This window comes from Aegilops tauschii, chromosome 3, assembly GCF_002575655.3.
Source record: "Aegilops tauschii subsp. strangulata cultivar AL8/78 chromosome 3, Aet v6.0, whole genome shotgun sequence".
Classification (NCBI taxonomy): domain Eukaryota; kingdom Viridiplantae; phylum Streptophyta; class Magnoliopsida; order Poales; family Poaceae; genus Aegilops; species Aegilops tauschii.
The window spans coordinates 389,906,493-389,977,023 of NC_053037.3; the positions used below are offsets into that span (position 1 = coordinate 389,906,493).

Here is a 70,531-nt window from a genome sequence, read left to right on the forward strand (position 1 = left end):
GGGCTAAGGCCCAGTCGGTGGAAGAGGCAGGCCGGCGGGGCGCTGGTTGGGCCCGATCTGGAGGCGCGCTGGTCAACGCGCTCGTCGTCTCCTCCAGGAGATCGAGCGAGGCAGGGAAAAACAGGGCGCGTCCCTTTGCCCGACAGAAAACAGAGCAGCGGCGGCCTAGAACTTGCGGTGGAGGCCGGCGGGCGTGGAACTGGCGAGGGCACGCGGGTGAAGGGCGGCGGGTCCGGTGCGAAGGAGGGCGAGGAGGGCCGAGGCAGGGGAGGTAGCCGGCGGCGGGGACGGCGCAAGACGGCTGGAATCGGGCGAGGCGGCTTGGACTTGGCGGATCCAGGTGGTGGAGATCGTTCCCGGTGGCGGACTTGACGGATCGTCGCAGGAGAAGACCCTTGGCAGCGATAGCGGAGCTTCCGCTGCTCCTGCACCTGACGAGAGAGAGAGAGAGAGAGAGAGAGAGACCGGGGCATGAGAGAGGTTAGGGAAGGGGGACGGGATGGAGAGTACAAGGAAGCAGGGGACGCAAGGCAACGGTGACCTGGAACTCCGGCGGCTGGCCACGGGTGATGTTGGCGACGGGAGGTTCGGAACGACGTGGATCCGGGCAGCGAGGCGGCTGCAAGTTCCAACCATGGCATGGTGCTGCTGTACAGAGAACAAAACAGAGTTGAGAGGCACGGGAGGAAGAGAGCCGAGAGGAAAAAGGGAAGGGGAGGGGAAAGGAGCGGGGCAGCGGGGACGAGAGGAGAGGTGCTCGGGGGCTCGCCTGGGTGGCGGAGGGCGTCGGCAGGAGGAGCTCTGGTTGGGTGGATCGATGGATTGGGGAATGAGGAGATCCCGAGGTGGGAGACGACAAAGGTGGAGTGTGGCGGCGGGGATGGATGGGACATCTCCCTAGATTTTAGGGTTTGTCTGGTTATATAGTGGGTAGATTAGTTTAGGGGCTATTCGGGCCCTCCGATTATAATCGGACGGTCTGAGAATAAATAGGTTAGAGAGGCCAATTAAGAAAACGGAGATGTTTTGTAGATGTTTGGGGATGATCTGTATGCAACGGTGATGACTAAACGGTTCAGGTTCGGGACAGTTTCGAAAGCGCACACGAGGGGCTCGGTGGTTGTGCAGAGAGGGTCAAACGGTCAGACAAGAGAGAATCAAAAAACCGGTTAAGCTCAGAATGGTCAACGAACGCAAGGGGGGACGCGGCAACTACGAGCGGATGCAAGTTTGAAAAACAATGACGGCAACAGAGTGCCCATGCAATGCGAATGATGCGATGAAGAAATGCAACAACAAAATAAATAACAGAGCTGACACGCAAAACATGGAACGCATCTGGAGCGTCGGTCTCGGGGCGTTACACGGGACCTGAGGACGTAGAGCGTTTGCATCTAACCATCTTGCAGGAACACACAGCCGCCCAAGGCTCAAGACCAGGCGCAACCCGCCTTGAGGTAGGGCCTCGTGAGTCCTGCGCTGGCTCATGGGTGCCCAGATACACCTCGTCTAGCCCTACCGTGCCAGCCACATGTCAGGGCGGGGCTGTACACGCCCCGGGGGCTCCTCTCGGAGGGCCCCCCCCCCCCCCCCGCCCGCGTACCAGTGGAAGCACCATGCTCCATGTTGGCTGACGACACTGCCGAGGAGCGGCTATGTCCGTACACATACGGAAGCGCTATGCTCCGCGCTGGTGATAAACAACTGAGGGCGGCCCACGGCCGTGTCAACCTCAGGGAGCCCAGAGCTCAGTGTCTGGTCTCATCGCAACACCTGCCCTCGGGAGCGTCACGTGAGGGGGCTGGACACGGGGGCTACGTCCGGGCCACGCCCGAGCACACGCCACCCAACCAGGTCCCTCGGACCTGGTCGTCGCGCGTCCCTCCCCGAGTGAAGCCAAGGTACGAAGACCGTTTGAACGTCAAGGGGGACTCCTGAGCATCGTGACTCAGGAGCCTAACTGGTCACGTAGCCCCTCACTCCTTAGTTCCGCAAGGCTAACGGCGGTTGAGGTATGCGCGGGGCCGGGCCCTGCCGACGTAGAACACTGGATCCACTCCTACGCTCCCTCCCTATTTGATGTTCGTGCGTCAAGGGGGACTCCTGAGCATCGCGACTCAGGAGCCTAACTTGTCACGTAGCCCCTCACTCCTTGGTCCCGTCCTGGTGATCCAGTCGGGGCTAACAGCGGTTGAGGTATGCGCGGGGCCGGGCTCTGCTGATGTAGAACATAAAGCAAATAGGAAGGAAATCGCAAAATCTCGAAGCAAATCCAGAAGAAAATATTAACCATAATTGTCTTCACAATACCAAACGTAAGTTCAATGCCTCCACGAGGCACGGTGCATATTGCAGGAATTAAAACAGGAAAGAAGCCGCGAGAAGATCACCCTTGGGTAACGCCATCATTCGCCAGGAGCCCCGCCTCCGTGGTGGTGTTGCCTCCGACAGCTCCACCTCCCGAGGCCACGGGATCAGCAGCACCTTCCCCGGGCACGGTGGCAAAGGCGCGGAACTTCGCCAGCAGGGCTTCCGCTCGACCCTTCACGGCTTCAGCAGCAGCGGCGGAGCGCTCGGCATCCACGGGTTCCAGCAGCTCGTCGAGGTTGGCACCAGGGTCGCGAAGGTAAACGTGGCTGAGGACGCGCGTCAGCGCCGTGGAAGAAAGGACGTGAGCTTCAACCTCGGCCATGGGGCCGACGCCGGTCATGACTTCCTCGAGCGCTTCGACCAAGAAGGGAAGTAGCTGGGCAGGGCCATCCTTGGCCCCAGCCAGCGGCTTCTCCAGGCCACCATCATATATCGTCTTCAGCGCCTTGCGGGCTCTCTCCTCAAGACCCGCGAAGGCCATGCGGTCCTCGGCCAGGACCTTCGCCTTGGCGTCAAGATCGGCCTTCTCCTTCTTCAGCTTCTGCCCCAGCGTCCCCAGCCGGCTGCGTTCAGCGGTCAGCTTGGCGTCGCAGTCCCCGATGGCGTCCTCCCGAGCCTTCATCTCCTCCTCCTTCGCCTGGCGGTCGCGAGTTTCCTTGGCGAGCTCATCACGCAAGCCCTGCAGCTCGGCCTCCAACGCCTTGCAGCGGTTCTGGGTGACCGTGGCATCCTTCAGCGCAGCATCGCGGGCGGCTGCGGCCTGGATCGTGGCCTGCTTCTCCCCCTCTGAAGCTGCCGCGGCCCGCTCCAGCGCCATCTGGACAGAGGCATCAGAGTGAACCCAGCCAGACACCAGCTCCAGACGCCCGGCTACCAGGTGGGAGTTGGCGCCCTGGAGGTCTCCTCGCAGCTGGCCCAGCTCCGTAAGGGCGCGGTCCAAGACGATGGAGGAGGCAGAGGAGTCCGGAGCCAGCGGTGCAGGAGAAGAAGGCGGCAGTGTGACCACAGCTTGGGAGACTGGGAGCTCCTGAGTCTTGGCTACCTCAGCGACAGCATCAAGCGCCGGCACCTCCAGAGTCAGCGGGGCCACGGGGGCTGGCACCCCGCCAGGGGGCTTCTCCTGGCCTCGCGAGGATGATCGGGCAGGGGAAGTACGAACTTCACCGCCTCCCCTTCCCGCAGGCGAAGGCACGGCCACAATAGATGAGCATGCCCAGGCGGAGCCACCATGTCCCCCTTCAGCTTCTTCGCCGCAAGCGGCGGACTAACCAAGTGATGGAAGACGTCAAGCCTCGGCAGCGAAAACGAGAGCAAGACGGAGTTCGAGCACTTACTGGTCAATCGCGACAGGGACCGCTGACCTCTTCCCAAGCTTGAAGCCCGTAAGCCTTCTGGTCCGGGGTGCAGCCTCGAGAGGGCCAGGAGCGGAAGAAGGCGCACCAGAAGGGCTGGAGCCGGCTTCGGGTGGTGCCTGGGCAGAAGTAGCCCCTCGGGAGATCAGCCCCGACCTGTCCTTCTTCGGGATCACGGGCGGATCCTCCCCCTCTCGAATGGCATCGGCCTCGTCGTCATCCGGCAGGGTGCGGAGGATGTTGGCCCTGTGTCGGGGAGAAGTCTCCCCCATCCCCTCCGCGGTTGCCTCCGAGTCGCGCTCCTCTTCTTCTTCGCCTTCCTCTCCTCCTCCGCGGGAATCATCAGAAGACAATTCCACCGGCGTCGTTGCCTCCTGGCCCTCAGGAGGCACCTCCGGCACCAGACCGTGCCCGTCGAAGGTGGGCATGGCGTCCACCACCTGTTGCCAGTCGACGCGAAGGAACAGGGGGGCAGGAGCGCCCTCCAGACCTTCCACGTCTTCCCCAACCAAGAAGCGGAGGGCTACGACCAGGTCCTCGTCGGCCAGGGCCACCGAGTTCAGGCGGAGATCGTCGTCCGCACCCCCAAGCGTCCACAGCGGGCGCGAGTGCGCCTGAAGTGGGGCCACCCGCTGCGTCAGGAACTCCCTCAGGAGCGTGGCCCCGGTCAGCTTCGCAGCCTTCATGTTGCCCGGCCTCAGGTCGGCGTTCATCTTCTCTAGCACCGACTTCGCCCGTCGGTCATCAAGCTTCGCTCGAGACCACGCCTCGTCGGGCTGGGGCTGCTCCGTTGGCAGTGCCAGCCGAGGGTGGATGCATCTGGCATCCATCATAGCCCACTTGCTTCGGAAGCTGTCGACCCTCTTCCCGGTCTTCGAGATCGCGTTGGCCTTAGAGTACGCGACGAAGCCAGCACACGCAGAGGTGTGCCCGCCAGTGATTCGGAGGGAGAAGAAGTGGCGCAGCAAAGCCACGGACGGCATCACACCAACGTGCGCCTCGCAGTAGTAGGTGAAAATCGACAAGAGAAGGACGGAGTTGGGATGGAGATGAAGGGCCTGCAACCTGTAATGGCGGAGGACGGCGTAGAAGAACTCGAAAAAGGGGGGAACCAGGCCGGCGATGACGGTGCTCATGAAGAAGGGGTAGAAGGTGCTCCCTTTAGCCTCCGGCTGGGCGGGGCCAGCCCGGAGTTTAGTCTCCCCCATCTCGCTGCCCTGCGCCGCCGTCATCAGGCGCGTAGTGACGAGATTCTTCTCCGTCATGTTGGGGGGATTCAAGGCCGGCGAGAACCAAGCTAGGCGGAGCCTCGGCCACGGCCTTGCAGGGCGCCATTGCTCGCTGAAAGGGGAAGGATGGAGCGGATCTGGAAATTTCGGAAGCAAGAGAGCAAGGAAGGGGATCTGGAGCAAGGTGAAGGAGAGCAATGAAGGTAAGCCTTACCCAGGCCAGCCTTTTGTCAGTCGGGCAGTTGCCGAGGCAGCGTGGGGAAGCGGAGACGCCCACGTCCAGTCAAGTCGCCACGCGTCGACCAAGGCCACAGGCTTTTTGGGGCCCGCGGCTCTCCGCACTTGCCCTTTGGCTTCGCTGCTAAGCCAAGTCCGAGCGCGCCTTGGGCCCGGGGGCTACTGCCGGCGTTCTGGGAACGGGGGTCCCCAGACTTGCCTGCCTGCGGCGTGGCTCACCACCGGCCCAGTACGGCCCGTCTTCATCAACCCAAGATCAAGACCCTCGCGAGGGGCCAAGCCTCGCGGGGCGGACGACGCAAGGCCTCCTCAGGGGTGGCCTCACCAGGCAGGCTCGCGAGGAGGCGGAGAGATCAAGGCAAGGGGTACCTCGCGAGGCGCTCATGACGTAAGCCATGATGATCAAGACCAAGCGGGCGCCAGGCGGGCGCTAGCCAGTGTAGTGTCCTCGTTTCCTCTTTGGTGCAAAGGGGGCAAGCACAAGCGCGGAGTACCGAGGCATCAAGCAAAGTTTTCCATATCGATGCAACGAGACCAAGGCTAGCAGAGCGGCAGGACGGAGGTCACCGTGGAGCCCAAGACGGCGTCATCGCCAGTGCTTTTGGCAGCCGAAGACCACCTTTAGTCAGGATAGCTTGTACTAGTTGTCCCCTTTCAAAATGGCCGTTGTTGGCTTCCTTCCCGCTCAGTATTTGGGAAGAGGACCAGGGCCTCTATAAATAGGGCTAGCCACCACAGTAGAGAGAGATCGAATCCTTCCCAAGGACAGCACCTGCCAAGCACAAGAACACCCCTCGCAAGGCTGTTCTTCCTCTGTACTGTTCATCATCAGCCCAAGAGGCAATCCACCACACCACACACTGGAGTAGGGTATTACACCACAACGGTGGCCCGAACCAGTATAAACCTCGTGTCCCTTGTGTTGTTCATCGTGTAGCTTAGAATCGCGGCGAGGCTTTGGGGCGTGGATCAGTAGGGAGAAGATCTTCGTGCGCACCCCGGAGTTCGAACCTTAAGGGTTTTGCCGGAACCCGATATCCGACACGTTCCTCATGAGCCGCTCCGGTGCCGGGCCTCGGGAGGCTCGGACGGACCAGGAGGCTCCTGTGGGTGCACCTCCATCTCCGCCAAGATCGCCTGGCGTCTGGCCTCGCAGGCCACTTAATCGTCCCTCATGCAGCGCTGGAATGCCTCGGCCGCGCCCGCCAGGCCAAAAGGCATGCGGACGTAGCTGTGCGGTGGTCCCCCGCATCGGCCGACACGAGACGGCCACATGAGCTGCCTAGACGCGGCCCTGCTGAGCCCAGGGATGTCGATGCAGACGTGGAACTCTTTACCCTTGCTAGGGCAGTGAGCTACACCTCGCGGCAGGCGACGATCGCCTTGCAGAACCCTTCCTTCCTGAATTTCCTCGATTGCCTCGCTGATGAACTCCTGAATGCCTGGTGCCTCACGCCTGCTGCCTTCTCCTGGGAAGCGTGCTTTGAAGAGCGCTTGCACATGGTGCCCGAGCGCCACTCTCGCGACATGGGCTAGGTCCGAGGCCCTCCAGAGGAGAGCCCCCGAGCCCAGCCTGAGAGGGGCGCCGGGCGCGCCTCCCTATGCGATGGGTGAAGGCGCCGCGTCCGGGGACGCGAGGCTCAGCGCTGCGTCCTCGGGTGATTCTCCCTCACGAGACCCCTGGCACAGCTACAGCTTCTTCGTCTTGGGGGCGACCTCAGGAGGGAGGGCGCTGTCCTCGTCTTCTGGGTTTTCAACTGCTGCAACCTGGAAAGCGCGCTCGAGGGAGCACACCGCATCCTTTTCCTGACAGGCGACCAGGATGATGCCGCCGTTTCCTGGCATCCTGAGGATGTTGTAGCCGTGGTGCGTGGCTGCCATGAACTTGGCCAGCGTTGGTATCCAAGGATGGTGTTGTAGGGCAGGCGGATGTCGGCGACGTCGAAGTCAATGAGCTCGGCGCGGTAGTTGTTGCGCTCGCTGAAGGTGACAGGGAGGCGAACTTGCCCGATCGGGTGTGTTGATCCATCGGTCACTCCGGAGAATGGCTTGGTGGGGTGCAGCTGGTAGTATGGCACTTGGAGCTTGTCGAACGTCTGGACGGAGAGAACATTGAGCCCTGCTCCGCCATCAATGAGAGTCTTGGTGACGGTTACGTTGCTGATGATGGGGGAGCAGAGCATGGGGAGCGTGCCAGCGATGGCTGCGCACTTGAGCCGGTCTGAGGAGTCGAAGGTGATGGCGCACTTGGACCACTTGAGGGGGCAAGTTGCCTCAAGCTTGGGGAGCGCCGCATTGACCTCGCGCGCAAATTGCTTGAAGACACGGTGAGAAGCTGGGGTTTGTGAGTCGCCCAAGATGCAGGCGATGGCCCGCGGCTCCTGGAAGCCCCCAGCCCCCTCGTCCTGATGGTGATCTTCGTTCCTTCTTGGCGGTGGAGGCAGAGGAGGCAAGGTTGCATTGCCCTGAGGGCGGTCCTCTCGAGGCTGCTCCCTCCAGTTGCCCTCGCGAGGCTGGTCCTGCCAGCGGTCCTCACGAGGCTGGTCGCGCCACTCCTAATGGCGGTCGCGTCCATCCCAGCGTCCTCCACCTCAGCCACCTCCGCGACCATAGCCCTGATCGTTGCGCTCGGGGCGTCGACCGAGGCGCCCATCGCGGAGAGCCCTGAGCTCCTGGCAGTCGCTGGTGTTGTGGCTGTAGACATTGTGGAAGGCGCAGAATGGCCGCTTGCCCTTGGATGACTCGGGGTGGTCGCAGCCGTGCTTGGTCTCTGGCTCTGCCGCAAGCACGGCTGGTGCTACCTCTTGAGCATGCGTTGGTTTTTCCCTTGAAGAGGAAAGGGTGATGCAGCAAAGAAGCGTAAGTATTTCCCTCAGTTTTTGAGAACCAAGGTATCAATCCAGTAGGAGGCTCCTCAAAAGTCCCTCGTACCTACACAAACAAACAACAACCTCACAACCAACGCGATAAAGGGGTTGTCAACCCCTTCACGGTAACTTGCAAAAGTGAGATCTGATAGAGATAATATGATAAGATAAATATTTTTGGTATTTTTATGATATAGATTGGAAAGTAAAGATTGCAAAATAAAGATAGATGGAAAACTTATATGATAAAAGATAGACCCGGGGGCCATAGGTTTCACTAGTGGCTTCTCTCAAGATAGCATAAGTATTACGGTGGGTGAACAAATTACTGTCGAGCAATTGATAGAAAAGTGCATAGTTATGAGAATATCTAGGGATGATCATGTATATAGGCATCACGTCCGCAACAAGTATATCGAAACGATTCTGCATCTACTACTATTACACCACACATCGGCCGACTCCTGCCTGCATCTAGAGTATTAAGTTCATAAGAACAGAGTAACGCATTAAGAAAGATGACATGATGTAGAGTGATAAACTCAAGCAATATGATATAAACCCCATCTTTTTATCCTCGATGGCAACAATACAATACGTGCCTTGCTGCCCCTGCTGTCACTGGGAAAGGACACCGCAAGATTGAACCCAAAGCTAAACACTTCTCCCATTGCAAGAAAGATCAATCTAGTAGGCCAAACCAAACTGATAATTCGAAGAGACTTGCAAAGATAACCAATCACACATAAAAGAATTCAGAGGAGATTCAAATATTTCTCATAGATAAACTTGATCATAAAGCCACAATTCATTGGATCTCGACAAACACACCGCAAAAAGAGTTACATCGAATAGATCTTCAAGAAGATCGAGGAGAACTTTGTATTGAGATTCAAAGAGAGAGAAGAAGCCATCTAGCTAATAACTATGGACCCGAAGGTCTGTGGTAAACTACTCACAACTCATCGGAGAGGCCTTGGAGATGATGTAGAGGCCCTCCATGGTCGATTCCCCCTCCGGCGGAGCGCCGGCGAAGGCTCCAAGATGGGATCTCGCGGATACAGAAGGCTGCGGCGGTGGAAATAGTTTTTCGTGGTGCTCCTGGATGTTTTCAGGGTACGTGGATATGTATAGGAGGAACAAGTAGGTCGGTTGAGCCACGAGGGGCCCACGAGGGTGGGGGGTGCGCCCACCCCCATAGGGCGCGCCGAGCACCCTCGTGGCCGCCTCGTTTGCTACTTGACATCCACTCCAAGTCTCCTGGATTGCGTTTGTTCCGAAAAGTTCGCTCCCAAAGGTTTCATTCCGTTTGGACTTCGTTTGATATTCCTTTTCTTCGAAACACTGAAATAGGCAAAAAACAGCAATTCGGGCTGGGCCTCCGGTTAGTAGGTTAGTCCCAAAAATGATATAAAAGTGTAAAGTAAAGCCCATAAACATCCAAAATAGGTAATATAATAGCATGGAACAATCAAAAATTATAGATACGTTGGAGACGTATCAGCTGGCCCCTTGCGCTTCGTGTCCTTGGTCTTGGTCTTCTTGTCTTTTGGATCAGCATCAGGGAGCTCGAGGAGGGAAAGGCGTCCCTCTTCAGCTCTCGCACACATGTTCGCCATGTTGAACATCTCCAAAGCAGTGCAGAGGTCCTTGTGGATGGCGAGCTCCTCCTTCATCTTGACGTCGCAGACACTGTCGGTGAACGCGGATATGATGGCCTCGTCAGACACCTTGAGAATCTTGAGGCGGACGTTGTTGAAGCGCTGGATATACTTATGCAGGGTCTCTCCAGGTTGCTGCTTGACGCGGCGCAGGTCGCCCGCGGCCGGCGGACGGTCGCGAGTGCCCTAGAAGTTGGCGATGAAGCGGCCGTGCATCTCCTCCCAGGAAGAAACCGACCCCTCGGTCAGGTTCAGGACCAAGAACGCGCGCCATCCTTGAGGGCCATCGGGAACCAATTTGCCATGATCTTCTCGTTGCGGTTGGCCGCCTCGATGCTCAGCTCGTAGAGCTGTAGGAACTCGGCGGGGTCTGCGGTCCCGTCATAGCGCGGAGGCAGGTCAGGCTTGAACTTGCTCGGCCAAACGACGTTGCGGAGCTCTGCAGTGAACGCACGGCATCCTGCCGTGGCCACCGGAGGCCGTCGAGGGGGTGGAACGTGGTCCTGGTGCACGCGCACCACCACCTCCTGTGGCGGCTCGCGAGCCTGGTGCTGGGGTGCTGGAAGCACACGCGCTTCTCCTTGGGGGCGTTGAACCATCTGGCAGCTCGTGTCGTCCCAAGCTGGCGCCGGGCGCTGCGGGTCGCGCTGTGGAGCCATACGCCTTGGCTCGACGATGACGCCCCGGGCCGGAGGCGGAGGAGGGGCCCCGTGCGCGACGTCGCCCGCTGCAGGTGGGTGCTGAGGCAGCGAGCGAGACGGCCTGTCGGAGCCCCCAGTGCGCGATGCTGATGAGCTCGGCGATGCGCTCGAGCCACTCCTTGTAGAGATCACCCACTGGACGGTAGCGAAGGAGCTCCCGCGCCGTGAGCAGAGCGGCCTGCACGTCCACCTGGCCGCGGCGTGCGTGGGGTGATGAAGCTGTTGGGGTGAGCAACGGAGTAGCGGTGCGGCCATCACGGCGCACCGACGGGTGCAGCGACGAAGCTTGCTGCTCGTGGCCGACAGGGCCCATGGAGACGTTGCCACCAGAGAAGGAGCGCGGCGGGCGCAACCGTCAGCCGCCGGAGCCGTCTGAGCGACACGGGCGGCGACTGCGGCCCGACGCTCGGCGCGAGCCCTGCGCGCGTCAGCCATGGAGATGTCGGAGCAGTGGCGGATCGAACGACGGAAGAGAGGATCTGACGCACCCCTACCTGGAGCGCCAAATGTTGGATTTCGGGGTCCGGCAACCCATGAGAGGTTCGAACACTGGGGTGCGTGCGGAGATCTCAACCTGCCCAGCCTGCCTACTCGCGATCCTCCCTAGCCTAGCGCGTAGAGCACACAGAGACACAAAGACACAGAGATTTATACTGGTTCGGGTCACCGTTGTGGTGTAATACCCTACTCCAGTGTGGTGTGGTGGATTGCCTCGAGGGGCTATGGATGAACTAGTACAAAGGATGAACAAGCTTCAGGAGGTGAGGTGTTCTTGAGCTGGTGTGGTGCTCGGGGTCGAATCGATCTCCCCCCACTATGGTAGTGGCTAAGTCCTATATATAGTGGCCTTGGTCCTCTTCCCAAGTATGAGCGGGAAGGGATTCCACAACGGCAGGATTCGAAAGGGGACAAGTAGTACAGTCTATCCTGACAAAAGTAGTCTTCGCCTGCGAAAAGCCTCTGGTCGTGACACTGCGGTGGGCTCAGTGATGACCTCCGTCTTGCCGTCCTGGCGGTCTTGGTCTCATTGCACCAGAATGGAAACCTTTGGCTGTTTCCTCGGGACTCCGCGCCTATGGCTTGCCTCCCTTGCTCCAAAGAGGAAACCTGCGCTCTGCACCCACCTGGCCTTGGTCGTCATGGCTCACGTCAGCTGAGCCTCATGAGGTAGCTGCATAGAACTCTCCGCCCCTTAGGAGCCCTCCTGAGGAGGCTAGCTCCTTCGGGGGTCTTGGCATCGTCCGCCTCACGAGGCTTGGCCCCTCGCGAGGGTCTTGCTGCGTTGGTGTTGAAGCTGGGTCGTACCAGCCGTCGATGGAGCCATGGGGTGGGCCGCAGGCAGGCAGGACTGGATACCCCCAAGTCCAGGACGCTGACAACTAAGAACATAGGTTGTTGAGTTTCAAGAGAATTCATTGTTTGAACCTTAACATGTGAAAGTGTTGCTACTTTAACATGAGAAGTTTTATAGGAAAGAATTGATGCTATGATGTTAGGAAAAGTGATTGAAATTGTCATTGATCAAACTTGTGCAATTTGCTAGCATTCACACTTCATAATTTATTTCTTTTATCATTTACCTACTCAAGGACGAGTAGGAATTAAGCTTGGGGATGCTGATGCGTCCCCAACGTATCTATAATTTATGAAGTATTCATGTTGTTATATTATCATTCTTGGATGTTTTACAATAATTTTATAGCAACTTTATATCATTTTTTGGAAATAACCTATTGACCCAGTGCCCAGTGCCAGTTGCTTTTTTTGCTTGTTTTTTTACATCGTTGGAAATAAATATCAAACGGAGTCCAAACACCGCGAAACTTTTTGTGGATTTCTTGTCGACCAGAAGACATCCAATGGGCCAGAGCAGCACCTGGGGGGTTCCCCGAGGGGGGCACAACCAACCAGGGTGCGCCTGGGCCCCCAGGCGCGCCCAGGTGGGTTGTGCCCACCTCGGTGGCCTCCCGCACCCCCTCTTCGCCCTATAAATCATCAAAAAATCCAAAGCCCTTTGGGGTAACCCTAGTCGACGAAATTTTGTTCCAGCCGCCGCCAGTTCCAGAACCGCGAGATCCAATCTAGAGCCCTTCTCCGGCACTCCGCCGGAGGGGGGAATCATCACCGGTGGCCATCTTCATCATCCCGGCGGCCACCACGATGAGGAGGGAGTAGTCCACCCTCGGGGCTGAGGGTTTGTACCAGTAGCTATGTGCTTAATCTATCTCTCTCTCTCTCGTGTTCTTAAGATGTCATGATCTTGATGTATTGCGGGCTTTGTTAATATAGACGGATCATATGATGTTTCCCCCTCTCTATCTTGTGATGAATTGAGTTTTCCCTTTCAGATTTCATTTTATCGGATTGAATACTTTTATGGATTTGAGAACACTTGATGTATGTCTTGCTATGAATACCCGTGGTGACAATGGGGTATCATATTGATTCACTTGATATATGTTTTGGCACTCAACTTGCGGATTCCCGAGGTGACATTGGGGTAATCTATGCATAGAAGTTGATGCACATTCTTGTCTTTGTTTCTCCGGTAGAAATCTTTGGGCACTTTTTGAGGTTCTTTGTGTTGGATTGAGTATTATGAATCTGAAATTGTTTGATGCATATCATATAATTAACTCACGAATACTCGCGGTGACGTTGGAGTATCTAGGTGACATTAGAGTTGGTTGATGTGTATCATATTGTTATTTTAGTACGAACTCTAGGATAGATCGAACAGAAAGAATAGCTTTGTGTTATTTTAGTACGAACTCTTGGATAGATCGAACGGAAAGAATAGCTTTGAGGTGGTTTCGTACCCTACAAACAATTTCGTCTTATATTCTCCACTAGATAGGAACTTTGCAGTGATTCTTCATTGCACGTTGAGGTATGGTTATATGATCCAATTATTTTAGAACTGCTGAGAGATTGCACTAGCGAAAGTACGGACCCTAGGCCTCATTTTCAAGCATCACAATACCGTTTGTGCTCACTTTTATCGATTGCTACCTTGCTGTTTTTATTTATTCAGATTATAAAAATATATTTCTACCATCCATATTACACTTTTATCACCATCTCTTCGCCGAACTAGTGCACCTATACAATTTTCCATTGTATGGGGTGTGTTGGGGCCACAAGAGACTCTTCGTTATTCGGTTGCAGGGTTGTTTGAGAGAGACCATCTTCATCCTACGCCTCCTACGGATTGATAAACCTTAGGTCATCCACTTGAGGATAATTTGCTATTGTCCTACAAAACTCTGTGCTTGGAGGCCCAACACGAGTCTACAAGAACAAGTTGTGTAGTAGACATCAACCGCCTCCAACTTCTTCCTGGACGCGCGACCCGCCTGATCGTCATCTCCTCACGAGTTCTTATTGAGTTTTGTGTGGATGAAGTTTTTGAGATTTAGGAAAACCGTGATATGAGAGGAATGAAGAACACACAAGAGCTCAAGCTTGGGGATGCCCAAGGCATCCCAAGTTAATATTCTAATAAGTCTCAAGCATCTAAGCTTGGGGATGCCCCGGTAGGCATCCCACCTTTCTTCTTCAACGATTATCGGTTAATATCGGTTGAGCCTAAGTTTTTGCTTCTTCACATGATGTGTGCTATTCTTGGAGTGTCATTTTGTTTTGTTTTGCTTGATGTTTTAATAAAATACTTAGATCTAAAATTTTTAAATAAGAGAGAGTCCTCAAATACCTACCCCTTTACTTAACTACTCACTTGATCTTCACTTATATCTTTTTGGAGTAGCTTGTCATTTACTCTTGTCCATCACTTATATCCTATGAGTAAATTGTTGAATGATTTGAATATGATGAAGTTGAAATTATGTGTTCATATCATGCCTAGTAGTAGCTTCACATTGGGTTTAGAAAGTGAAATCTTTTAAAGCTTGACAATCACAATATTGGTCATACAAGCAATTCCTGAATGATTAATATAAGGAAGAGAACTTTCACATGCAGATACACTATCTTGGAAATCTTTTGTGATTGTAAGCCCCCATCAAAATATTATATGCCAAAATTGTTGATGTTGGATAAGGAAGACAACGTAATGATTTATGTTTGTTCATATTCACATAGAAGTTATATTGTCATAGATCCTTCAACATGTGGTGCTTGCTCCCTATCTTTGATAGCCAAAAATTCTGCACCAAGTAGAGATACTACTTGTGCATCCAAAAACCCTTAAACCCAAATCTTATTTTCAAGAGTCCACCATACCTACCTAGGGATTGAGTAAGATCCTTCAAGTAAGTTATCATCGGTGCAATAAGGAAATAAAAATTGCTTCTTAAAGTGTTAGATCATTTAGTGTAAGAGAAAATTGAGCGTTGTACGAACTTGTGATGGCAAAGAATAAAAGCGACACACTGCATAATAAAGGTTGCTATCATAAGGGGCAATATAATGTGATGTTCTTTTGCACTAAGGGATTGAGCATACAAACAAAAAACGCATGGTAACCTCTGCTTCCCTCTGCGAAGGCCTACCTTTTACTTTTTTTGTATTTACTTTCATGCAAGAGTCACAGTTTTTCTCTCTATTCCTTTTTATTTTTCTATTTTGGCAAGCATCATGTGGTGAGGAAAGATCTAGGCACATATATCCAGTTGGATATAGGTAGCATGAGTTATTATTGTTGACATCACCCTTGAGGTGAATACGTTGGGAGGCGAAATTACAGGCCCCTATCTTTCTATGTGTCCGGTTGAAACATTTTGCTCATGTGTATGCGGTGAGTGTTAGCAATCATAGAAGACTATATGATGGTTGAGTATGTGGAGCTTTTACTTAAACTCTGTTGAATAAGTTGAATTACATTGCTTGGTGACTGAGAACATAGGTTGTTGAGTTTCAAGAGAATTCATTGTTTGAACCTTAACATGTGAATTGGTTGCTACTTTAACATGAGAAGTTTTATAGGAAAGAATTGCTGTTACGATGTTAGGAAAAGTGATTGAAATTGTCATTGATCAAACTTGTGCACTTTGCTAGCATTCACACTTCATAATTTATTTCTTTTATCATTTACCTACTCAAGGACGAGTAGGAATTAAGCTTGGGGATGTTGATACATCTCCAACATATCTATAATTTATGAAGTATTCATGCTGTTATATTATCATTCTCAGATGTTTTACAATCATTTTGTAGCAACTTTATATCATTTTTTGGAACTAACCTATTGACCCAGTGCCCAGTGCCAGTTGTTGTTTTTTGCTTGTTTTTTTACATCGTTGGAAATCAATATCAAACGGAGTCCAAACACCGCGAAAGTTTTTGTGGACTAGAAGACATCCAATGGGCCAGAGCAGCACCTGGGGGGTGCCCCGAGGGGGGCACAATCCACCAGGGCGCGCCTGGGCCCCCAGGCGCGCCCAGGTGGGTTGTGCCCACCTCGGTGGCCTCCCGCACCCCCTCTTCGCCCTATAAATCGTCAAAAATTCCAAAGCCCTTCGGGGTAACCCTAGTCGACAAAATGTTGTTCCAGCCGCCGCCAGTTCCAGAACCACGAGATCCAATCTAGAGCCCTTCTCCGGCACTCGGTCAGAGGGAGGAATCATCACCGGTGGCCATCTTCATCATCCCGGCGGCCCCACGATGAGGAGGGAGTAGTCCACCCTCAGGGCTGAGGGTTTGTACCAGTAGCTATGTGCTTAATCTCTCTCTCTCTCGAGTTCTTGAGATGTCATGATCTTGATGTATCGTGGGCTTTGTTAATATAGTCGGATCATATGATGTTTCCCCCTCTCTATCTTGTGATGAATTGAGTTTTCCCTTTGAGATTTCGTTTTATCGGATTGAATACTTTTATGGATTTGAGAACACTTGATGTATGTCTTGCTATGAATACCCGTGGTGACAATGGGGTATCATATTGATTCACTTGATATATGTTTTGGCACTCAACTTGCGGATTCCCGAGGTGACATTGGGGTAATCTATGCATAGGAGTTGATGCACATTCTTGTCTTTGTTTCTCCAGTCGAAATCTTTGGGCACTTTTTGAGGTTCTTTGTGTTGGATTGAGTGTTATGAATCTAAAATTGTTTGATGCATATCATATAATTAACTCATGGATACTCGAGGTGACGTTGGAGTATCTAGGTGACATTAGAGTTGGTTGATGTTTATCATATGGTGTTATTTTAGTACGAACTCTAGGATAGATCGAACAGAAAGAATAGCTTTGTGTTATTTTAGTACGAACTCTTGGATAGATCGAACGGAAAGAATAGCTTTGAGGTGGTTTCGTACCCTACAAACAATTTCGTCTTATATTCTCCACTAGATAGGAACTTTGCAGTGATTCTTCATTGCACGTTGAGGGATGGTTATATGATCCAATTATACTAGAACTGCTGAGAGATTGCACTAGCGAAAGTACGGACCCTAGGCCTCATTTTCAAGCATTGCAATACCGTTTGTGCTCACGTTTATCGATTGCTACCTTGCTGTTTTTATTTATTCAGATTATAAAAATATATTTCTACCATCCATATTACACTTTTATCACCATCTCTTCGCCGAACTAGTGCACCTATACAATTTGCCATTGTATGGGGTGTGTTGGGGACACAAGAGACTCTTTGTTATTCGGTTGCAGGGTTGTTTGAGAGAGACCATCTTCATCCTACGCCTCCTACGAATTGATAAATTTTAGGTCATCCACTTGAGGGTAATTTGCTAATGTTCTACAAAACTCTGTGCTTGGAGGCCCAACACGAGTCTACAAGAACAAGTTGTGTAGTAGACATCAGCCGCCTCCAACTTCTTCCTGGACGCGCGACCCACCTGATTGTCATCTCCTCTCTCCGCTCCTACAGCAGCGTGGGGAGCAGCCATCATTTTCCGCCTGCAGCGGCGTTTGCTCTCAGCCTCGGCGACGAATCCCCGGGCGAAAGGCAAGTTCCACGGTCAAAACCCTAATCGCCACAGGCGCCGCCAAAGGTTTTAGGGTTTTGGGGAAAAAAGATGTCGATGCTAATGGCTGAGAAGATGATGAGGGCTTAGGCGCCGTTAAGCGTCCCTTCTTCTGATATATTGTAAAAGCGTAATTCGAGATTACCACGTGACACATGTGGTAAGCTATCCAAACAATTCCAAAAGCGTAATTCAAGATCTACGTATCCATGCTGTAGGAGACGGAGTTTTTTTTATATAACGGTAGGAGACGGAGCTTGGTTGTGCGTTGTGAGTTCTGTTCCGCAACTCCGCCGGCGAGTCCGGTCCGAGGTTGCGGAGCGAGAGCGAGCGTCGTAGAAGAAGTAGTCGAAGTAGTCGAACACGCGAAAGTAAATGACACAGAGAGATATGGAGGAGACCAGCTTTATTAATCAATGATCAGGTGTTACAATGATGGCTCCTCGTTGCTTTATATAGGGGGTAGGGGGTCAAGGGATAAGTACCCACTTAACGTGAAGTGGGGGACACGGGAGGGGCTAGCCCGTGAGATACGCACGAGGCCGCCGCCACCCCTCGGTGGCCCCGGTTTCCCAACACTCCCCCTTGGGTAATTATCCGTATATCCATGCCTCAAAACTCCGAAAAACCCAGTGGGAAAGAATATGGAGAAAGAGCACACGGTATACATTGTTGTATTGCACGAATTGCCTCGTCAAAAACCTCGTGTGAGAAACATCAGGAAAACTCACTCAAGGGAAAAAGAGTACAATCCACTCAACCATCAAGTTGAGTACTCGATCATCAGGATTGAGAATTTAGCGACGAGTTTGTGAAGTTTCTCCCCCTGAACCTTGCATCTCTCTAAGTCTCATCATACCGATTCCACGCACACACCTCTCTAAGGTTGATGCCGGTAATGATTTAGTGAACATATCAGCAAGATTGTCACAGGAGTTAGTATGCAAAACTCTCACCTCATTCAACTGCTGCAGCTCATGTGCATAGAAGAATTTGGGACTAATATGCTTTGTGAGGTTACTCTTCACATAACCCATCTGGACTTAGGGGTTTGTACGGTGTTCAGCCCACATGCCTGCTGAATGTGGCCGATCATCCGCCGAAGCGATACACATTCTTTTGACGCTTCGAATAGTGCCTTGATTTCCGAGTGGTTCGTGGAAGTCGACACAAGAGTTTGCTTGGACGATTTTCAGGAAAAAGCAGTTCCACCACAAAGGAAAACATATCCAGTCTGCGATTTGCAATCATGCGGGTCCGATAGGTACCCAGCATCGGCATAGCCTATAATAGATAGGTCTTGATTCCTCTTATAAAACAGGCCAAGATCTTTGGTCCCTTGCAGGTAACGGAAGACGTCCTTGACACCTTTCCAATGTCTTTTGGTAGGTTCAGAACTGTACCTCGCAAGCAAACTGACGGTGAACGCAATGTCTGTCCGTGTACAGTTTGTGAGATACATGAGTGCTCCAACTGCACTCAGGTAAGGAACCTCTGGTCCCAGAGTTTCCTCCCCCTCTTCCTTTGGCCTGAACGGGTCCTTGTCTAGCTATAAAGATCTCCCGACCATCTGGGTCTTAGAAGGATATGCCTTATCAAAACCAAATCTTTCCAACACCTTCTGGGTGTAGGCCGACTGGTGCACTAGAATCCCATCAGGGGAATGTTCAAGTTGCAGACCTAGACAGAACTTGGTTTTACCCAAATCCTTCATCTCGAATTCCGACATCAGGTAGGAACTCGCTTCCTCAATATCCTCAGGTGTACCGATTATGTTTAAATCCTCCACGTACACCGAGATTATACAGAATCCATCTTGGGATCGCCGTATGAAAACACATGGGCAATCTTTATTGCTCGTGTAGCCCTTCTGATGAAGGAAATCGCTTAAGCGATTGTACCACATTCTACCAGACTATCTGAGTCCGTACAGTGCCTTTTGCAGTTGAACACTATATAGACCCCTGTTTGCTCTATCATGGTTCGGAACAGGGATACCTTCTGGAACCTTCATGTATATGTTCGAATCCAAGTTACCATACAGGTAAGCAGTGACAACATCCATTAGTTTCATTTTCAAGCCCATGTTTACTGCCATCGAGATCAAGTATCTAAAGGTAACTCCATCCATGACCGGGGAATAAGTCTCCTCAAAATCGACACCTGGTCATTGAGTGAACCCTTGAGCGACGAGCCTTGCTTTGTACCGTACTACCTTATTATTTTCATCTCTCTTTCGAACAAAAACCCACCTATGGCCAACAAGGCGAATGTGGGGAGGAGTTCGACAAAGTGGTTCGAACACCTTCCTTTTGTTGAGAGATAATAATTCGGCAGTAATTGCCTGCTGCCAATCTTTCCAATCCGACCTTTTCTTGCAATCAGCGAGCGTGTTAGGCTCAGGGTCAAGATCTATGATTGAGGCAATTTTTGTAGCAAAGTTGATGTCGACAATCACCATTGCTCGGTTCAGGGACTCCCCCGTATAAATATAATTTATGGCCATTTCGTCATGGAGCGCATCCGGCGCAAACACTTGCTCTACCAAATTTCCCATTATGGGAGCAAGGTCCTTTAGATTTCCCGCGCCGATGTGTGCGCTCACATCTTCGCTGGGTGTTTCCCCTATGGGAAAGTTTAAGTCCGGAATTCCGTGCACTGAATTTTCCGTACTTGTGCCAGGTCTCGACTGGCTCCCCGTTTCAATTTGGGGTACTTTGGCGACAGGCTGTAACAAATCTCTCTTATCCTTTTTCGTCAGGCGTCCCCGAGTACTTGGGATTTGAGAAGCCGGATTTCTCGTCCTTTTAGGCATTTGGACAGGAGCGGGTATACCATCATTTTTCTTCGGTATTTCAACCCTTTCCGGTGCATTGCGCGCATGCACATGCGATTTTGTCACAGTCTTTAAGTCACTAAAGTTGTCGGGCAGTTGATTTGCTAAAGACTGCAAATCTATTATCTTTTGGACTTCTCTCTCAGTCTCAGCAGTGCGCGGGTCATGAGCGTGGATCCCCGTGGCTTGCCACGTGATTTCTCGACTTTTAGCATCAAGGGGTTGATTCTCTCCCCCTAAAGTCGGGAAAAAATCCTCGTCAAAAATGCAATCAGCAAAACGAGCCGTGTGACAGTCACCTGTCATGGGGTCCAGATACCTGATTATGGACACAGTCTCATAACCAACGTATATCCCCAACTTACGGAGCGGGCCCATCGCCGATCGCTGAGGGGGTGGTATTGGTACATATACCTGGCAACTGAACCTACAAAGGTGGGAAATTTTCGGTGCCGACCCTTGCGCAAGTTGAACAGGAGAGTGGATGTTGTAGGCCGACGGTCGAAAGTTGATGAGATTAGCCGCGTGTAACACCGCGTGGCCCCAACATGTAGTTGGTAAATTACAACCCTGAACGAGCGGGCGGGCAATGAATTTAATTCTTTTAGTCAATGCCTCGGCAAGTCCATTTTGTGTATGAACATGTGGTACCGAGTGCTCAACTTTGATTCCCATTGCCATGCAATAATCATCGAACACCTTTGAAGTAAATTCTCCGGCGTTGTCCATTCGAATAGACTTTATACGATAATCCGGGAAATTATTCCTCATTTGTATGATCTGAGAGATCAACTTTGCAAAGGCATGGTTCCGTGTTGACAGCAGGCAAACATTGGACCATTTAGAGGAAGCATCAATGAGCACCATGAAGTACCGAAACGGCCCCGTGAGGGGCTGAATTGGACCGCATATGTCCCCTTGGATCCAAGAACGTGGGGATTTCATCCCTCACCTTGAGGGCGATGGCCTAATGACTAACTTCCCCTTAGCGCATGCGGAGCACATGAAATCATCGGGATTCGGGAAGTTCTTCACATTAACATTATGGCCATGCGAGTTGTTAATTATATTTCTCATCATCCTAAGTCCGGGGTGGCCTAACCTATCGTGCCAGAGGCAGAAGAGTTCAGAGCTTCTAAATACGGTCTTGAGGGTAGTGTACACGGGCGGTGCTACTATCTTAGTGTAGTATAGCCCTGTGTCAAACGAAGGAAGCCTTTCGATAACATGTTTACCACCTGCATCCCGCTTTGTGATGAGTAGGCACTCCTTGCCGTTTTCATCATCGGTCTCAGCATGGAAACCATTAGCGCGGATGTCTCTAAAGCTCAAAAGAGTACGAGTCGACTCCGGGTACAACAACGCATCATTAATGATCAAAGTTGTTCCCATAGGGAGTATAATAGTGGCTCGTCCGGAGCCAACTATGTGAGAACCGCAGCCGGCGATTGTCATAATACTTCCCAGAGATTTTTTAATGGACTCAAAGTACTTAGTTTCTCGTAAAATGGTATGAGTGGTGGCTCTATCGGCAAGGCACGTTTCCTCCATTCGGGCGCCACACGCGTTCTAAAATATGACATCTAATTAATGTAATGAGGAAGAAAATACATTAAAAATAAATGCACACATCTCAGAACATAACATGCTATCATGTATAAATAATGGAATAAATGAATGAAATAAATGTCATCCAATCGCCAAAGTAAAGAATAAGTTTATGCTCTCATAGAGCTTACAACCAAATCGAATTTATTCAAATTTATTGTATCAAATCACGGAATCATGATAACCAAAGAGGTATGCTAAGTGGACTTGGTGAAGAAGCCATTCACTTCAGCTGCAATCTCCATACTAGTGAGCTGATCCTCCTTAGAAATCATCTTGGAGGCAGCATCAATGTCTAGTGGCGGCACCGCCGAGGCGACCATGTGGTCAACCTCCATGGCGACGTGGGCATCGGTAGAGACCGCCAAAGCTGCCGCGATGGGCACCACGGGGTTCGCCTCTATGGGCGCAGCAGGGGGCGTAGAGATCATCACGGGTGCCGCCATGGGCGCTGGTGATGCTCCCTCCTGAACCAAGGCGAGGTGTGTCTCACGCGCCTTCCGAGCCTTGTATGCCTCAATGACCTCCGGTGGTGCGCGACACTGGCGGGAGAAATGCTCCACCGAGCCACAACGGAAGCAATCCTGAGGCCTCTGCCCTTCCTTGCCCGGCTTGTTCTGCTTAGCCAGGGCGGGGTGGGGGTGAGGGCCCTTCTTCTTGCCCTTGCGGCCCCTCTTCTTCTGTTGAGGCTTGCGGACTTTGAGAGCATTCACCTCCTGGCGAGAACTCCCCCCAAGTGGTTGCGCGACAAAGTTCTTTTTGAGAACCTCGTCCTGCGCCTCCGCCACCTGGAGGACGTCAATCAACTCTGAATACCTCGTGTAGTTCCCCTGGCGGTAGTTCCGTGAGGACTGGACCGCGTCGGGGTGGAAAGTGGATAGGGTTTTCTCAATCTTCTAGGAGTCGGTAATCTCAATACCACACAACCGAAGAGTCGTACAAATCCAGTGCAGAGCCGAATTGTACTCCCAACCGTCTTGAAGTCCACAAACCTCAGACGGATCCACTCTGCCTCTGCACGTGGCTTCACAGTGTACTTCAGCCGCTCAAACCGCTGCTTAAGAGTGGTCCAAAGGCCAGAAGCACTGCGCTCAGCCATATACTCATCTTTCAAAGTAGGTGACAGGTGATGACGGAGAAAGTGCAGAGCCTGCGCATTCTCAGTTTCGAACTTGGGATCAGTGGCGGCCAGCTGGGCCCCCTTACCGATCGCCCTCAGGAGGGTTTTGCCCTGGAGAAAAATCTCGCAGTGCGAGGACCATGACAGGTAGTTCAGGCCTGTCTGGGCCAACTCAGGAAACTCCTTATTGACAATTCCGGCCATCTGCGATTTATGCAAAAATCATGAGATTACAGCAGGTAATCTTTTGCACAATGCGATGTTGATAAACTTATTCAATAAAATGACGTTCCATTATCTAAAACATGTTCTTATATGACTTAATGATTAAGAGTGCAAAACAATTAATCTACGGTAGTAAAATCATACAATAAAACATGTTTACAAAATATAGCATGTTAAGCGCATCTAGTACGTGAAAAATAGCCCAAAAAGTGAATTCCCGAGGCATTTTAAAGCCCAAATACGCGTTTTTAGCGAAAACAGACAGTTTCAGGGGGTTCTACGCGAAATATTGCTGCAGGAATAAAACTCGCGTAAAAGTTGAAAACTACAGGGGCTAAACCGCAATTTTTCCGCGCTGCAGCCTGCGCCACTTTTTTGTGTGTACCGGGGTCTCCACAGCCCGCGGCCCAGCCGGGCCCAGCAACCAGCGCCTGGCCGGCCCATCCGACCGGCTCACCCGGACCACACCCGGGGCGCGCTAGGGTTCCTAGCGCCCGAGTGGGCAGGGCGACGGCGGCAGCCACGCCAGGGCAGCGGTGGCTGTGGCATCCTCGCCACGCCACGGCGACGGCCGTGGCGGCCATGCCACCCGACGGCGGCGGCCAGGGCACGCACGCGCGCGGGCAGCAGCCACCAGCAGGGCGGCGCGACCAGCGAGGGCGCGAGGCGGGCGCGAAGCGGGGCGCGAGGCGAGGCCAGCGGGGCGCGCGGCCATGGCGCGGCCAACGGGGGGAGGGGGGCGCGGCCATGGCGCGGCGCGGCCAGGCCAGCGACGGGGCGTCGGCAGCGGCTGTGGCCACGGCCACGGCACGAGGATGCGGCAGCGACCATCGGGGTGGGCTGCTGCGAGCACGCGCCAGCGAGACGGGGCGGGGCTGCGCAGCGCGGCCAGCAGGGCGGCGCCGGCGACCAGCGGGGTCGCGGCCAGCAGGGCACGACGCTTCACGCGCGACCAGCGGGGTCGCGGACAGCACGGCGTCATCTGGACGCCGGCCTCGGGATGCGGATCTTCGTCGCGTTCATCCGAAAAACGACGACGCATGGCACATCTGGTGCTTTTGCGGCGGTACCGCGATCATCTGGATCGCGATCTGTACCGACTCCCTATAGTGCAGTCGACAAATTCCTCTTAGTCCAAGAACGGCGACGTGTTCGTCCGCTTGGTTCTTGGGAGGAAAATCCACACCATAGGTAGATTAAATCCGAAAAATAATCTAATCGCAAAAACGGAATCGCAGTAACGAGAGGAATCCATTTTTGCAAAAGTGGGGATCGGATCTTATACCTACGCAGGATCGACGAAAGCCTGCATGATGCAGGCGTGACGCAGGCTTGACGGAGAGTTGATTGAGCGAAGCGTGCTGATAACGTGTTCCGCAACTCCGCCGGCGAGTCCGGTCCGAGGTTGCAGAGCGAAAGCGGTAGACGAAGTAGTCGAACACGCAAAAGTAAATGACTTAAAAGATATGAAGGAGACCAGGTTTATTAATCAATGATCAGGTGTTATAATGATGGCTCCTCGTTACTTTATATAAGGTAGGGGTCAAGGATAAGTACCCACCCATTTTATTTTAAGTGGGGTGGGGGAGGGGCTAGCCCGTGCGATACGCACAAGGCCGCCGCGACCCCTCGGTGGCCCCGGTTTCCCAACAAGTTCGAGCTCCTAAAACCTTTCTTCCCCACGCCGCCCCAAATCCTCCCCGCCGTGCCCCTCCCCCCAAAACCCTAGCTCCTCCTCGCCGACGATGCCGGGCATGCCGGCCGACAGCGGGGGCGCCATCGTCCCTTTCTCGGGGGAGCCAAAGCACGCGGCGTCGGCACTGCCTGTGCGGCCCATCCGCCACGGCGTGCCGCCGCCCATCTCCCGCGTCTACATCTCCTGGTCAAGCGGCAACCTCCTGCAGGTCGCCTGCCTCCGACCTCCTAGTCCGGAGGAAGGCGCCGGCCGCGGCGCGGAGGAGGTCGCCGGGAGAGTGGTGGAAGTGAACCTCGGCGTCGGCGCTGGCAATGGCAGCGCGGAGGTCGAGGAGGAGGTCGATGAGGCGGAGATGCGGCGGATCGAGTACGGTTCGGTACCGGCCTTCGCGCTGCTGCAGAGCAGGAAGAACGCCCTCGCAGATGCTGCTGCTATGCAGCACATGCACTCAGTCTCAGAGCACGCAGAATGGTGAGCATTTTGGTTTTCGTGTGTTCGCTGCTTAATGCAATCTGGTTTTGATTAGGGATTGATTTGAGTACCAATTGTAACGGTGAGCTCTATTTCACATTTCTTACGGTTCAGAGGTCCAAATTGCTTGAGTTTGTTACACAACTTATGCTTATATAGGAAATGGGCATTACATGTCTATTCAAAATCTTTTAACTTTTACAACCCATGTTACAATTGTAGTGACTTTGGCAGCCATCCATGTGCTATAGAAGCTATAGTTGTACCTCTCAGACGTCCATTCTGAATTCTGATGCATATATTAATCATGCCTGCAAAAATAAACCTTACTGGGCAGTCGCATCACAGGAAGAACCTTACCAGTTACTGTAAAATCTGCTCTTGTTCTTATTGATTATTTTTTTGATTAGGTGGCAATATGTGCTCGAATACAGCAAAACCATCGGTAATCTTCTTGGCAACCAAGATTCTCTTCCTGCTCTCATGATTGAAGATCCGAGGGCAATTCTTAAGGTGACCGTCTATATGTGTTACAAACTTACGATGCTTTCTTATCATTTAAGTTCACTTATATTTTTGTTGTTTCCAGTAAGGAGTAACTGCTATATTTTAATTTACAGGTTAGAGAGAAGCCTACTAGTTTAAAGGCTGCCTGGGAATTGTTAGAAATATTCTATGTTGACAAAGAGTTACACAGCTGGCTTCCGGAGCGACTCGTTGATTGGTTAGCCGTAATGCTCTTTCTGTTGACAATTGCCTTGTTATACCTTATTAAGTCATATTTACTGTCACAATGCCTGGGCTTATATCTCTCTTATTCTTCCTATTTTGGTATTAGGATTACGACAGCCTCTTGACCAAGACGGATGGCACGGTGTATTTCAAGCTCAACAATTTCCAGAAAAAGCTAATCAACCTGCAGGTTGATTCTTCTATTATCAATGATAGTATATAGAGGCCAGTCTGGTATACAAACTTTAATAACTGACCGCCCTGTTGAGTTGATGCTCTGTTATATTTTATTTATCTATTTACTTCTGTTAATATGTATTACTTCCATGGTCCAACCCTTGTACCTTACTATTGGTGAGAGTGAACTGATGTCTGATAATAAGTGGTATTTTTGTAGATTGTTGAAAATGATGATGATTACTGGAATGGATTATCGGCAGCACTGTCAGTTGGATGGCTTGATGTTGTGGTATGTCTATATGTTTTGCACGTTTTTCATAGGTTTATACTCTTGTGTGTAGCTTGCCATCTGAAGTTTTTTTTTCTTGCAGGTGAATATGCTACGTTTTCATGGATCATACCAATTGGGTCAGATGGACAACCGTGAGGTACTTAGGTTGTTGCTACTTTCAGGCCATTCTTGATTTCTTTAGTCACCTTGTCAGTGATGTTGATCTTGCAAATAAAATATCATTCTGGTTTGATTTAAGGGCCTAGATCATCGATAATTGTATTGCCCTATTTGCCTTCTCCTTTTAGGCTTTTACCGAATTAGAATTTAAAACTACCCAGATTTTCAAATGCAGAATTGCAATGAAAAATGCACACTCAGTTTGTCCCTTTTTTTTCTATGAAGTTCATGTGGTTCAGCTATTGCACCAAGTGCAGTTATGTTATATTGTTGGCCGTATACATTTAAAAGTTTAATCCTATTTAAAATATTAAACAGTAGCCTAGAAATAGTACGCTTTCACCGCCCTCCTGTCGATACAGCTATGAAGAGAACAATTAGGTGGCAATGATGAATGGATCCATTCTAATGCATAATTTTGTTAACTTGATCATGGGAAGAGAGTGACCTGTAATGCAAGGACTCGCAATTTCTCTGGTCTGTTTTGGGGTTTGACTTACCTTCATATTTTGCTTGAATAATTACGATTCACGAATAAGATACAAGAAAATGTTACTCTGCTATATTTCCCTGATTTATTCTTTGATTTTGATAGCACTTGTGCTAATTTACTTGCGGTTATCACTCGGACATAGTATTTTATTTATACTTTTGCAAGTTATTTCTATATGGGGCATGTATTCTCTTGTAGCTTTGCCCATATAATATGAAATTCTCTGCTGTCAGTATGTTTTATGTACAACTAATCCTAACATAAACGGCTTTTGTCCTTTGGTCCATCAGACAGAAAACGGGTTGGTTGAGGCTGTTGCAGTTCTTGTCTCAACCATGCCGCGCATGAGACCGGATTTACCAAAGGGTAAATTAGGGCAGTGCTGCAAAACAAGACCTGATTTCATCAAGGTATGCTTTATAAATGTTGCCATCTTTTTGAGCACTTTACAATTTCTTCTGCACCCCTATGAAAGTTGGATAGATCTAAACCACTAATGACATGATCATTTTCCCCTTATCCTTGCGAAATCATAACAATATTAATTATCCTGTTTTTACCCTCATTGCTGCTGCACATTACAAGCTATGCCTTGCATGACCACCATGATGACCAGTTACTGCTGCTCATGAGAGTGCCTCCGTACCACAATGTTATAGTTATACTTCTGCCTTCTCATGTTCAATTTCCACATGATGGTGCTGCTTGTACTGTTAGGTAGCACCATCGCTACTTGCCATGCTGCCAAACTTATTTTGCATTTTTTATCCTACTGTTTGCAAATGATTGCTGGTGCTTTTGGCTCCCTCTTCATCACTTGCTGCTGCTTCCTTGGGCTGCAACCTGCTTTGTGCCCACTGTTGAAATATGAGTGCATTACCACCTTCCCTCAATATCTAAATGTCTGCCGAACTGTTTGGTGCATGGAAGTATCAGAAATAAAAGCGACCTGGCGAGCACTGAATATAAAAAATTTCAGCCTATGTCGAGTCCATGTCATAGGCCCAAGGGAGCCTATATGTGGGGGTTGAGTATGAAGGGAGTGTTTGGTTCCTCTCCGCTCCTCTAACTCCGCTCCCGGAGCGGACGAGACTGCAGCTCACTTTGACGGAGCTGCCAAAACCGAGCTCCACAACTCCGCGGAGCGGATTGATTCCGAACAGGGCCTAAGTATGAGACTATGAGTATATTCCTCACCGTTTGTCACTACCTTTAAGTTTTTGGAGAACTGATTGCTGCTCGAAACTCATTATCCACCGAGGTTCAAGGAGAATTATTTGGGGACAACTCTATAAATGGTCTAAAAAACACAAATACTTGCTGGGGGTGGCGTGTCCGTATTGGATACCATATCACACATGGATTTGTCTCCAATACATATCAAGGGAGTATCAGCTGATTAAGCATGAAAAGTAACGAATTTTAATCCCGATACCTCACAGGTATGTTTCCGATATGGCCCAGCCCAATAACTAGCGTTTGTCTCAGCCCTACCTGTAGTGAAACCCATCCCTGATCCCTCTTCTCTCCCAGATCCAAAATGCGACAACCTAACAACCAGAACAACTATCCAAAACACACTACCATAGCTCGGACAGTCCCGAAAACAAAACACAAGGGAAAATGAACGCAACTGTCTTCAAAATGCTATCCTGCATCCATCCTCTAAACTCTAAAGCTGAATAATGAGGCTCTGGATCTTATCTTGCATGCCCCACATCTCTCCCGTCATCCTTCTGGCGAAAGACAACGCCCTGCATGGAGGCAATGAGGATTGGTCAGGGTACATCTTTTAATGTGGCACATATGCTCTTTTATTGGAATTTCGTGCCTGCTTTTGGTACCCTGAGATGCAAATCTTGACCTTAATGGTAATATGACACATGGTTCAAAGTGAAATATGTGATTTCTTGGTAATACTTCTAATTGAAACGGTTTTACCTTGTTACTCATCTGTGAAACTGGGCAGTGTACTGGTTGGGCTTGGTGAAATTGTTATGTCAATCTTCCGTAGTCATTCTTTTTGCCTTCATAAGCTTTAAATTATGTGTTAAAAAAAGTTGTCCCAGTTGAAGTTCACAGAAAGATTTGATGAGCTACTTGTATTTGCAGGCATGGGAAAAATGGCGAGGTCAAGTAAGTAAACTGGAGTGCAGTGCATTTTGGATTCAGTGCAGTCACCAAAAAACTCGTGATGGTTTGAAGAATCTGCTTCACATCATGATGGGAAACATAAAGGACCTCACTGCTGCTACTTCCCATTGGCTGGAGCTATTCGCTTCTCATTTTCTTTATATAAGGCCATTTACAGTGGTTCGTCTCATACCCATGCACTTGCCTCTTGTATTGTCAGTTCTAATGCTTTGTGGTTCATTTGCTTGAGTAACTCTCAGTTTTCCTTAATACTTCTGTGACATTCCTTGATTCCCAATGCTTGCGTAAAGATGTGCCAGATGCCCTTACTTCCCTATTACCTAAGGTTTTGCATGCAGTTTCCTCCCATGGCTTTCAGTTTCATGATTGCTATTAGAGCAACCCCTTGTTGACAAGATCATTTTACAATTGAATGTGTGCTCTAATCTGTTACATGACCCCAGGACCCATTGTATGAGTGCCCCCCCCCCCCCCCCCCTCTAAACAATGACCAGCCATTATGGTTACTTAGAGCTCTCACTGTCACAGCTCTATTGGCTAGGGCCTAGGGCACAACAACTGCATCTAGCCAACATGGGCTCGAGTCTTCATCTTCTTTGGAATGAAAAGCTGGGGAATGTGGTCACACCTCTCGGTCTCATTCTTTTTTTTTTATTGATTTTGAATTGTCTTTGTGCAATATTTTGTGCTTTTAAGATGGCTAAATATTTACCCTGACTGAATTTCCTGAAACCTCTTATCTCTCGTATGGTGCAACAGTTAGCTTTTAATTTAATGTATACATGTGAACAGTTCAAGGAGTCTTTGTGCAACAGTTTAGCCTTTTCTCTCCATTGTTTCAGGGCTTTGAAGGGATGCATCACTTAGCACAGAAATGCATACAGCTTAAGCCGTCTTTCGACACTAATGGATTAACAGGCCTGCTTAACGGCATCCTTTCAGAAAATCCAGAGGTTGGCATGCAACATTATCCTGGCAGACTCCATATAACCCTTGTCTTTCCTTTCTTGCCGATGTAACATTTCTTTTTCATGTTTAGGTTGTCTTGGCGGAATGCACAAAAAAATTTGGGCCTTGGTAAATGGACAATCTGTTACTCGGAGTATTTGATTTTCCACCTACTGTCAACATTGAAACACTGTGACCTAATAGATTTTGCCATCTGTGACCACAGGATGGTTACACACTGTATGGAGCTGTTGGCAGCTGATAATGACTATGCGGATATTATGTTGCATGAAGAACGACCTAACTTTGGTGGCATAAGCATAGAAGAACTGCACCGGCTAGTCTACGCTCAAGTTTTGTGTTCTCATTCTTCAACTTGGCAGGTGAGTTTTATGTACTCAATGCACTACCAAATGACTAGAGCAGCTTCTGTTCTGTTCTGTGGTTTTAAATATTGAGAAAAGTCCATTTTGAACCTTGAACTATTTTGCCTGGTGTGACTTGAACCCCAAACTTTCGAACTGTCTATCAAATCCCGAACTTTCTAAAACCATTGAAATCAAATCCTAGGACGATTTGAAAAATGGTTTTGTGTTAGTCTTCTAAAGAAGTATGAAAACAATTCATGGATGTCATAAGAAAATCATAAAAAATGACCATCTATGTCATGTGCAAAATGACTAGAGAATTTCATTTATCTTATCCAGTGAGTATCCCCACCGTATCCCTGTTTTTTTCAAAATCAGAAAAAGGGAATAATCGGGGATACGTGTAGCCGAGTGTATCCCCGTGTCGCCTGCTTACAGCATGGGGTTACGGCTGACCCAGCCGTATTGGTGCTTTCTAGTTTTCACATTTTTTGAAAACAGCAAAATGTAAAACGACTATCTAAAACCAGGTTAGGATTTGTTGAAGTGTATATGTGGATTGCCTAGCCTTTTCCATCAGTTTGGACTTTGGGTTGCGTTGGCTAGTGCATGAAGCTTAACAGGGCTGAAGTTAAATGGCGTTTAATATGGACGGTTTCATAGTTCAGGGCTTTATGGGACTTTCAGCCATGGTTCAGGGTTTACAATAGACTTCTTTCTTGAACAATATTCTGATGTATGTGGGTCTGAATGTTCTAGTGTATGTATGCGTATTGTGTAGTTTGCTACCATCCGTTGTCCACTTTGTTGTATCAGATCTATAGAATCGATGTTGTTTATCTATGCTAGGCGAATGTCTTATTTTGATGTTGTTGGTAATGGCCATCTTGCATGTTTGGTACTCAGATCGCACCGACTTATCTGTCCTCGTGTCTAAACCAAGGTCTAGGGCTGCTGGAGATTCTACTTCTCAAGCAACCCATACAAGATAACCGTCTAGTGCTGAAGGTACGTTTATTCAATTTGATATTTACTTGTGGTGTTTCTGTATTTTTTTCTGTCACCTAAAACTCGTTTGTGTGAGCAGACTTTGGAACTTTGTCGTTTGTATGAACTGGAGAATGTTGGTACAAACATCATGAAGGTAAAATGTGGTTCGTAATGCACGCGTAACTTTATTTTTAAGATAAGCACAATTTTTCATGAGCATCTTGGGTTTTAAAATGGCTTATTCTTCAACTAAATATTCAAACTTAACTTTGGAATTCTGTATTTAACTGGCTCAAGATGTCCTATCTAATAACTTTTTTTTTTGGTTTTAGATTGCAGGCTGTTACCATTGGAAGCATGGTAGAAAAGGAACTGGGGTTTACTGGTTTCAGCAAGCTCATGATAAAGTACGACTTGATAGAATTGCTCAACAATTGTTTGAACGCATTGGGAAGTCAGTCGCAGATGATAATTTTAAGGTGTCAAATTCTTCCCTTTTTCCTCCCCTACAGTTAGTTTAGTCTTCAGTATTAACCAAGTAAAATGGATCAAAATATGCAGACAATTTAGCAGCTATATTATTCATGACAGTATCTAATAGTGATTTTGCTTGGTCAGCAATGGGAAGGGTTGCTCGAGTTACTAGGTTCAGACATTGGTAGTGCAGGTGGTCTTGAGTTCCTTCACAGGTATTTATTTCCTTTTTGATTTTTTCATCAAATTATTGTTTCTTTTCTCTTCACAAGTGTGACATCAGCTTAACATATGCTTTTGCAAAGGTACCGGGATTTCAAGAGATCCCTTCAACAGGCACTAGAAGGAAGGACCGGCGAGGCTGCTCGGCAGACCGTGGAGTTTCTTATACAGGTAAAAATGTTTCTGCAGTTCAATACTTCAATTCAAGACCATTGGTAGAAGATGTGCAAAAAAGCATGCAGCTTGTAGGAATAGTTATCTTGTCTCCAGGTTTAAGATCTATGGCATTAGTTTTTTTATTCCTTATATACAATGTAATTTTTCTTTTGCAGCTAATGAGAAATCCTTCTACACCACAACGTTTCTGGCTGCCCCTTCTACATGACTCGGTAAGCTCCCGCTGGTTGATTAGTATAGCACTAAGGATCTTCATTCAGCGAAATAGCTTAGCTAAATCATATTTCTTCATCTTATCTTAATCCGGATTAACATTTAAGAAGTTTGGAGTTCTGATTCCATTTTCTGTCGCCACCTTTTCTACAGGTGAAACTACTCAACTGCAAACCCCGCCCTTTACTGAATGTTGCCGAGACGACCTTGTTGCTAAATAAACTACAAGAACTGTCCATGGCCAAGCTGCGTCCTGACTTCTGCAGTAATCACCTACCAAGCCATGCACTGAGCTCTGTCAGATTGGCTCTGGGATCAAATCTTGCCCGTGCCATTCTTGAAGAAGCTTGAACTCTGGTTGTATCTGGTGGAGTGTCAGCTCCAGTTTGGTGGCGTTACTCCGCAGTTACAATCAGGCTCCCTATTTTGTTGTTGAGAAAGTTTGAATTAGTTCGCTCTGGTTCAGCGGCTCTGCCATAGATGTATCATATATTGTTTTTAGCTTTGGTGATCTCATTTGTCTGTTGTTTTTTATACGAAACGGTGCTTGTAACTGTATTCTTGGGTAAAAAAACCAGCATGTTGTTGCATAAAATCAGTGTGCTTATTTCTAACATGCACAGTGGACCTGTGGAAAAGAAAGTACTCCTTCCGTTCCATAACTTTTGTCATGGTTCTAGTTCAAAGGAGTGTATCTGCTAAAAAAAAAATCCGAACGACTTGGCCCATTGTCACTGGGAGAATGTTTCTTCCCCCATAAATGTTTTTATAATTGGATAGAGCAAATCTTCTAAATTTGACCCTTGTGCACAAGGATGTCCACGTTGACTGGTTGTCAGGTGTGATTGTGAATACCATTTTTGTTTGTGTAGACAAAAGTCCAACCAGACATTAGCCGCTTTTTGGTGAGCTTTAGCAACTCGTAGCCAGCCAGCATATAATCGGATGGGCGTTTTCTTTTGTTTCTTTCTACATATAATCATGATCACCAGTGAATTCGATCTGGAAACTTGGTAGTGCCAAATCGCCCAAACAAGTTCAGTACTCCACTGCTACGGCACGCAGCGGCTCGACGGCAGGGCACCAACACAGCAGCTACACCAACAGCCTTCCTTCGCCTGCTCCCCCAACTCCACTGCTCCGCTGAGCCGCCATGGCGGAGCTCGAGGCCGGGTCCATCTCCATGGCGGCCGGGGGCGGCGGCCGACTCCGGAACGCCCTGAGCGGCATGCTGTGTGCTTTCGCCCTCCTCCTTATCGGCGTCCTTGCCTTCTCCATCCGCCTCTTCTCAGTAAGATCCACGCCAACGTTCTCTAGATCCTGTGGCGAACTCCATGCCCGCCTCACATGTTGGTGTGCCGCAGGTGATCAAGTATGAGAGCGTGATCCACGAGTTCGATCCCTACTTCAACTACCGCGTCACTCAGGTCAGTTTCGGCGGCGTCACATTGTTGCCCACTGTCCGTTGCTCAGGTGCCTGTGGTGTGTAGCAGCACTGTGAAACTGAGCTCAAAGCGTAGCAGGACGCGTTGCTGTGTTTGCTCGGAGCGTTATTACATTCGAATTTTGGTAACTATGGCTGTAGGAAGCTTCGTTTACTTTCACATGGTAGTGGTATTAAGCGGCGAGAAAATTGGGACAAATGTTGGTTTTCTTTTCCCCAATGGAAGGGCAAAGCATCCTGGCCTCTGCATATGATTGGGGACTTGGGATGTACTCTCTCCGTTCCTAAATATTTGTCTTTCTAGAGATTTCAACAAGTGATTACATAAGGAGCAAAACGAGTGAATCTACACTCTAAAAATATGTCTATATACATCCGTATGTGGTAGTCCATTTGAAATCTCTAGAAAGACAAATACTCCCTCCGTCCCATAATATAAGAACGTTTTTGACAAAAACGTTCTTATATTATGGGACGGAGGGAGTATTTAGGAACGGAGGGAGTATTCTTTTGTGTAATTTGCAGCTTACGTTTTTGTACAAGTATTGATGTTCCATAATGTGTATGTATTTTTATTCGCTATATGTTTCCCTGCCTTGTCTCAGTTTTTGTCAAAGAGTGGAATCTACGAGTTTTGGAACTGGTTTGACGATCGAACATGGTATGGTTGCCACTTGCCGGGACACATGAATCATTCAGTATGCGTTATGAATGTTCGTCGTTTCTTATTGTTATTTGTATGTTATAGGTACCCCCTCGGACGTGTTATTGGCGGCACCGTCTATCCTGGTTTGACACTGACGGCAGGCACGATATGGTGGTATGTAAAATGTTTCATTCCATAGCATAGAGCAACGCGTTGTCGGACAGCTCTGAAAAACCGCGATTGCGCCTCAAGTGTTTTGCTTGTATAGGTTGCTAAACTCCCTCAACATCCCATTGTCGGTGGAGACTGTCTGTGTGTTCACTGCTCCGATTTTTTCGGCAAATGCTTCCTGGGCAACTTATCTGTTGACAAAGGTTGTTTTCCTGATATAAGAATCACATGTGCTTACACTAGTTCTACAACCACAGAAGTTCTGTAGTAACTATGTACTTTACCTTCCAGGAAGCGAAGGGTCATGGGGCTGGTTTAATGGCAGCAACTATCTTAGCTATGGTATTCTCTGTTTCTTTTATCTTTTCTTTGTGGAGGGACTGCTCAGTTTGGCCATGAGAAAATTAAGTTTTTTCTATATGCCTACCTGATTTATATTTCTCATTTTATACCTTGCTGCTTACACTTGTGTATTGGTACTTTGCTGTGAGTTCCAATGGACAAATGTCGGCTAGGTCTGTTCGTCCATTCGTTTGTGGGTAAATTAGAGAATGGGGATACTTTGATGCGATATTTCTGTTAGCTTTGTAAAAATTGCTTCCATATCTCCAACTGTATGAGCAAAAGCTTTTGTAAATTTGTGTCTTCATTCTTCCTAGCCGAATAACTTTTTCACAGCCCAATCCTCATTTGTTAGGTTATTCTCAATTATCTCTTTTCTGGAATAGTTGTCAAATCACTTCTCAGCCGATCAATGTTTAGGAGTTGAATTTGGCATTTCCAAACAAAGGAGTCATATTTTGGTCCTCTGGTTTGAGCTCCGGATGATTTTACGTCCTAATCATTTCAAGTGAGCTTATTTGGTTCTTCGACTTCACTATTTATCCGAAAAGCCTTCTGTAACCGACAAGGTTCATTTCTTACATGTCAAAAACAGGAAAATTCAGAGAGATTTTACAACTGTTTAATCACAAGAATCAGTATCTAAAAACTGAGAGCTGAATGATCAAAGCAGCTTCATTAAAAAAGTTGAGGTCCAAGAATGGCCTGGCCTGGGAAAATATGAAAAATAGGGACTGGAACACAAAGCTGAGAACCGAAATATTTCTGAATTATGAAGGTTGAAATTTCCTGTGAATAAAAATCCTAATGATCATTGAGCCATGGGGTAAGGCTGTGTTTTTCTCATTTATTTGGGATCTGCGACCATGAGACATCATCTTTCCTTTTTCTTTTTATAAATATGCCTACCTACTGCTACTATATCCTTATACACTATCTTGTAAATAGCACTTGATCGAGAAACTACTTACCATTCCTCCTAATACGCAGGTCCCCTCATACATCTCAAGATCTGTTGCAGGCAGCTACGATAACGAAGCTGTAGCAATATTTGCTTTAATATTCACATTTTATCTATATGTAAAGGTTAGGTTCTCAAAGCGTCCTTAGAATTTTAGGCCTTGTCCATTTTAACCTTCTCTTTGTGTCCTCAAGAAGATAACATAATGATGACTATGCAGACACTAAACACGGGGTCACTCTTTTATGCAACACTTAATGCTCTCTCTTACTTTTACATGGTAAGTTTTTCTTCGAAAATGTTTAGAATAGCTACAAGTTTCAGAAAATTCTTCACATTATACTGCATTTCCGCTTTTCAGGTCTGTTCCTGGGGAGGCTACACATTCATCATCAACCTTATCCCAATGCATGTTCTCCTGTGTATTGTAACTGGTCGTTATTCTTCACGACTTTACGTTGCTTATGCTCCCCTTGTAAGTCGATAAGTCTAATGGCTTACCGATTGGTTATGCACAAATGAACAGCACAGATTCTCATTATCATGATTAGCACCATGCAGGTTGTACTGGGAACACTTCTGGCAGCATTGGTACCTGTGGTTGGTTTTAATGCAGTATTGACATCAGAGCACTTTGCATCATTTCTGGTACACCAATTGATTATCTACCTACGCATGTGTTCCTTTTCCCCCCTTAAATTGTCTGATTTCACCCAATTTTTGTATATCTGTTAAAAAATTGCTACTCCCTCCAATCCATATTACTTGTCGCTCAAATGGATGTATTTAGCACTGAAATACGTCTAGATACATCCGTTTGAGTGACAAGTAATATGGATCGGAGGGAGTAATTGCTTTCTCTTTATTTCTGAAAATGATGATTGAATTCCAGGTGTTTATAATCCTCCACGTGGTTGCTCTTGTGTATTACATCAAAGGACTTTTAACTCCTCGGCTGTTCAAAGTGGCCATGACATTTGTACTAACGGTTGGCTTGTAAGTTTCTGATGTCAAAACCAGTTAATGTGCGTTAAAAGACGTGTTACACTTGATACTGGTTCATAATTTTGGCAGACCAAACATTTGTTTCTCATAAGTCAAAACAAAGTAGATGTTCTGTACACATTCTAATATCAAGGATTCCTGCAGAGCCCTTTGTCTCGCTGTAGTAGCAATACTTGCTGCATTGGTCGCATCTAGCCCAACAAAAGGTTGGAGTGGGCGCAGTTTGAGTCTACTTGACCCGTAAGTTCTCATAAAGTATTTGTTTGGCGCAAGACTTGTTCTTGTTTTTGTTTCACTGATAACAAAGCCTTCACTCTGGTTAACAATAAACATGACAATTTTAATTGGAACCACCTTTCCTCTGGATTTGGAGTTTCTAAAGAGATATGCTACCTTCTAGGTTTCCGCATTAGTACAAAAGAATTGTGATTTCTATTAGAGTGAATCCAGTTTTTACTCCATACGCTGACATTTTTGACACAAATTACCCCATTTAACAGTTTTTCATCCGGATTACCCCATTTAGTAAAAGTTTTGCCCCCGTTTAAAAAAATTACGAGTTTTTATCCCATTTAGTGATCTATCAGGTGAGCCCTGGTCATCAGGCACACATGACGTGCCACATCGCATTTTTTTTCTGGCATCTTTTCCCGTGCCTGAACCGGTCAAATGGCTTAGCCGAACACAGTTTTTTCTCACGGTCGGCAGATGTACGCACGTACCACTTTGCCTTGATAAATTACTTCTTCATGTCACGCAGCTCCTTGTTCATTGTTTCCACCTCATTCTTCTTCACGGCATTTGCTTCTGGAGCACTGCTATATGTATGACAGGCCTTATCCGATATTTGTATGATGATTTGGATCTGACCTTGCAGCATTTGGGCAAAGGAAATAAAGACCATTGGATTTAGCATCCTGCTAGTATCGTACAAGCAATTATCATATGTGCAGTAGTTCCGTTGCTTCTGGGTGTTGCATCGTACTAGGCATAATTCCATTGATGCTTTGTATGACAAAAGAACCACTGGAGAAGCTATCCACAACCTAAAATACTTTAAATGGGGTAAAACTGGCAAAACTTTTGTCGCATGGGGTAATTCGAATGAAAAGCTATTAAATGGGGGTAATTAGCGTAAAAATATCAAAGTAGGGGGTAAAAAATGGAATCCACTCTTTCTATTACCCACGATGTACTGATAACTTGAAATTTATTCTGTATACAGGATGTACATAATTCTGATTCCTGTTTATGATGAATTCTTCTTCTGTTTCTATATAAGTTGATGCCTTGAATTCCTTCGCTTTGTTCCATTCTGACAGAACATATGCAAGCAAGTACATCCCTATCATTGCTAGCGTGAGCGAACATCAACCACCTACCTGGCCTTCTTACTTTATGGCTATCAATGTGCTAGCCTTCTTAGTTCCTGCTGGGATCATAGTAAGCATTCATGTTTTGTTGGAAAATGGATTTTACTTCGTGTTTAGCATGGTTTTAATTAATTTGTTGCAACACAACCTGCAGTCATGCTTCTTACCTTTATCTGATGCAAGCTCATTTTTGGTCTTGTACTTGGTAACTTCAGTATATTTCTCTGGGGTAATGGTAAGTCATCACTGCTAAGACATTTACAGTACCGTATTGCTTTATTTATCAGTTGATAGTGATGTTAGTGCAATGTTAGGTACGACTGATGCTTGTTCTTGCCCCTGCCGTGTGCATTTTGTCTGGGATTGCTCTGTCAGAAGCTTTTAACGTCCTCACACGATCGATGAAATTTCAGCGCCCAATATCAGATGATACCCTTCCTACTGTATGATTATTTCATTAGTACTATTTTTCTAATATTCTTACCAGATTTAGTTTCTACAAAAGGTTTACTGATGTACTGTCCTGTCAAATTTAAGGCAGGAGATAGTACCCCAGGGAGTTCCAGTACAGCCACTATCACAACTTCCACGAAAAATGCGAACATAAAAAAAGAAAAAATGGGGACTATTTCAAAGGAAAGATCATCAAAGAAGAGTCGGAAGGAAACAGAATTGGTGGGAAGTTCTCCTGTTAGGCCCGAAAAGGAGGAGAAGCTTTGTGTACTGCCTTCTGAAGCATCTGCCATGGGTATACTGTTCCTGATCATGCTTTGTGGACTTTATGTGGTAAGGTATCTGTTTTCACTGGAAGCAGCATTCTCATTAAAAGTGACGCTATTACTCAACGATCCATTTTTGCAGATCCATTGTGTATGGGCAGCTGCAGAAGCATACTCTGCACCCTCAATTGTGCTGACATCACGTTCACACGACGGGCTGCATGTTTATGACGATTTCCGTGAATCTTATGCATGGCTGCGCCATAACACAGAAGTGGACGATAAGGTATGCCTTCGAATGGACCTACTCTGATCACTTGAATTGCATCATTCTGATAGAAAGATGGCAATGATTGCTGTAGGTTGCGTCATGGTGGGATTATGGTTATCAGACAACTGCAATGGCCAACAGGACCGTGATTGTAGACAATAATACCTGGAATAACACGCACATAGCGACAGTTGGGACAGCAATGTCATCCCCAGAAAAAGGAGCATGGGAGATCTTCAATTCCTTAGATGTTAAATATGTGCTTGTGGTCTTTGGAGGTTGATGTGTTTTGGACTTGCAGAAATAACAGTATTCTAAACAAAGTGCTTCCTGAATCCCGACCCCATAAAACCTGACGATTTTATTTTCAGGGCTTATTGGCTACCCAAGTGATGATATTAATAAGTTCCTCTGGATGGTTCGAATCGGAGGTGGTGAATTCCCTCACATCAAGGAACAGGATTACCTTGTGAGTGGTGAACTTGTGTTCTACAACTATCGTGCATATCATTCGGTAGTGTCGTGGTAGAAAACTAAAAATATCAGTTTGCATTCTAGTATAACATGTGGAAGAAAAGCACCATCAACTATGTGAAATTTCAGACTTCTTCTGAGTTATTATGTTATATTATTTCTATAGAGGGATGGCAACTACCGTGTTGATGCTCAGGGCACTCCAACAATGCTGAATTGCCTCATGTACAAGCTTTGTTATTACAGGTCTGTCAGTGCAAGGAAGTTACCATGCTGATGTATCACAATCATGGATTTTCTTTCACATTTGTTCTCCTTTGCATCTAGATTCGCTGAGACTGATGGCAAGGGGTTTGACAGAGCGAGAAGATATGAAATAGGAAGGAAGCATTTTAAACTGACCCATTTTGAGGAGGTACAGTGCTACTACTCTTCCCTCCAATCATTTAGAAACCAGAGTCCCCCTCGCAGCTTTGCTTGACTGCACCTGCAACGTGTTCATGTACCATATTGCTTAATGCAGGTTTTTACAACCCAGCACTGGATGGTTAGGATTTACAAACTGAAACCGCAAAAGAACAGGGTCCGAGGAAAGTTGAAACTGAAATTGAAATCTGTAAGCCAGACAACACTACAGCTTGCCTACAATCATGTATCCGTCCGATCCAAATTAATTGATGCAGCTTCAGTACAACTTTAGTACTTTTGAATCTTTAGCATCTTTTCCTTTCTTCTTGACTGCAGAGTTCGAAAACAAGTTTAATGCGCAAAGGGGCTGGAAAGAAGAACCCATGGCAGTAGTTGAATAGAGAACACATGCCCGCTATTACCCTTAAAGAACACAAACTCACTATTTGGCTTGCCCAAAGTTCCCGAGCTCGGGAAAATTACACGCTAACGAGAAGAACTTGGTTAGAGATATCCACATTTTTTGTATACTTTGCCGCGCGTCACATTTCTCTCTCTCTTGCACCTCCAGTGTGGTTCTGTGGTGCAAGGAGAGGAAAGCGTCACCCGGATGCAGGAGATTCCATTTCCCATATAGCAATTGAGTGAGAACTGTGTGAACAGCAGAAATTTTGAATTATGTCAAGGAGTGAACAGCTTGCTGCGTGCTGTATACAACGTTGCACCTCGGCATCATCGTCACCACTTCTCCCTCAGCAAAGCAAGTGCCTATGATACCTTGAAATGGTATGATTGGCACTGTGTTACAAAAGGTATTGTTGGCACTCAGTTTTAGAGTTGGCAGTCAGCAGCCTGATCATCATCAAACTTCTAGCTTATCCAGTTCATCTCTCGGCTTATTTTAGATAATCATTCCTATCTGACCTTTTTAAGTTGTTCAAACTTTTTACCTGCAGTTATATTTGAAGCAGTGAGGTCTAAAAATATGAACCCTTTTATCAAAGGGAAGGAATTATTCTGTATGCAGCATCCTAAGCCTGGATAAGCTGGAAGCCTTGATATTATGTAGAGTTTTGTCGGATTTAGGGATCCGGCAACCCTTGAGAGGTTCGAACTCTGGGGTGCGTGCGGAGATCTCAACCTGTCCAGCCTGCCTACTCGCGATCCTCCCTAGCCTAGCGCGTCAAGCTCAAGGAGACACAAAGACACAGAGGTTCGGGCCACCGTTGTGGTGTAATACCCTAATCCAGTGTGGTGTGGTGGATTGCCTCGAGGGGCTATGGATGAACTAGTACCGTGGATGAACAAGCCTCAGGAGGTGAGGTGTTCTTGAGTTGGTGTGGTGCTCTACTTGTCCTGATCTCGGTTCCTCCTCTATGGTGGTGGTTAAGTCCTATATATAGTGGCCTTGGTCCTCTTCCCAAATATGAGCGGGAAGGGATTCCACAACGGCGGGATTTGAAAGGGGACAAGTAGTACAGTCTATCCTAACAAAAGTAGTCTTCGCTTGCAAAAAGCCTCTGGTCGTGACACTGCGGTGGGCTCGGTGATGACCTCCGTCCTGCCGTCCTGGCGGTCTTGGTCTTGTTGCACCAGAATGGAAACCTTTGGCTGATTCCTCGGGACTCCGCGCCTGCGGCTTGCCTCCCTTGCACTGAAGAGGAAACCTGCGCTGTGCGCCCGCCTGGCGCCTGCCTGGCCTTGGTCGTCATGGCTCACGTCAGCTGAGCCTCATGAGGTAACTGCATAGAACTCTCCGCCCATCAGGAGCCCTCCTGAGGAGGCCACTTCCTTCGGGGGTCTTGGCGTCGTTCGCCTGGCGAGGCTTGGCCCCTCGCGAGGGTCTTGCTGTGCTGGTGTTGAGGCTGGGCCGTACCAGGCCGTCGATGAAGCCATGTGGTGGGCTGCAGGCAGGCAGGATTGGATACCCCCAAGTCCAGGACGCCGACAGTAGCCCCCGGGCCCAAGGCGCGCTCGGACTTGGCTTCCAGGCGAAGCCAAAGGGCAAGTGCGGAGCGCCGCGGGCCCTAACCACCTGCGGGCTTGATGACGCGTGGCGATTGATTGGACGTGGGCGACTTCGTTTCCCCACGCTGCCTCGGCAACTGCTTCCGTTTGACAAAAGGGGTGCCGCCTGCCGCCAGGCTTCCATTGTTCCTTCTTCGTCTTGCTCCAGATCCCCTTCTCCCCACAGCGGAAGAGCTCACCAGATCTGCTGATTTTCCACCAAATCTCCTACTTGATGGCCGCCGAGAAGACCACGGCTTCTTCCTCGGCTGCCGGCTCCGCCTGGTACGAGCCAGGGCTGCTGGCGCCCTGCGTAATCGGGGAGAAGCTCCAGACCACGCTCCTCCTAACGGTGAGCGACGATAATGAGTGGAAGAAGACCGCGTTCCGGGTCACCACCGCTGTGCCGGAGCCCGCGGGCAGCAACTTCTTCCCCTTCTTCATGCACAACGTCTTCTCGGGGCTGGTACCTCCATTATCCCCCTTCTTCGCCATCCTTCACCACTATGGTCTCCATGCGCTCCACATCCATGCCAACTCCATCCTCCTTCTGTCCCTCTTCGCCTTCTATTGTGAGATGTTCATGGGGGTGATGCCCTCCGTTGCCCTGTTCCGCCATTTCTTCTACCTTCGCAAGACCGGTGACAATCTGGTCGGGTGCATTGGTTTCGTCGCGGCGCGGGGTGGTAACGCAATCTCTCGCGCCGGGAAGAAAGTGGAGGATGCCATGAAGAGGTGGGTGTTGATGGATGCCAAGAGCTCCCAGAGCTCGCTGAAGCTGCCGACCGCATTCCCCGTCTCCGAGAAGTGGTGGCGTTCTGAGAAGAACACCGACCCTTCCCTGACGCCGTTCGTGAGGAAGATGGATAACGAGCTGAAGAACGCGAAGCTGACGGGGGCCATGCTCATCAGGGAGTTCCTGAAGCAGCGCGTCGCGCCGCTTCAAGACCGCCCCCGTCCCTTGTGGAAGCTTGGTGGTGATGACGACAAAATCCGCCTGCGCCGAGATCCCCTTCCCGAGGAGGAGCTGAACAAGGTGTTGCTCTACCTGACGGGAAAGGACCCGAGCGACCCTCCGGAAGGCTGGCTTCCGCTGTACTACCGTGATGATGCCGAGGAGGTTGTCGCGGCCATGCCTGTCTTCGACGAGCTCGGGTTCGTGCGGCTGGGGTCTTCCTTGCCGCCTACTACCTTGGTGCACCTCTCCTCCGACGGCCAATCCTCCGAGGCCACCGAGGATGAGGTTGTGGAAGAATCCTTTGCCCCGGAGCAAAGGGAGCTCCTGTGCGACCTTCCTGACGATGACGATGACGACGAGCCCCCGGTGGTGGAGGTGCCGCGCCCTCCAGGAGTCACGACGAGGTCTGGGGGTGGCCTCCTTGAAGCAGCCCAAGCGAGCGGTTGTGAAGAAAAGCAGGACCGCACTGATTTCTCCGGGCAGCAGCCCACCTTCGCCGACGCCGTCCCGGGCGGCGCCAACCGCAAGCTCTCCTGCTCCCAAGAGCTCGGCGCCAGCTGCTCCTCCCTAGTGCCCGTTGCTGAGCATGAAGAGGCGCTACGCCTTCGTCGACCAGTAAGTTTCTCCCTTAACCCTGCTTATTGGTTCTTGAAGCGGTACTGAGCGTCTTCTCCTGTCGTTAGACAACAGCCGTCGAAGAAGCAGAAGGAGGTACGGAGGTTGTCGCGGCTGCAAGCAATGAAGCGGTTGCCGCGGCCCAGGTGAAGAAGAGTGCCGCAGCCCCCGCAGCCCCAGAGGTGACGTCATCTCCGGAGGACGTGGATGCCCATCCCCATGAGGTGCCGGTGCCTTCGGCAGGCCTGACTCCTCCGGCACCCAGCCTTGCCGCGGCTGCTGAGGACAACCAGCCTCCGGAGCCCCCGGTCCTTCCTGAGGCTGAGGTTTCTTCTGCCTTGGCGCCGAGGGCGCCTCCTCCCTTGCCCAGCGCGTGGCCGAGTCATGGTGCTCCTGCTCCCTCCGGGACCCTGGAAGAGGCAAGGGCGGCGCTGGACCTCCTCCAGGGTGAACTTCAGGGCCCGGATCGTCGTTCGGCGCAGGGACGCCTGAGGCTGATCTCCGGTTGGCTCGAGGCTGATGCGTCTGTCCGCGCGGCCTGGGGCTCTGCGGAGGAGGCCCAGAAGGCGCTTGGGGTGGCCGCCACGGCGCGCGACCTGGCGCGGCAGGAGGCCACAGAAGCTGAGAACCGGTGCCGCCTGGCAGAGGCTGATCTGAAGGCTCTCCAGGACCAGCAGGCCGCCCAGGCCAGCCAGCTCCAGGAGCGTGAGGAGAAGCTGAAGGCCCAGGAAGCCGCCGTCGCCAACCAAGACGCCGAGGTGAAGAAGACGGCCTTAGAGCAGGCTGGGGAGCGCGACTGCCTAACGAAGCTGAAGGAGGAGGCGGAGGCAGCCCTGGCCGAGGCCAAGAAGGTGGCCGCCATGGAGCGCGACACCCTCTCCTTCCTCGAGGCACGCTTCCACAAGGCCCAGAAGGCGCTCTTTGGAGATGATCCCTCGAGAAAGGCAGTGGTGACGACCCCGAGGGAGAGCCCTGCTGCTCTGCTTCCTGAAGTCGTGGCGGTGCTCGAAGATGCTGTCGACGGGTTTGCATCCTTGGTGGAAAGCGAGGCACGCTCACTTTCTTCCTCGGCTCTGACGTGCGTCTTCAGCCATCTTTATCTCCAGGATGCCAGCTTCAACCTCTCCTCCTTCCTTACTCCGGTGGACGCCGACTCCCAGGATGCTGCTGCTGCCGCCGTGAAGAGCTTCGTGGACGCCTTGCTGAGCAAGTACCTGGTCGTTGGTCCTCTGACTGAAGCCGGTGGAACGGGTGACGCGCCTGGCGACGAGGCTTTGCTGGCGGGCAGCGGTGATACCCAAGTCTGAAGAGGTGGCCCGACGATTCTTCTCTTGCTTGTTTATCCTGCATCGTGCGACATGCCTCGGGAAGGCGTTTAGAACTATTTGCTTGGAACAATATGTCTTGTAATAACTAGATTATGCTCCTTCAGCTTTCCCGTTTGCTTTGTTGTTCTGCGTCGGCAGAGCCCGGCCCCGCGCGTACCTCAGCCGCGGTTGGGTCGTCCGGATCACCAGGACGAACCCAAGGGGTGAGGGGCTACGTGCCCAGTTAGGCTCCTGAGTCGCGATGCTCAGGAGTCCTCCTTCACGTGCGAACAACTTAGGAAAAGATGCAGGGGCAAGCCTTGGTGTTCTGCGTCGGCAGGGCCCGGCCCCGCGCATGCCTCAACCGTCGTTGAGTCATCCGGATCACCAGGACGAGCCCAAGAGGTGAGGGGATACGTGACCAGTTAGGCTCCTAAGACGCGATGCTCAGGAGTCCCCCTTGACGTGCGAACGGCTTGAAAAAGAAGGGTGACAACCAGGTCTTGGTGTTCTGCGTCGGCAGGGCCCGGCCCCGCGCATGCCTCAGCCGTCGTTGAGTCGTCCGGATCACCAGGACGAGGCCAAGAGGTGAGGGGCTACGTGACCAGTTAGGCTCCTGAGACGCGATGCTTAGGGGTCCCCCTTGACGTACGAACAGACCATCCTACCTTTTCCTCGCCGAGCTCTCTCTTGGGAGGGGTGCGCGAAGACCAGCCCCGTGAGGCCTGGCGAGGTGGGGTACGCCAGGCGTGACCTGAGCGTAGCCCCCGTGCCCAGCCCCCTCGCGCTACCTTCCTGAGGGAGAGCAGCACGGTGAGGCTAGTCACTGAGCCCGGAGGCTCCCTGAGGTTAATGCAGCCGTGAGGCCACCCCCAGTTGTTTATCACCAGGGCGGAGCATAGCGCTCTGCTCTTGCACGGGCATAGCCGCTCCTCGGCAGTGTCGACGGCCAGCACAGAGCATGGTGCTTCCACTGGTGCGTGGGAGGGGGCTCCCTCTGAGGAGAGCCCCCGGGGCGTGTATAGCCCCGCCCTGACACGTGGCTTGCACGGCAGGGCTGGAGGAGGTGTATATGGGCACCCGTGAGCCAGCGCGGGACTCACGAGGCCCTACCTCAAGGCGGGTTGCGCCTGGTCTTGATTAGAGATGCTCGGATTGGTCCTGCGAGATGGTTAGGCAGCCTGCGCCGAATGAGTTTCCTGAGGTTATTGCATGAGAAGGCCAGACACCAACGACCCCAGGAGGTGACGTGAACGGGACCGACCCGCCAGACAGAGCTCAGCCGCTGGATTTATCGACGCTGCAGGGATGGACCCGAGCACAGACGCCGTGCCCAGTCTTCTCATGCAAAGATCCTGAAGAAAAACAGTCGGCGCGCGGTTCTCGTGGCCACGGGGGCACTAGGTCGCGCGCCCTCACTCATCCACTCACGATTAGCTCATGCAAGAACAAGACACCAAGAGCTACGGGAGGTGACGTACACGGGGCTAGCCCGTGAGCCAGAGCTCAACTACTTGGGTTTAGCGACGCTGCAGGGACGGACCCGAGCACAGATGCCGTGCTAGTCCTTAATCATGAGGCGGTCGTGGGAGAGCTCGCGAGGGCGCGAGACACTCTTAGCGGCGAAGCGCCGGTCAGGCAGTCAATAATTCAAAAGTAACACTCTTAGCGGCGAAGCGCCGGTCAGGCAGTCAATAATTCAAAAGTAACTTGGAAAGGATTGTAACTGGCTCTGATAAATGCGGAAGGGATACATGCCGTAGGGACGGACCCACACGGCTTGGGGATGATGCAGCCCGAGGGGCGCCCCCAAATTGAACGAACTAGGGAGATGTCACCTGGTACCGTTGCTGAAGAGTTGTTGAAGTATCCAAAAAACGCGCGCCACCGAGGCCGTTCCTCATGAGCCGCTCCGGTGCCGAGCCTCGGGAGGCTCGGAAGGACCGGAAGGCTCCTGAAGGTGCTCCTCCATCTCCGCCAGGATCGCCTGGTGCCTGGCCTCGCAGGCCGTCTGAGCGTCCCTCATGCAGCACTGGAATGCCTCACCCGCGCCCGCCAGGCCAAAAGGCATGCGGGCGTAGCTGTGAGGCGGACCCTCGCATCGGCTGACACGAGACGGCCACATGAGCTGCCGAGACGCGGCCCTGTTGAGCCCGGGAATGTCGACGGAGACACGGAATTCCTTACCCTCGCCAGTGCAATGAGCTGAGCCACGCGGCAGGCAACGATCGCCTTGCAGAACCCTTCCTTCCCGAATCTCCTCGATTGCCTTGCTGATGAACTCCTGAATGCCTGGTGCCCTCCGCCTGCTGCCTTCTCCTGGGAAGCGTGCTCTGAAGAGCGCCTCCACGTGGTGCCCGAGCGCCACTCTCGCGACATTGGCTAGATCTGAGGCCCTCCAAAGGAGAGCCCCCGAGCCCAGCCTGAGAGGAGCGTCGGGCGCGCCTCCTTATGCGATGGTGAAGGCGCCGCGTCCGGAGACGCGAGACTCAGCGCCGCGTCCTCGAGTGATGCTCCCTCACGAGACCCCTGGCCTAGCTGCAGCTTCTTCATCTTGGGAGCGACCTCAGGAGGGAGGGCGCCGTCTTCGTCTTCTGGGTTCTCAAGTGCTGCAGCTTGGAAAGCGCGCTCGAGGGAGCACACTGCATCCTTCTCTTGGCAGGCGACGTTGTAGCCTGGTGTGTGGCCGCCATGAACTTGGCCAGTGCTGGGTACCCTAGGATGGCGTTGTAGGGCAGGCGGATGTTGGCGACGTCAAAGTCAATGAGCCCGGTGCGGTAGTTGTTGCGCTCGCCGAAGGTGACTGGGAGGCGAACCTGCCCGATCGGGTGTGTCGATCCATCGGTCACTCCTGAGAATGGCTTGGTGGGGTACAGCTGGTAGTATGGCACCTGGAGTCTGTCGAACGTCTGAACGGAGAGAACATTGAGCCCTGCTCCACCATCGATGAGGGTCTTGGTGACGGTCACATTGCTGATAACGGGGGAGCAGAGCATGGGGAGCGCGCCAGCGGTGGCCGCACACTTGAGGCGGTCTGAGGAGTCGAAGGTGATGGCACACTTGGACCACTTGAGAGGGCGAGTTTCTTCAAGCTTGGGGAGCGCTGCATTCACTTCGCGCGCAAACTGCTTGAAGACACGGTGGGAAGCCGGGGCCTGTGAGCCGCCCAAGATGCAGGCAATGGCCCGAGGCTCCTGAAAGCCCCCAGCCCCCTCGTCTTGGTGGTGATCTTCGTTCCTTCTTGGCGGTGGAGGCAGAGGAGGCAAGGTTGCGTTGCCCTGAGGGCGGTCCTCACGAGGCTGCTCCCTCCAGTTGCCCTCGCGAGGCTGGTCCTGCCAGCGGTCCTCACGAGGCTGGCCGCGCCACTCCTGACGGCGGTCGCGTCCATCCCAGCGTCCTCCACCTCGGCCACCTCCGCGCCCGTAGCCTCGATCATTGCACTCGGGGCGTCGACCGAGGCGCCCGTCGCGGAGAGCCCTGAGCTCCTGGCAGTCGCCGGTGTTGTGGCTGTAGACGTTGTGGAAGGCGCAGAACGGCCGCTTGCCCTTGGATGACTCGGGGTGGTCGCAGCCGCGCTTGGTCTCTGGCTCGGCTGCGAGCACGGCTGGCCCCTTGCGCTCGTGTCCTTGGTCTTGGTCTTCTTGTCTTCTGGATCAGCATCAGGGAGCTCGAGGAGGGAGAGGCGTCCCTCCTCATCCCTTGCACACTTGTTCGCCATGTTGAACATCTCCAGAGCGGTGCAGAGATCCTCGTGGATGGCGAGCTCCTCCTTCATCTTGACATCGCAGACGCCATCGGTGAACGCGGAGATGATGGCCTCATCAGACACCTTGGGAATCTTGAGGCGGACGTTGTTGAAGCGCTGGATATACTTATGCAGGGTCTCTCCAGGCTGCTGTTTGACGCGGCGCAGGTCTCCCGCGGCCGGCGGACGGTCGCGAGTGCCCTGAAAGTTGGCGATGAAGCGGCTGCGCATCTCCTCCCAGGAAGAAACCGACCCGTCGGTCAGGTTCAGGAGCCAAGAACGCGCGCCATCCTTGAGGGCCATCGGGAACCAGTTTGCCATGATCTTCTCGTCGCCGTTGGCCGCCTCGATGCTCAGCTCGTAGAGCTGTAGGAACTCGGCGGGGTTTGCAGTGCCGTCGTAGCGTGGAGGCAGGTCAGGCTTGAACTTGCTCGGCTAGACGACGTTGCAGAGCTCCGCAGTGAACGCGCGGCACCCTGCTGTGGCCACCGGAGGTCGTCGAGGGGGTGGAACGTGGTCCTGGTGCACGCGCACCACCACCTCCTGCGGCAGCGCGCGAGCCTGGTGCTGGGGTGCTGGAAGCACGCGCGCTTCTCCTTGGGGACGTTGCACCACCTGGCAGCTCACGTCATCTCAAGCCGGCGCCGGGAGCTACGGGTCGCGCCGTGGAGCCATACGCCTTGGCTCGATGATGGCGCCCCGGGCCGGAGGCGGAGGAGGAGCCCCGTGCGCGACGTCGCCCGCTGCAGGTGGTTGCTGAGGCAGCGAGCGAGCCGGCCCGTCGGAGCCCCCGTGCGCGACGCTGATGAGCTCGGCGATCCGCTCGAGCCACTCCTCGTAGAGATCACCCACCGGACGGTAGCGAAGAAGCTCCCGCGCCGTGAGCAGAGCGGCCTGCGCGTCCACCTGGCCGCGGCGCGCGTGGGAGGACGAAGCTGCTGGGGTCAGTGACGGAGTAGCGGTGCGGCCGTCGCGGCGCACCGACGGGTGCAGCGATGAAGCTTGCTGCTCATGGGCGGCAGGGCCCGTGGCGGCGTTGGCCACCGGAGAAGGAGCGCGGCGGGCACAACCGTCACCCGCCAGAGCCGTCTGAGCGACGGGGCGGCGACCGCAGCCTGACGCTCGGCGTGAGCCCCGCGCGCGTCGGCCATGGAGGTGTCAGAGCGATGGCGGATCGAACGACGGAAGAGAGAATCCGACGCACCCCTACCTGGCGCGCCAAATGTCGGATTTAGGGATCCGGCAACCCTTGAGAGGTTCGAACTCCGGGGTGCGTGCGGAGATCTCAACCTGCCCAGCCTGCCTACTCGCGATCCTCCCTAGCCTATTGCGTCGAGCTCAAGGAGACACAAAGACACAGAGATTTATACTGTTTCGGGCCACCGTTGTGGTGTAATACCCTAATGCAGTGTGGTGTGGTGGATTGCCTCGAGGGGCTATGGATGAACTAGTACCGTGGATGAACAAGCCTCAGGAGGTGAGGTGTTCTTGAGTTGGTGTGGTGCTCTACTTGTCCTGATCTCGGTTCCTCCTCTATGGTGGTGGCGAAGTCCTATATATAGTGGCCTTGGTCCTCTTTCCAAATATGAGCGGGAAGGGATTCCACAGCGGCGGGATTTGAAAGGGGACAAGTAGTACAGTCTATCTTGACAAAGTAGTCTTCGCCTGCAAAAAGCCTCTGGTCGTGACGCTGCGGTGGGCTCGGTGATGACCTCCGTCCTGTCGCCCTGGCGGTCTTGGTCTTGTTTCCCTAGAATGAAAACCGTGTTGAGGCTGGGCCGTACCAGGCCATTGATGAAGCCACGTGGTGGGCTGCAGGCAGGCATGACTGGATACCCCCCAAGTCCAGGACGCCGACAAGTTTGAATTAGTTTTGGTTGGGGTGTGCCAGGCCAGGGCAGTAGTGCAACGTCCAGGCGACACATGTGAGCCCCAATAGCAAGCTACTGTTGTGGACCCACCCCCTAAAAAATAAATTTAATATCATTGTAGGCACATGGCCCACATATCAGATATTAAACTGATAAGAACAGATACTACACTTGATCTTAGCCAAAAGGCCGAGAAAAGTATGAGTTATCTTGTTGCCTTGCCTCTCATTTATACCCTCTTCCGGCTCGCTCCGCTCGGCCCAGACGAGGTGGGACTAAATTAGCAGCATCATGCGCATGCTCTATGCGGGATTGGCGTAGTTTTCATTTTTTTAGGGCTGGAATCGGCGTAGCCGGGCTCTTCTTAACCAAATATCCCAAGACCAAGGCCCAGACCGTAACACAACGACCTCGCTGCGAGTAAACGTCTACAAATCTACGTTCGTCCTTGCCAGGGGGACTAATGTCTACAATCAACGTAATCTCTCGAATTTCCTTCAAAAGGAAGGTCCAATGCGTTCAGAAACTTGTCCGAAAAGCAGCGACGAATGATGTTATTTGACTTTCAGGGCCAAAAAAGTCCTCCTTAAGACCGAATTTGAAGGCACCCCGGGCCTCCTGGCGCAAGCGGGGAGTATTTTCTGGATTCGCACGCTCGCCGCGAGGATTTGAGTACTTGTGGGTCCGAAACAGACTCCGAATGACAAAGTTATGACCCTTTTAGTGAACACCGATCCATTATATGGCAGTCCTTGAAAAGAAGTTGGCTACAGACGTCGCGTCGGAGGAAACAGACCGACAGATGGCTCAACCGGTGGGTACCATCGAGACACAGGTATTGTGCGTCTCGTTTCTCACGAAAAAAGGTATTATGCGTCGCTGTGTGTTTTTGTAGTGATTCATTCATTTTTTTTTTTATCAAAAAGGGTTTCTCCAACCTCACTTTTATAGAAAACGGGGCAAAGCAAGTTACAGTGACTGTTACAAGCGATCGGGTTTACCAAAAGTGGCAAACCAGAAAAGAAAAACGCAACCTAACTCGCAAAAGCGCTAAAGTCCAATCATATCACAAAAACAGCTAAGGAGAGAGACCAGCGCCACGCAGGGCGACATAAAAAAACCATCAGTCAAGCAATACAGCAAGTTCCTTAGGGATATAGTGACCCAGCTTCCTCGCACGATCATCCCGAATGAGCTTTCAGCACGTTTCCGCCCCGGATCCTCTTTGAGCACGCTCTCAACTCCCATCCCAGGCGATCCTGAGCAGCTCGCCTCTTCGACGGTCCAGGAGCTGAAGGCAGCGTCGAAGCAACACTGATTGATCGCCTCCGGACAGGATTTTCCATTGATGTAGAGAAGAGCTGATCCTTTCCAAGATCACACGAGTGCTTGTCCACGGTACGCCCTGAAAACAAATGTCATTACGCATGGTCCAAATGCCCCAAATGGTAGCAACACATGCAATGTTAACAACAGTTTTCTTGTTGTTCATATTCCAAAAGGAAGATAACTCAGTCATATTTTTAGGGATATTGAAACCAAAAGTATCAGCAACATTGGTCCAAATCTGTTTGGCTACCACACATTCAAAGAACAGGTGGTGAACTGATTCATTTTCATTGCAAAATAAGCAGTTTAAGTCCTCTACTACCCTCCTCTTGTTTTAAGTTGTCTCTAGTGAGGATTTTATTATTGAAAGCTAACCAAATGAAGACCAAGTATCCGCTAGGCACCACAATTTTCCAGAATTTTTTCCACAGCGGGGTATTTACTCCCCCAGTTAATCATATTGTAATAGGATCTGACCGAGTAAATCCCCGATGGCTCCAACAGCCAGACACGTTGGTCCTCCTCACTGGTCAGGCTCTTGGTAGAGATGACCTGGATCAGGTCGTGCCATCTGTCCATAAATTCCTCATTAACACATCTATTAAAAGTGAGCTTCAGGTTGGAACCATCCCACACCTCAGCCACCACACATTGTTGTTGTTGACAAATCTCATACACCTCCCAAAATTGAGTTTTTAGGGAAGAATCCCCAACCCAGGTGTCGTCCTAGAAACTAATCTTGTCCCCGTTCCCCAAATTCCATCGAAAAAAGGCCTAATGCTTTCAAAAGCCCAGGTCACCCCTTTCCAAAAAGGTGAACCCACACCCTGTTTGGCCCACAACAAATTAGGTTTATTAGTTTTATATTTATGATCAATCAATCTCACCCAATCCTTATCCTGATTCATGAAGTATCTTTTAGCCCAAGAAGCTAACAAAGCCATGTTAAACTCTCTTAAATTGGGTACCCCCAAGCCACCAAATTCTTTTTTCTGAGAGATCAGCCCCCAGTTAGCAAGATGGTATTTATGCTCGTCCCCCGAGTCCCCCCAGAAGAAATGTGCCATCTGAGAGGTGATGGCTTTGATAGCCCACTTAGGGAATTTAATCACAGACATTAGGTACATAGGAATACTAGTCATGCAAGCTTTGAGCAGGACTAGCTTTGCCTCATAGCTAAGTAATCTCCCCTTCCAACCACTGATCCTTTTCATGATTTTGTCAATAATATACTGGATATCCTCCCTTCTTAGTTTAAGATAATGAAGAGGTACCCCCAGGTACTTAAGGGGGAAATCCTCAAACTTGCAACAAAAAAATTGAGATAACAACTTAGCATCTTCTTCACTCATATTTATTGGTACCACTTCACACTTATCATAGTTAATTTTCAACCCAGAGAGGTTTTCAAAACATGCAAGAAGCCATTTTAAGTTTTTTTACATATTCAGGCTTAGAGTTTAGGAATAATATTGTGTCGCCGGCATATTGTAAGTAGATAAGCCCACGTGGGATGATGTGAGGAACAATCCCAGAAATGATGTTGCTGTTGACAGCTTTCATCAGCATACGAGAGAAAACATCTGCCACAAGGTTGAAAAGCATGGGGGAGCTAGGGTCTCCTTGTTTCAACCCTTCCCCCCCTACAAAATAAGGACCTAACACATCATTAATCTTAACACAGAAGGAACTTTGTTGCAGAATGGATAGATTCCACCTAATCCATTTAGCCCCAAAGCCTCTAGATGTTAACATCTCTACTAGGAAATCCCAGTTCACACGACCGTAAGCTTTTTCATAGTCTAATTTGAGAACAATCCCAGCCTCTCTAGATTTGTGAACTTCATGGATAGCCTCATGGGCAGTAACCACACTTTCAAGTATGAATCTGCCTCTCACGAAAGCAGATTGGCATGGGGATAGTAGCCTATGACCCACAGGGGAAACCCTATTGTCATGGCTTTACTAAAAAATTTCACAGAACAGTTGCTTAAACAGATGGGTCTAATTTTTTTCTTCATATTTTTGGCATCTGGCTCTTTAGGAATAAGAGTGACTATAGAATAGTTTAGTCTCTGGATATCCAGAGATCCACTCTCAAAGTCCCTCACCAGCGCCATGAAATCTCCCTTAATAATCTCCCAAAAGTGCTGGTAAAACAAAAGAGATAGACCATCAGGTCCAGGGGCTCCATTAGCATAAGAGCCCATAATGGCTTCTTTGATTTCCTCCTCTGAAAAAGGCCTTTCTAGCATTGTATTTTCAGCTTCTGTCACACGTTCCTCTTCAGACCAAAACTGGTCATCCAGGTGAATGTTAGGTTTAGGCTCAAACCCAAATAGGTTCTTATAAAAATTAGTTGCAACCCCCAGCATGTCTTTGGTGGAGTATACAGGTCCATCTAGGCCCTCCAAGATAGATAGCTGATTTTTCCTTCTACGTTGATTAGCAACAGCATGGAAATATGCTGTATTTCTATCCCCCTCTTTGATTTTCGTGTCTCTAGATCCCTACCACATGGCAGTTTCTTCTTTTCTCCATATATCATATAGCTCAGCCTTGATTTGTTTCATCCTGAGGATATCCTCAGCATTGGTTCTATTTTGTTCGGAGAAGATGTCTAAGATATCAAATTCCTGAAGTAACTCTTTCTTTCTTTTTTTCATGGCAACTTCAATATTAATGCTCCAACCTTTCACAAGCTTCCTAAATAATTTAGTTTCAAACTGCCAGGTTTCAATAGCAGTGGTGAAAGGGGAAGGTGTGGCCCAATTTTTTTCAACCAAGGCCTGAAAATCAGGTTGTTCAAGCCACCATTTCTCAAATTTAAAAGGTCTGGTTGGGCTATATACACCCACCCCAGAGTCCAGCAAAATGGGAGCATGATCACTCCCCACCCTTGGCAGGGCACACAAGGATGTAAGTGGGAAGTGACTGTCCCAGCTAGTAGCAGAGAAAACTCTGTCAATAGTGGCAAAAATGGGGTTGTCTTGGTTATTACTCCAGGTGAAAACCCTGTTTGATAGCTTGTACTCCATCAAGCCCCATTTGTTAATCCAATCGTTAAACAAAAAAGCCCAAGAGTTATTAATATTACGAGAAGTTTTCTCCTTAGCCTCCCTAATCAGGTTAAAATCTCCCCCAAACAGGACAGGATAGCATAAGCCTTCCATACTCTCATGTAATTCGACAATAAAATCAACCTTATCAACAGCATAAGCTGTACCATACACTACAATCAGGTGCCAGCAAAAACCATCAATCTTACTTTTCAAGGAAATAATAATGCATTATTTCTTTAGGTTAACATCAAGGACCTAAAAAAAAATTAGTTTTAGTACCCACAAGGATACCACCAGCAGTACCCACTGCAGGGAGTATATGCCACTCATATGCAGTAGAACCAGCTAATGTACTAAGAAAGGAATCATATAAGTTTTCTCTTTTAATTTCTTGAAAGCCTAAAAAATCAGGCTTATACTTATTTACCAAATCAGACAGGCACTGAAGTTTTCCTTTTTGTCCTAAACCTCTAATATTCCAGAAAATTCCAATCATGGGATTTTAAAGGGGTGTGTTAGACTAAAAAGTCCACCTCTCACTGCATTCCCATAGCTACCTACAGCACCAGCAGTGCCCCCTGGTGTGTTGGTGCCAAGAATGCCATTATCTGGAGTACAAACTCCATTATCCTTATCAAATTCAGTATCTAAATTGTCAGGTAGAGATATCTCAGGATTTTGGGAAGCAAAAACTAGGCATTTTTCCGTTTCATCTCTAATGATATCATCAATGATTTGTTTTTTCTCCTTGTCATTACCACCAATTCTAATATTAACTACAGAAGCATAAGCCTCTAAAATAGATGATGATTTAGTAGTAAAGGACTTACTTTTGAAAGTAGTAGGGACTTCCAGGTTCTTCTTCATTTTGTAAGCAGCAGCTTTTTCCATGATATTCTGTCTGTTATGGGCCCTAGTGCTTGGTCTGGGAGCCACAACTGGCCCCCACTTGTTTTTGGCAGTTGGCTGCTCATTGGGAAGAGCCAGTTTTTCCATCAAACCCATCATCTTCATCCCACTGACTACAGAGGCATCCAAAGTGGCCAACTCCTCTTCTGAATCAGCAGCTTCACTAGCAGAATCAGATTCAGCATCATCAAGTTCTTTTAACAGATCAGAGCAGTATGTTTTTTGAATGGACATTGGGGGAGAGGCACTAGTATGCCCCCTGGATGCAGCAGAGGGAGTAGTTATGTCACAAAGCTCATTGCTAGGAGTGCTCAGGATCTTGAGAGCTTCAGAGAATGGTATTGGGGAGCATACATCATGTGCTTGTGATTTCTTTTCAGCCACTTTGTCCATTCTCACAGCAGAATAACAGGCCTCAATCAGGGAAGCAGGATGGAAGGCAACACCATCATCATTGTTCGTCTGTTTTCCAGCTGGTGTTTTCTTCGAAGTGCTAGACCTATTGGCCAGGTCTAGATCATCAATAGGTTCTTCCCCATCATCTAGGATATCCTTGTCAATTTCCTCATCTTCAAGTTCCTTATTATCATCGTCCACGGATATGTCAGTAGGGCCATTATCATCATTAGGGTCATCAGCACCTATCTGATCGAAGCCTTCAACTGTAAATGACAAGATATACAGCTTTTCCTCATCTCCATGATCCGTCCAAAGGGGATCTTCGCTGGGTTCCTACAAGCAGTCTTGATTCTCATCTTCTCATAAAAACTCTTCATTAGACCATTCCAGTCTACATCCACAAGGGTCCCAAAACATGATGCAATCTGTGACAGCACTTTCCATGTGCACCACTTGGACGAGAAACCCTCAATGACCACCCAGGCTTCAGTTAGCTCGCTAAATGGATCAATCGCACCGGTCCACTTCTCCACTGTCACGGACACTCCATCGATAGGCAAATTGAAAGCAGGAAACTCAATCAACTCTTCCACATCTTTCTAGGGTGGGAATCTGACCAAGAACTTCTTGTCTGACAGAGGCCTGACTTGCCAAGTCCACTGTTTGTTTTTGCAGAAAATCTCTGACAGGTTCTTAATCAGATCCGACTTGTAGAACTCTCCTTTCATGACCCAAACCTCTCCACAGTTTCTGAAGTTGAGCCAATTTGCTTCACGACCCACAGGAGCATCAATGTGGTAGAACCCTAGGCCCAGGGCTGAGCTTCCAAAGAAAGTGGCAACTGGGTGAGGTTGCGCCAAAGCCACGCAGTTGTTGACGTTGTGCCCCTCCAACCCACAGATGAAGCAAATTTTCTTCTGGATGCAATTACCAACATAATGACCAGGGCCTCCACAAGTAAAACATACCATGTCTTTGTAGCGTTCATCGAGAACTTGCGCAGACGGGGCCGGTGGAGCCGGTGGCAGAGGAGCTGCCACGACTTGCTGAGCCTGGAGAGGGGCAGCGCCTTTGGGAGGGGGGGCAGCAGGATTGGCTTGTGCCCCACCTACACCTTGGCGACGGCCAGTGTTCTTCTGCGCAACTGGAGTGCGTTGTTTCTGCGCCCCAATCGGCGCGGTCTTGTCCGCCATGGAAACCACTTGAGTAAAGGATTTGGATTCGACCCCGATTCCCTCCCTGATGATCTTGAGTTTTGTCGGTGGAGGGTCGAAGGGCCGGAGCTTCTTGACTGGAAACATATCAGATGGGGAGAAACATCCGGATCGAACCAGATCCTTCCGGAGCCATCCCAAGGTGGATGCAGCTTGGCTTGGGGGACGAGGGTGGGGTTGGCGGCGGAGAGGAGAGGGAATGGACCAGAGCTGTCCAAAAACCCTAGATATAACCTCGTCCGCGTCATCAAGTCCAGGAGACGTATTCACCAAAGGCGTCTTCACCCTCCTGCACTTGATCGGTGGGAGAGACGTGGCAGTAGGGCCCCCGCCAATCAGCATGGGTGGCCCCACTCGAACCACAGGGGAAAAATCCCCCAACTCCGGCAAAGCAGACCTCGCCGCCGGCGAGAAATCCTGTTTCTCAGAGTATAAACTCTGTCCAACAATCTCCTGATCGACTGGCTGATGAAACGTAGCAATTACCTAGTCCTTAGGGATACAAATCCCATTGCGTGACCTCGAACGAGCACCCGGTGGAACCTCACCGCGGTCACCATACCAAGGCGGCTCAAGTGCGCCGTAGTGAGGCATGGGGTTAGCGCGGCGTTGTGACACTCCTTCAGCCGCGGAAACCGCAGCCACCCTCATGCGCTCGGTGGTAGCACGCCTAGGATGCACTCCCAGCAAAGTGCCCGCCATGGCTCGGCCGACTTTGCCTCTTCCCTCGCCCAAATCATGAACTCGGCCGACGGAGATTGCGGAAATGGGGGCATCCTCGCCCTCTCCTCCAGCGTGGCTTCCTCAAAGATGCGCCACACTAGTTTCCTCTGCTCCAAGTCCGCTTTCCTCTGACAAATCTCCGCGACCCTCGTGGCCGTGGATCTCGCCTCCGGATCGGTCGCCGTCGCCACCGCCCGGTCCACTGCCTTCCACTCCTACACGCACCGGATCCACTCGAAGGTGGCGTCCCGAATCCTGATCGCGTGCTCCATCCACCCCCTGGCTCTGGTCGCCTGGAGCACCGCTTGTGGGAATGGAGAGATTAGCCACAGAATCTCTGGGAATCTCTCGAGGATGGCGGGGGGAAGTGGAGGTTCTTGGGGTGGAGGAGGCATGGGTGCGGCCGGCGCCCGCACCCATCGCCGGCGTGGAGGCATGCCGCGGCGCTGGATCTACGGGGGCGGCGGCTATGGCGAGAGGGAGGTGTGGCGTCGCGAGAGCGAGAGCGAGATGTGTGGGCATGAGCGAGATGTGTTCTGATTAGCTATCCATGCTGTTCATGTGTGCATTAAGATTAAAAAAATCATGTGTGCATTAGCTATCCATGCTGTTATCCCTTAAAATAAAAGAAACACTATCCATGTTGTTATCCCTTAAAAGAAAAGAAAAACCATCCATGATGTTTAGGTAGTTAAAAAAACTATCCATGTTGTTTAGGTAGTTCGAGTGAACTCTACGTGTTGCACAGCTAAAAAAAACTCTACGTGCTGCAAAAATATATGTTGTTTCATGAGGAATCAACTTGTCAAGGATGCTACTTGTAAATAGGGATGGCAGTGAACCCATATCCATAAGAACTTTCTATACCCACTCATTTTAATACCATGAGCATAAATTGATACCCATGCCCATTCCCATTGGCAGGGGCGGAACTAGACTGAAAATTACCCGGTGTCCACATAGAAGAACACATGCCTACATGTCAAGCAATCAATGACCTACACACTAAATCAATGGATTATATTAAGCAAGTGCAAATTGGACCCGGTGCCAGTGACACCGGCTAGCTGTACATAGCTACGCCCCTGCTTACCACCAATGTCTTATTTTGATTCGGCGGTATTGTTGGATGAAGCAGCCCGGACCAACCTTACATGACCACATTCATGAGACCGGTTCCACCGACAAACATGAAACTAGTTTTGCATAAAGGTGGCTGGCGGGTGTCTATTTCTCTAACTTTAGTTGAATCGAATTTGACTGCGGTCGGTCCTCATTGAAGGTTAAAACAACAAACTTGATAAATCACCGTTGTGGTTTTGAGGCGTAGGTAAGAACGATTCTTACTAGAAGCCCGTAGCAGCCACGCAAAACTTGCAACAACAAAGTAGAGGACATTTAACTTGTTTTTGCAAGGCATGTTGTGATGTGATATGGTCAAGACATGATATGATATACGTTGTTGTATGAGATGATCATGTTTTGTAAAAGTTATCGGCAACTGGCAGGAGCCTTATGGTTGTCGCTTTATTGTATGAAATGCAAATGCCATGTAATTGCTTTACTTTATCACTATGCGTTAGCGATAGTTGTAGAAGCAATAGTTGGCGAGACGACCATGATGCTACGATGGAGATCAAGGTGTCAAGCCGGTGACAATGGAGATCATGACGGTGCTTTCGAGATGGAGATCAAAGGCACAAGATGATGATGGCCATATCATGTCACATAATTTGATTGCTTGTGATATCTATCTTTTATGCATCTTATTTTGCTTAGTACGGCGGTATCATTATAAGATGATTCCTTACTAAAATTTCAAGGTATAAGTGTTCTCCCTGAGTATCCAACGTTGCGATAGTTCATCGTGCTGAGACACCACGTGATGATCGGCTGTGATAGGCTCTACGTTCACATACAACAGGTGCAAGACAGTTTTGCACATGCGGAATACTCGGGTTGAACTTGACGAGCCTAGCATGTACATACATGGCCTCGGAACACTGGAGACCAAAAGGTCGAACGTGAATCATATAGTAGATATGATCAACATAGAGATGTTCACCATTGATGACTAGTCCATCTAACGTGATGTAGGGCATGGTTTAGTTGATTTGGATCTCGTGATCATTTAGATGACCCGAGGGATGTCTATCTAAGTGGGAGTTCTTAAGTAATATGATTAATTGAACTTAATTTATCATGAACTTAGTCCTGATAGTTTTTGCATATCTATGTTGTAGATCAATGGCCCGTGCTACCGTTCCCTTGAATTTTAATGCATTCCTAGAGAAAGCTAAGTTGAAAGATGATGGTAGCAACTACACGGGCTGGGTCCATAACTTGAGGATTATCCTCATTGCTGCACAGAAAAATTATGCCTTGATGCATCGCTAGGTGTGCCACCCCCCGGGAACTACAGATGTTATGAACGCCTGACAGTCGCGTGTTGATGACTACTTGATAGTTCAGTGTGCCATGCTTTACGTCTTAGAATCGGGACTTCAAAGACGTTTTGAACGTGGAGCATATGAGATGTTCCAGGAATTGAAGTTAATATTTCAAGCAAATGCCCGAGTTGAGCGATATGAAGTCTCCAACAAGTTCTATAGCCGCAAGATGGAGGAGAACAGTTCTGTGAGTGAACACATACTCAAAATGTCTGGGATCATAACCACTTGACTCAGTTGGGAGTTAATCTTCCAGATGATAGTGTTATTGACAGAGTTCTTCAATCACTGCCACCAAGCTATAAAGGCTTTGTGATGAACTATAATATGCAAGGGATGGATAAGACAATTCCCGAGTTCTTCGCAATGCTGAAAGTTGCGTAGGTAGAAATCAAGAAGGAGCATCAAGTGTTGATGGTTAACAAGACCACTAGTTTCAACAAAAAGGGCAAGGGAAAGAAGGGGAACTTCAAGAAGAATGGCAAACAAGTTGCCACTCCCGGGAAGAAGCCCAAATATGGACCTAAGCCTAAAGCTGAGTGCTTCTACTACAAAGGGATTGGTCACTGGAAGCGGAACTGCCCCAAGTATTTGGAGGATAAGAAGGATGGCAAAGTGAACAAAGGTATATGTGATATACATGTTATTGATGTGTACCTTACTAATGCTCGTAGTAGCGCCTGGGCATTTGATACTGGTTTGGTTGCTCATATTTGTAACTCGAAACAGGGACTACGAATTAAACGAAGATTGGCTAAGGATGAGGTGATGATGCGCGTCGGGAATGGTTCCAAGGTCGATGTGATCGCCGTCGGCACGCTACCTCTACATCTACCTTCGGGATTAGTTTTAGACCTGAATAATTGTTATTTGGTGCCAGTGTTGAGCATGAACATTATATCTGGATCTTGTTTAGTGCAAGACGGTTATTCATTTAAATCAGAGAATAATGGTTGTTCTATTTATATGAGTAATATCTTTTGTGGTCATGCACCCTTGAAGAGTGGTCCATTTTTATTGAATCTCGATTGTGGTGATACACATATTCATAATATTGATGCCAAAAGATGCAAAGTTGATAATGATAGTGCAACATATTTGTGGCACTGCCGTCTAGGTCATATTGGTGTAAAGCGCATGAAGAAACTCCATGCAGATGGACTTTTGGAATCACTTGACCATGAATCATTTGATGCTTGCGAACCATGCCTCATGGGCAAGATGACTAAAACTCCGTTCTCCGGAACAATGGAGCGAGCTAATAACTTATTAGAAATAATACATACCGATGTATGCTGTCCGATAAGTGTTGAAGCTCGCGGCAGGTATCATTATTTTCTGACATTCACATATGATTTGAGCAGATATGTGTATATCTACTTGATGAAACACAAGTCTGAAACATTTGAAAAGTTCAAAGAATTTCAGAGTGAAGTGGAGAATCATCATAATAAGAAAATAAAGTTTCTACGATCTGATAGCGGAGGCGAATATTTGAGTTACGAGTTTGGCTTTCATTTAAAACAATGTGGAATAGTTTCACAACTCAGGCCACCTGGAACACCACAGTGTAATGGTGTGTCCGAATGTCGTAACCGTACTTTATTAGAAATGGTGCAATCTATGATGTCTCTTACTGATTTACCACTATCGTTTTGGGGCTATGCATTAGAGACAACTGCATTCATGTTAAATAGGGCACCATCTAAATCCGTTGGGACAACACCATATGAACGATGGTTTGGCAAGAAACCTAAGCCGTCGTTTCTTAAAGTTTGGGGTTGCGATGCTTATGTGAAAAAGCTTCAGCCTGATAAGCTCGAACCCAAATCGGAGAAGTGCGTCTTCATAGGATACCCAAAAGAAACTGTTGGGTACACCTTCTATCACAGATCCGAAGGCAAGATCTTTGTTGCTAAGAATGGATCCTTTCTAGAGAAGGAGTTTATCTCGAAAGAAGTGAGCGGGAGGAAAGTAGAACTTGATAAGGTAATTGTACCTTCTCTCGAATTGGAAGTAGCTCATCACAGAAAACTGTTCCCGTGATGCCTACACCAACTAGAGAGGAAGCTAATGATAATGATCATGAAACTTTAGATCAAGTTACTACTGAACCTCGTAGGTCAACCAGAGCACGTTCCGCATCAGAGTGGTACGAGAATCCTGTTCTGGAAGTCATGTTACTAGACCATGACGAACCTACGAACTATGAATAAGCGATGATGAGCCCAGATTCCGATAAATGGCTTGAGGCCATGAAATCCGAGATAGGATCCATGTATGAGAACAAAGTGTGGACTTTGGTGGACTTGCCCGATGATCGGCAAGCCATAGAGAATAAATGGATCTTCAAGAAGAAGACTGACGCTGATGGTAATATTACTGTCTACAAAGCTCGACTTGTCGCGAAAGTTTTTCGACAAGTTCAAGGAGTTTTCTACGATGAGACCTTCTCACCCGTAGTGATTCTTAAGTCTGTATGAATCATGTTAGCAATTGCCGCATTTTATGATTATGAAATCTAGCAAATGGACGTCAAAACTACATTCCTTAATGGATTTCTCCAAGAAGAGTTGTATCTGATGCAACCAGAAGGTTTTGTCAATCCTAAATGTGCTAACAAAGTGTGCAAGCTCCAGCGATCCATCTATGGACTGGTGCAAGCATCTTGGAGCTGGAATATACACTTTGATGAAGTGATCAAAGCATATGGTTTTATACAGACTTTCGGAGAAGCCTGTATTTACAAGAAAGTGAGTGGGAGCTCTGTAGCATCTCTAATATTATATGTGGATGACATATTGTTGATTGGAAATGATATATAATTTCTAGATAGCATAAAAGGATACTTGAATAAAAGTTTTTCAATGAAAGACCTCGGTGAAGCTGCTTATATATTGGTCATCAATATATATAGAGATAGATCAAGACGCTTAAGTGGACTTTCACAAAGCACATACCTTGATAAAGTTTTGAAGAAGTTCAACATGAATCAGTCAAAGAAAGGGTTCTTGCCTGTGTTACAAGGTGTGAAGTTGAGTCAGACTCAATGCCCGACCACTGCAGAAGATAGAGAGAAAATGAAAGTCATTCCCTATGCCTCAGCCATAGGATCTATCATGTATGCTATGCTGTGTACCAGACCTGATGTGTGCCTTGCTATAAGTTTAGCAGGGAGGTACCAAAGTAATCCAGGAGTGGATCACTGGACAGTGGTCAAGAACATCCTGAAGTACCTGAAAAGGACTAAAGATATGTTTCTCGTTTATGGAGGTGACAAAGAGCTCGTCGTAAATGGTTACGTCGACGCTAGCTTTGACACTGATCCGGATGACTCTAAGTCACAAACCGGATACATATTTATATTGAATGGTGGAGCTGTCAGTTGGTGCAGTTCCAAGCAGAGCGTCGTGGCGGAATCTACGTGTGAAGCGGAGTACATAGCTGCTTCGGAAGCAGCGAATGAAGGAGTCTGGATGAAGGACTTCATATCCGATCTAGGTGTCATACCTAGTGCATATGGTCCAATGAAAATATTTTGTGACAATACTGGTGCAATTGCCTTAGCAAAGGAATCCAGATTTCACAAAAGAACCAAACACATCAAGAGACGCTTCAACTCCATCCATGATCAAGTCAAGGAGGGAGACATAGAGATTTGCAAAATACATACATATCTGAATGTGGCAGACCCGTTGACTAAGCCTCTTCCACGAGCAAAACATGATCAGCACCAAGACTCCATGGGTGTTAGAATCATTCCAATGTAATCTGGATTATTGACTCTAGTGCAAGTGGGAAGCTGAAGGAAATATGCCCTAGAGGCAATAATAAAGTTGTTATTTTACATTTCCTTATATCATGATAAATATTTATTATTCATGCTAGAATTGTATTAACCGAAAACTTGATACATGTGTGGATACATAGACAAAACACTCTGTCCCTAGTAAGCCTCTACTAGACTAGCTCGTTAATCAAAGATGGCTAAGTTCCCTAACCATAGACATGTGTTGTCATTTGATGAACGGGATCACATCATTAGGAGAATGATGTGATGGACAAGACCCATCCGTTAGCTTAGCATATTGGTTGTTCAGTTTTATTGCTATTGCTTTCTTCATGTCATATACATATTCCTTTGACTATGAGATTATGCAACTCCTGGATACCGAAGGAATACCTTATGTGCTATCAAACGTCACAACGTAACTGGGTGATTATAAAGATGCTCTACAGGTATATCCGAAGGTGTTTGTTGGGTTGGCATAGATCGAGATTAGGATTTGTCACTCCGAGTATCGGATAGGTATTTCTGGGCCCACTCGGTAATGCACATCATGAGAAGCCTTGCAAGCAATGTGACTAATGAGTTAGTTGCGGGATGATGCATTACGTAACGAGTAAAGAGACTTGCCGGTAACGAGATTGAACTAGGTATGAAGATACCGACGATCGAATCTCGGGCAAGTAACATACCGATGACAAAGGGAATAACGTATGTTGTCATTACGGTACGACCGGTAAAGATCTTCATAGAATATGTGGGAACTAATATGAACATCTAGGTTCCGCTATTGGTTATTGACCGGAGAGGTGTCTCGGTCATGTCTACATAGTTCTCGAACCCGTAGGGTCCGCACGCTTAACGTTTGATGACGATTTTGTATTATATGAGTTATGTGATTTGGTGATAGAATGTTATTCGGAGTCCCGGATGAGATCACGGACATGACAAGGAGTCTCGAAATGGTTGAGAGGTAAAGATTGATATATAGGACGATGGTATTTGGACACCGGAAGTGTTCCGAATGATAACGGGTCACCGGAAGGGGTTCCGGGCGCCCCCCGGCAAAGATATGGGCTTAATGGGCCTAGGGAGGGACAGACCAGCCCACAGGGGGCTGGTGCGCCTCTCTACCAGGCCGGCCAGCCCTAGGGAAGGAAAGGGAGGAAGGCTAGCCCCTCCTTCCTTCCCCTTCTCAAGGGAGAAAGGAAAGGGGGGGGGGGCGCCACCTCCTCCTTCCTTCTCCTAGTGCCAAAACAAGGAAGGGGGGCCGAATTGGGGTGGCACCCCAAGTAGGATTCGGCCTACTTGGTCGCCCCCTGGCTGCCTCTTCCCCCCTCCAACCTATATATATATATATGTGGGGAGGGGGGGGTGCCTAGAACACACAACAACAACTGTTAGCCGTGTGCGGTGCCCCTCCACAGAGTACACCCTCGGTCAAATCTTTGTAGTGCTTAGGCAAAGACCTGCACGGAGCACATCACCATCACCATCACCACGTAGTCGTGCTGATGGAACTCGTCTACTTCCTCGACACTTTGCTGGATCAAGAGTTCGAGGGACGTCATCGAGCTGAACATGTGCAGAACTCGGAGGTGCCGTACGTTCGGTGCTTGATCGGTCGGAACGAGAAGAAGTTTGACTACATCAACCGCGTTGTCAAACGCTTCCACTTTCGGTCTACGAGGGTACGTAGACACACTCTCCCCCTCTCGTTGCTATGCATCTCCTAGATAGATCTTCCATGAGCGTAGGAATTTTTTTGAAATTGCATGCTACGTTTCCCAACAGCTCCATCATTTTAAAGCACCATAGTTCGAAGAACATGATAACTTTGAGAGTGTTTGTTTTATTTATGCATTATATAGAGAGAAGACAATCCATGAGTTGAATCTCTCCCCCTAAATATATGCCTACATCTAGATCAACATGAAGTAAATATATGCATAGGTACAAGATTTCACATAATGTTGTCAAGCTCCAAGATATCAAGTTCACGCCTAAGTTGACAAAACCTTGCTTCATCCAATGGTTTGGTGAAAATGTCGGCAAGTTGCATATCTGTACCAACATGAGAAATATCAATGTCACCCTCTTGCACATGGTATCTCAAGAAGTGATACCTAATATCAATATGCTTGGTGCGAGGGTGATCAATATGATTCTCAACAATCTTGATGGCACTTTCATTATCGCATAGAAGAGGCACATGTCTATAGGTGATACCATAATCCTTCAAAGTTTGCCTCATCCATAGTAATTGTCTTGCACAACTTGCGGCTGCAATGTATTCTGCTTCGGCGGTGGAGAGAGATTTGCTTCCTCGAGGACCAACTTACCAAGGAGCGTCCAAGAAACTGACATGCACCGGAGGTAGACTCCCGTCCCACTTTGTCTCCGGCCCAATCCGCATCTGTGTACCCAATGAGATCAAACTTGACATCTTTGGGGTACCATAGACCCAACTTTGGGGTGTGAACAAGGTATCTAAGAATATGCTTAACCACCTTATGATGACTTTCCCTAGGGGAAGCTTCAAATCTTGCACGTATGCCTACACTTAACACGAGTCTAGTCTAGATGCACAAAGATAAAGCAATAAACCAATCATAGAGCAGTAAAGAGATGGGTCAAAAGGGATACCGTTTGTGTCTTCAGTGAGAACAAGTTTTGTTGGCATGGGTGTCTTATATGGGCTTGCATTTGTCATATCAAACTTCTCTAGAATGTCCTTGAGGTATTTTGTTTGGGACAAGAAAATTCCTTCTTGAAATTGTTGAATTTGAAATTCGAGAAAGAACTTCAAGTCCGCATTGAGTGACATCTCAAAGGTCTTGGTCATGGAGGCCGCAAACTTCTTGCACAAATGAACGTTAGAGAACCAAAAATGATGCCATCTACATAGATTTGGCATAAGATCAAATCACCCTTTTCCCTCTTAGTAAAAAGAGTGGAATCAATTACCCCTCTCACAAAGCCATCATCGAGTAAAAACTTCTTAAGATGATCATACCAAGCACAAGGTGCTTGTTTGAGGCCATACAAAGCCTTGTGAAGTTTATACACGTAGTCTCTGTGATCGGGATCAACGAACCCGGGTGGTTGTGATACATATACTTCTTCTTGTAGAGGACCATTAAGTAAAGCACTCTTCACATCCATTTGATGTAAAGCAAAACCATTGAATGCAACATAAGCAAGTAAGATGTGAATAGATTCAAGTCGGGCGACGGGAGTAAAGGTCTCATCAAAGTCCAAACCTTTAACTTGTGAGTACCCTTGTGCCACTAACCTTGCCTTATTTCTTATGATTACACCATTCTCATCTTTCTTGTTTTTGAAAATCCATTTTGTTCCAATGACATTGTGTTCCTTAGTTGGTCTCTTGACTAATTGTGACACCTTGGTTTTTGCCATCATGCTTTTCATTTGCCATTTGCTTTAAAACTGAGTTTTGAGTTGATTCATTTGGACTTAGCACTTGGGCATTGTTCTGATTTTCACCCAAGTGACTCCCCTCACCTCTCACAACCTCTCTTGACCTCTCATTCATCATCATTTTGCTTTGGGATATTTTTCTTCTAAGGAAAATATTCATTTTCACCCTGAAAATGGAATATTTTCACTTTCCTTCCAAAGCAACCCCTCTGTTTCTTGCCTCTAAAAATCTGAGAAAATTCCCACACACCCTTTGGATAGTGCCTCATCATCCTATCATGTGGTCATGTGACCCAATTTTGCTAGGGAAAATAATTTGCCTTCTGCCCTGAAAAAGCACTTTACAAAGGAAGTGCACTTTTCCTTGATCCAATGAAGCTGATTTTTCTTGAGCTTCATTACTCTCCTAAGTAAACCTTAAACCCAAAAGATCAGCCCTAAACTCCTTCTAGAACCTCTCCAAACATAGTGCACAAGTTTCTGTCCAGAAACTTGCAGTGAGTGCTGTGATCCATCTACTCATCCTGGCAGTGTGTTCTCAACTTTCCTAGACTAAACACTGCACGGTCAACAACCTAGATATGGTTTGGCATCGCTTGGGCACCGCGTTGACACAGCGCACGCGGTGACCGCGTGTGGACACCGGCCCTGGCTCACGTTCGACGCGCTCTACGCTGCGCTCGAGCCCCTGTTGTGCTCGTGCTCGTCTCAGCACCGCACCCAGCCTGCCGCACCGCGCCACTAGCCTCGCCTCTTCACCCCAGACCCCTCACTGCCACTCGGTGATGCCGGAGCCGCCGCAGCGATCACGAGCACTTTGCGCCAGAGAGCACAGTGCCCCCGTGCTTGAGTCAAGCCCCCTCCTGTGTGCCTTGTGCTCTTCCTCGAGCTCGCATAGTGGCCGCGTGAGCCCTAGCGCCTTCTCCCCTCTCACTAATGCCCCTCGTTGCTGTGCGCCGCTTCCAGAGCTCTCCGGCGGAGCCTGAGACCCCTATCCCCTCCGCCTATATATAGAGCCCCTCCCTTGCCATTTCAAGCATCCCACCGCACTCACCCAACCACCACAACACCGTAGATAGCCGTAGCCCAGCAGGGCAGGCCTCTGGCCGCCGTTCCCCTTTCGAGCTCGCCGATGATCCCCCTCCCTCGGCCAGCCACCTCTCCAGTGCCCCTCGAGCTCGATTCTCTTCTCCGGCGACTTCCTGGTGATCCACTGGTGCTAGCTGGTGCCTCTGGAGCCATTGGAATGACCTCTCGACACCGACGTCTTCTTCTCCGACGAGCTCTGCCCACTGCAGCCACTGAAGACGACCACGCCGACCCCGTCCGACCACCCCTCGCCGCGTTTCGGGTACGTGCAGGTGCGCCGTAACCTTGCGCGTCCATCCCTCCCTTCCACGGCTGCCGCCGACCTCTCCCCGATGGAGAAACGCTGGCGACGCGCCACCCCTCCTCTGTTTCTCTCCCTCACTCTGAAAACCTGACAGGTAGGGCCCGCTGTTAGCCTCTCCACTCGCGCCCGAAGCGGTACGAGTGGAGGCGTATTCGCTGGAATACGCCTTTGACGTCACCCCTGGGATTTATTTAAATATGAATTTAAATCATATTTGGCCAGCAACTTTGACCAGCTCTAACTTCTAATCCACAAGTCCAAATGAGTTGATTCTTTTTGCATTGGTTTTGCATTGGAATATTCTAGCAGCACACCGAATTTGAGATTTTTCCTTGCTGTCTAGAATTTCTGGTGAATTTCAGAATGGTTGTTGATATTTTCTTTTACTATTTTTATTTATTTTCAGAAGGAGAAACTTGCCTTGAGGAGAACCAGGAGGAGTGTGACCCTCCTCTGTGCAAGGCAAACCACCACAAATATTTGCATGGCGTCCTTTCAATAACTATGATTTTCCAACTTGAATACGACTTATTTCATGCATTAAACCATTTAAATAATATTGTTTATGTTATTTCATTTGTCATGCTTGAATGCCTAGCTTGCTGTGATACTTGAGTGCATGAATTAGTTTGATGCAGTAGTATGACCTTGATAGCATGACTATAGTTTGGTAGTGAACGGTATTATTTGCATATAATGGTTTATCATTTTCACCATGCTAATGTCATAACTAAAAATGATTGAGTTAAAACCAGTGTCTCTAAATGGTTAGTAGTGCATGCATAAT

The 70,531-nt window shown here is 49.1% G+C and overlaps 3 protein-coding genes and 1 non-coding gene across 4 annotated transcripts; 2 read left to right on the top strand and 2 right to left on the bottom strand.

Annotated features, from left to right (window-relative positions):
• Nucleotides 1-22,003: 22,003 nt before the first annotated feature.
• On the bottom strand, nt 22,004-23,130 carry LOC109758389 (uncharacterized). Its single transcript, XM_020317240.1, has 2 exons — nt 22,780-23,130; nt 22,004-22,702 (listed from the first exon to the last, which is right to left on the bottom strand). Exons 1-2 carry the CDS (start codon nt 23,128-23,130, stop codon nt 22,004-22,006), a joined length of 1,050 nt encoding a protein of 349 aa, XP_020172829.1.
• A 1,580-nt stretch (nt 23,131-24,710) lies between these two features.
• Nucleotides 24,711-33,315, top strand: LOC109758380 (nuclear pore complex protein NUP85). The gene is made up of 18 exons (XM_020317232.4): nt 24,711-25,318; nt 25,729-25,831; nt 25,939-26,049; nt 26,157-26,240; nt 26,448-26,519; nt 26,602-26,658; nt 27,465-27,584; nt 29,287-29,487; nt 30,171-30,281; nt 30,368-30,405; nt 30,503-30,659; nt 31,551-31,652; nt 31,732-31,788; nt 31,967-32,113; nt 32,253-32,323; nt 32,414-32,501; nt 32,663-32,719; nt 32,874-33,315. Exons 1-18 carry the CDS (start codon nt 24,897-24,899, stop codon nt 33,069-33,071), a joined length of 2,196 nt encoding a protein of 731 aa, XP_020172821.1. The 5' UTR covers nt 24,711-24,896; the 3' UTR covers nt 33,072-33,315.
• A 291-nt stretch (nt 33,316-33,606) lies between these two features.
• Nucleotides 33,607-41,251, top strand: LOC109758378 (dolichyl-diphosphooligosaccharide--protein glycosyltransferase subunit STT3A). The gene is made up of 23 exons (XM_020317228.4): nt 33,607-34,011; nt 34,085-34,147; nt 34,770-34,825; nt 34,913-34,984; nt 35,079-35,184; nt 35,273-35,323; nt 36,314-36,409; nt 36,505-36,564; nt 36,646-36,759; nt 36,846-36,932; nt 37,177-37,280; nt 37,434-37,529; nt 38,612-38,732; nt 38,817-38,897; nt 38,977-39,105; nt 39,200-39,448; nt 39,524-39,667; nt 39,744-39,930; nt 40,024-40,121; nt 40,293-40,372; nt 40,454-40,541; nt 40,650-40,742; nt 40,871-41,251. Exons 1-23 carry the CDS (start codon nt 33,874-33,876, stop codon nt 40,925-40,927), a joined length of 2,370 nt encoding a protein of 789 aa, XP_020172817.1. The 5' UTR covers nt 33,607-33,873; the 3' UTR covers nt 40,928-41,251.
• A 9,792-nt stretch (nt 41,252-51,043) lies between these two features.
• Nucleotides 51,044-51,239, bottom strand: LOC120962274 (U2 spliceosomal RNA). The gene has a single exon (XR_005753114.1). It is a non-coding gene; the product is annotated as a U2 spliceosomal RNA (small nuclear RNA).
• Nucleotides 51,240-70,531: the final 19,292 nt, after the last annotated feature.

Bases quoted from the DNA above. Each gene is read 5' to 3' on its own strand.
- LOC109758389 (XM_020317240.1), bottom strand. From the start codon at position 23,130: ATGGCCGGAATTGTCAATAAGGAGTTTCCTGAGTTGGCCCAGACAGGC. The intron at 22,703-22,779 runs GTTGGGAGTACA...ACCGACTCCTAG, and splicing joins GGTTTGTGGACTTCAAGACG to AAGATTGAGAAAACCCTATC.
- LOC109758380 (XM_020317232.4), top strand. From the start codon at position 24,897: ATGCCGGGCATGCCGGCCGACAGCGGGGGCGCCATCGTCCCTTTCTCG. The intron at 30,406-30,502 runs GTAAATGGACAA...CTGTGACCACAG, and splicing joins ACAAAAAAATTTGGGCCTTG to GATGGTTACACACTGTATGG. The intron at 32,114-32,252 runs GTGTCAAATTCT...TTGCTTGGTCAG, and splicing joins TCGCAGATGATAATTTTAAG to CAATGGGAAGGGTTGCTCGA.
- LOC109758378 (XM_020317228.4), top strand. From the start codon at position 33,874: ATGGCGGAGCTCGAGGCCGGGTCCATCTCCATGGCGGCCGGGGGCGGC. The intron at 34,826-34,912 runs GTATGGTTGCCA...TGTATGTTATAG, and splicing joins TGGTTTGACGATCGAACATG to GTACCCCCTCGGACGTGTTA. The intron at 34,985-35,078 runs GTATGTAAAATG...TTGCTTGTATAG, and splicing joins ACGGCAGGCACGATATGGTG to GTTGCTAAACTCCCTCAACA.